This window comes from Lactuca virosa, chromosome 5 (assembly GCF_052849685.1).
Source record: "Lactuca virosa cultivar CGN04683 chromosome 5, Lactuca_virosa_CGN04683_v6, whole genome shotgun sequence".
In the NCBI taxonomy this organism is placed as follows: Eukaryota; Viridiplantae; Streptophyta; class Magnoliopsida; order Asterales; family Asteraceae; genus Lactuca; species Lactuca virosa.
Genome location: NC_136430.1, coordinates 432,940,899 through 433,012,987, shown reverse-complemented (window position 1 = coordinate 433,012,987; position 72,089 = coordinate 432,940,899). Strand labels below are relative to the sequence as shown.

General features: G+C 37.0%; 2 protein-coding genes across 3 annotated transcripts; one reads left to right on the top strand and one right to left on the bottom strand.

Moving 5' to 3' along the window:
- Positions 1–49,969: 49,969 nt before the first annotated feature.
- Positions 49,970–54,118, top strand: LOC145113374 (inactive receptor-like serine/threonine-protein kinase At2g40270). Of its 2 annotated transcripts, none has more exons than XM_079049477.1 (10): positions 49,970–50,109; positions 50,267–50,385; positions 50,471–50,615; positions 50,781–50,852; positions 50,936–51,079; positions 51,162–51,305; positions 51,417–51,859; positions 51,942–52,132; positions 52,214–52,346; positions 53,501–54,118. In XM_079049477.1, exons 2-10 carry the CDS (start codon positions 50,274–50,276, stop codon positions 54,067–54,069), a joined length of 1,953 nt encoding a protein of 650 aa, XP_078905603.1. In that variant the 5' UTR covers positions 49,970–50,109; positions 50,267–50,273; the 3' UTR covers positions 54,070–54,118. The 2 variants fall into 2 exon arrangements, with proteins under 2 accessions (XP_078905603.1, XP_078905602.1); XM_079049476.1 differs by having other exon boundaries at positions 49,970–50,113.
- A 143-nt stretch (positions 54,119–54,261) lies between these two features.
- Positions 54,262–57,825, bottom strand: LOC145113373 (ethylene-overproduction protein 1-like). The gene is made up of 4 exons (XM_079049475.1): positions 55,631–57,825; positions 55,263–55,554; positions 54,872–55,181; positions 54,262–54,783 (listed from the first exon to the last, which is right to left on the bottom strand). Exons 1-4 carry the CDS (start codon positions 57,661–57,663, stop codon positions 54,557–54,559), a joined length of 2,862 nt encoding a protein of 953 aa, XP_078905601.1. The 5' UTR covers positions 57,664–57,825; the 3' UTR covers positions 54,262–54,556.
- Between the last annotated feature and the right edge of the window lie 14,264 nt (positions 57,826–72,089).

Below are 72,089 nucleotides of genomic sequence, written 5' to 3'. Positions count from 1 at the left end.
CATGAATCTATCAAGAAGATAAGTTTAAAAGACTTTGATAAAAGCTTGGTAATTTAAAAGAGACTTTGGTACTTTAAAAGAGATTTGAAAACCTTTAGCTGGATAAAACAGTTTAACATGCAGAAATCTTTTTGTTATACAGTTATTAATCACATGTGGTTGATATAATAACTTTATAGTTCAACTTGTATCCCCCCCATAAAATCATTTAAAACCATTTAAAAAGGTTGATTAAGGGGCATGAACTCGCCTGAAGTGGGTGATTCGGATGAACGGGTGGTATAGGATGCTAAGTGTCAAGTGAGGACTTGAACACACACGCGGATCCTATTGAGCATGCAATGATACATTTATGTATCTAATTAGTCATTTAATAACTAATTAAGCAAGTAAAGACACTCAAATACATGAAAACACTTTGTTTCAAGTGCTAGGAGTGCTAAGGGTTGCATCTTAAGAGAGTATGGCCTCACATTGGAGTTTACTCCCCATATGGTAGCACCATATGGGTTTACGGTTCTGGGACCATTTCCCCCATGAGTTTACGGCCGTAAACTCATGGCAATGGTGTCATTGGGTGTTTTAAGGTCCTAAACCACACAAGGAAGTAAGCTAGACTCGAATCCAAGGCTTAGGAAGTGACTAGGGCTCGAAATGGCCCTTTGTTGGAGTTTACGGTCCTTGGACCACTCCTTGGGAGTTTACGGTTGTAAACACATGTGTTTACGGTCGTAAACCCATGAGTTTACGGCCGTAAACTCATGGTTACCCAACCATTTCGTGTTTTGGTGTTTCTAGCTCATGCATGCAAGGTTCTAGTCCTTTATACAAGCCATAGAAGGTGTTAGGGGAACCTAAACCCCACTTGAAGGTGTTTACGGTCTAAGGAGATCTCCTTGAACCGTAAACACATATTTTCTTGGGGATTTTGATGTTCTTCAAGGGTTTAACATGTATTCTAAGCAAACAACTAGTTAGGAGGAGTGTACTTACCTATAGGAAGCTTGTAGGAGTGTTTAAGGGCCAAGAACACTAGTGTGTGTTCTTGGTGTTTTGAAGAACACTTGAAGATCTAAGAAAAGAGGAGATTTCCATGGATGAAATCGAGTATAAACACTAGATAAAGTGTTATATGAACGATTCAAGGAAAGAAATACTTACATTTTTGGAGGATTGGAAGAAATGTGATATGATACTTGAGAGAGAATCTTGGGTGTTCTTGAGTTAGGAAGTGAAAAGTGAGCCAAAAATGACTAAGTGTCATATTTATACTCTTTAGAGTTTACGGCCGTAAACTCCATGTTTGGGGCCGTAAACTCCAAACTCTTGGAGTTTTGAGACTTACGTGATGCACGACAACCTCTAAAGTATACTTCCTTTTATTTGTTCGCTTGACGAGTATAAAATAAAAAAAACACCCAACGGACTGAAAACCTGCCAAAAACGTACTAAAATGAATTTGGATTTAATTTGATGTGCTTGACTGCGGAGTTTATACAAATGAAAATTTTGGGTTGTCACAACGTTAAACAACACTCTTATATAACTCATAATAATAGCCTAAATAATTATTTTAAGGTCCCAATAATGTTACTATAATTAATTAGAAGCTATATTAAAAATAGTGTAGGTGTAGCTCACTTACAGCGGGTTTTATAGAAAATCGGGCTTCGCTTGGAGCAGCGTTTCCGAGTCAAAAGGCTCTTCTTCTTAGAGCCGTCAGGCGCTCCTGGGCTTCCGCCTCGTGCTAGGGGGTTCCCTAGGCTTTTTGGGGGGTTTGGGGGGTTAGAGAGAGAGTTTAGAGAGAGAAAGAAGTGGGGAAAGGTGTGAGGAATGAGGCAGCCCCGAGCCTCTATTTATAGTGCTTCTGGAGCGACACCACATCGTGGTGACTTTCTCCACGTCGTGGTGTTGCGTAGGCTCCAAGGTTTCCCCTGGTGCTGACACGTGGCATCGCATACAAGGTGGAAATCAGCCGATTTTCAAAAATTCATAACTTTCGCATACGAGCTCCGTTTTCGGTGTTCTTTTTTTCCACGCGTAGGTAAAAAAAGATCTACAACTTTCATTTAGACTCCGTCGGCTACTTCTCGACCGATCTTAAATTTAACAGTAGGAGGAGATTAGACTGTTAAATAGCCGCGAAAAATTTGTAACTCCTTCATATGGACTCCGTTTTCGTCTGTCTTTTTACCGTTGAGTTCCTATTAATGAGATCTTCAACTCTCATTTAGGTCACGTAAGCCAAAAACCGCTCGAACTAAAATTCGAGTTCGGGTCGTGCACTACTAAGCCAAATCTTAGAAAATTCATAACTTCCTCATACGAAGTCAGATTTTGGCGTTCTTTTTATGTACGCTCTTGGTTTAACATATTCCACGACTTTTGTTTAGATTACTAAGGCCAAAAAGTCTTCTATCGTAAATTCACTATTTACGCTTCCCGGTGTCGTGTCGGTTCCGTCGCGAAACTTCGACTGGTCATAACTTCTTCGTTATAACTCGGATTTTGGTGTTCTTTATATCCCCAAAACCCTTGTTTCGACCACTACAACTTTATGTAGAGATATCGGGTTTATCTCATACTTTAATTTTTGACGCTTATTTTTATCTTTTATTTATTATACATTTATAAATAAATAATAAGCATATAAATTCACATAATTCACATAATACTCAAATATTTAATCTTTATTACTTCAAAAAGAGTTACAATAGTTGACCTAGACTATTACATCGTCTCAAAAATGCTTAGCCCCGAAACCCGGGCGTTACAATTCTCTCCCCCTTAGGATGATTCCGTCCCGGAATCATGCATCCGCAAACAGATGTGGGTAGCGACTCATCATGTCACTCTCTGTTTCCCAAGTGAGATTCAGCCCATTCGAATGTTTCCACCGGACTAGGACTAAGTCGACCATCTTGCGTCGTAACTTCTTAGTCTTACGGTCAACGATTGCCTCGGGCTCTTCGATTAGCCTCTTATTCTCATCCATTCTTAACTCTGAGATTGGAATTATGTCGGGAACTTCTCCCGTGAACTTCCTCAAATAACACACATGGAAGGTGTTATGAATTCCATCCAGTTCTTCGGGTAATTCGAGCTTGTAAGCTTGGTTCCCAACCTTCTGAAGAACTTTGAACGGTCCAATAAACCTTGGACTCAACTTTCCTCGTTTCCCGAATCTTATAAGTCCCTTCTACGGTGAGACTTTAAGCAAAACGGAATCCCCAACTTCGAAGATCATTGGTCATCTTTTCTTGTCAGCATAGCTCTTCTGACGATCCTGAGCTGCTAACATTCTTTCCCTAATCACCTTCAGCTTCTCAGCAGTCTCATGGACTATCTCGGGGTCCATAAACTGCTTTTCTCCAGCCTCAAGCCAACAAGATGGCGTAAGATACTTCTGTCCGTACAAAGCTTGATAAGGTGTCATCTTGATGCTCGAGTGGAAATTGTTGTTGTAGGAAAATTCTACTAGAGGTAAGTGCTCGTTCCAGTTCCCTTGGAACTCGAGGGTACATGCTCTCAGCATATCTTCCAGTGTCTGAATCGTTCTTTCGCTCTGACCATCAGTCTACGGATGGTAAGTTGTACTCAAACACAACTTCTGTTGGATTAATGTCTAAGTCCATAACTATATTTGATATGTACTTGACCCGACCCGGCATGGTCCATTTGGGTTGCACTTCACCGGCACAATTTATATGGATAGTCTTTTGAGAATAGTATATTTATGATTTATATTAATATATTATAAGTTCTAATATATTAATATGGAATCATATTATTTAATTAGTATTGATCAAGAATTAATTTAGAATTAATTAAGTGATCAAAAAGAACTAATTAAATATAGACTCTTATATATATGGAATGGGCCAAGTTCATTTAGGTTGGGCTAAGCTTTCATGGATGGTCCATGGAGCTTTTAACCCATGGATCCTATGTAAATGAAAGGTCATGGGTATTAGGGTTTACATGGATGTAACCCTAATCCTCCATAATATATAAAGGGGTCCTTGGCTCACAAAATTGGACGAGTGTGTGAAAAAAAGTGTGGGCTGATTTTAGTGTGCATACATATTCTCTCAAGTTCTTCCAAAGTGTTTTGGTGATTTGTGATTCCATTTGAGGCTTCCACACTATTGGGGTTAAGCTCTTAAAGCTTGAAGACATCAAGCTACATCAAAAGGTATGTCATCTAACTAGAACTTTGTAGTATAGGTGCTTCATAATATGCTAGTTAGGATGAAACCTTGGAATAGTTAATATTTGCATGTATAATAGAGAAAACATAGATACAAGGTTTATAGGGTTGCATGTACACCATAGGAGTGTTAGAATGCTCAAAACCCAACAGTGGTATCAGAGCCTGGTTGTTTTCTGTTATATTGATGCAAATGTTTTATTTTCAAAGTTGGAAAAAAAAAACATGACGTTTGTCAAATTTTAAGATAATTACTCGTTTTTGTGAAAAACTAATTATTTGTAAAATTTGAATCATTTGCTATATGAGTTGAATTAGGTCAAATTTAGTAAAAGATAAAATGATATGATTATTTTATTAGTTTTAAAAGTTTGATCTAAAGAGTTTTTTGAAACCTCCATTAGTTATGGATATGAAAAGGTTTTTAAAAAAAATTGATTCAAAGTTTTTTTATGGAGTTACAAAACTTGGTCTTAATGTTTTAAAGAATTCCATAACTTGTTCTTAAGTTATGGAACATGAAAAGTTTCATCATAAAACAAGTATTTAACTCCATAAGTTATGGAATCCAAAAGTTTTCAAGAGTTACAAAACTTGTCATCAAGTTTTGGAATTTGGAAAAAGTTTTTTTTATGATAAAAAAAAGGAATTGAATTCTAAAACTCTTGGGTTCATAACTTAAACAATTAATTAAATGGTTTTAATTTTGAATTTAATAGTTGGAATTATGATGTTTTTATTGAATAATTCAATTAACTCTTATGGACTTTATTAATAGATAATTAAAGTGTTTAATTAAAAGAGAATTAATAATTCCATAATGACATGGTTTAAATTTAATTAAATTAAGATTATAGTTTAATTAATAGATTAAACCACCAAGTATTTTAAATGTCTAAAATACACCCTTATACTATTATAATATTAAAAGTTTAATATATTATATGTATAAGAGCAAGTCGTCTTACCATTAGTAGGCCTCATTCACGAAGCCGGTCTATAAGGGGGGTATAAGGTTACTGCCTATAAAATGGCAGTTTAATGGGTGTCCACTCTCACCCACCGCTTCCTTGACCGGTGGAGGGTCGTTAGCCGAACAGGTAGGACAAGGACTATAATTCTCCCTTCATTAAAGGTATAATGATAAATACTAAGTAACTAAACACTAATATATTCCCAATCTTAATTACTTAGGAAAATGTGAATAAGGTGCTAATCCATGAAATTACACTTTGCACTTTGTTTAAGCTGTTAGTGGAGCGTGTGTGGTTAACCGGCACACTAACCTGGACTTAACAAGGTAGGCAAATGGTAACTTAATGTTTATCATAGTATCGTTGGAGCGTGTGTGGTTAACCGGCACATCGATTGAGGGGTAAATATTAAGGGTACCAAGTATATTTGCATGGTTACTTCACACCTTGTTTTGTGATCCTCGGCATCCCAGTCACAAAACCTGAAGGGCACACTCGAGATTGAAACATGTCATTGAAAAGTTCAATGAATCTCAAATGAATCTAGGAGTTTCAAAACCAGTTAAAACCTAATAATACATTTCGTTTATCTTGGTGGAAATTGGTGAATCGTCATTCACCTACCTTCAAATATTTTATAGCTTGGATTACGGCATCCCTCTTCCAAGTTATAAAATAGTTTGTTGGGTCCTAGCCTTAATATATCATATTAGGTGTTATATTAAGGACTTAAATCAACTTTACGTGAATTTCTCCCATTGTTGATGTCTGGTTTAGACAACAATGATCTTCCCAAACCAAGCTTTCCTAATGAATATGACTTCCCGAGTTTGGCTCATGGAAGTCATACTTCTCTTCCTCCACCTCCTCCAATTATTCTCCCTAACCCACAAGTTCAAGGTCACTCAAGCCCTAATGGCAAGCAAGGTCTATGTGTGATCACATCTTAGAGATGAAGTCACATATTGACAAGCCGGGAGAGTTGGGTGTCAAAGTCTTGAGAAAGTTGGATGTTCAATCACTTTCTAAGTCACATAGTGAGTTCCTTTGGGACTACTATGAAACAGACTATGACATGAACCTTAATGATCATATATATTTGCTTGGTTCTGCTGAATCAGCAATGATTTGGAACGATAGTAAAGCAAATTTGATTAGAAGATCAACTTCCCAAAAACTTTATGGACAGTGACAATGGTGACACTGGAAATCCAGAAAAAAGCATTCTCTTCCCAATGGAAAGGGATTGGCCATAGTCAACCAGGTTGACCAAATGGTAAAGAGAAAGGCTAAGTCTGAGATAGTCCCATTACCAAAGGGTCCATATGTTTATTTTGCCAAAGGAAGGGGCGTTGATTGCAAAGCTGCCAAATTTACCTAAGGATGTTAAAGTCAATAAGTTTGACTCTACATCAGGTAGAGCCCATTATCTAACTCTGTTAAGTTCTATTCTGAGATCCTTATTACATGATGTGACTGGGTCACATGTTGATGTTTTAAGAATCAAAGAATAGAGAGAAATCTTAAAGGAAGTATATGCTGATTCTAATCGCGAAGGTGGATTTCGATCGCATCAGAATTTTGAGCAGTTGCTTAAGAAGTTATGAATATTGTTAAGGAATAGATAACAACAATTTTCCATGTGGATTGTAAGTATAAGTTTTTCCGCAACGTTTTAAAATAAAAGAAAATTGTTTAATTTTATTTATTTGAAGTATCCTTACAATGGCATTTGTGGAAAATTGTTGCTTATATGATTCCACTGACAGCAATATTGGAAAATGGATTTGATTCTTTCATTTATGGTAGTGTCTAAATTTACCAAATCAGGAAAGTTCCTCATCGCCCAACTTTCAATTGGACCGAAACTTGGAATCATGCAAGTTGAATAGTATGATGAATGAGAACTTTCAAGCATTAGAAAATCAAGACTAGTTACTTGTTCACATGGATGTGTGAGTCAAGTGAAGGACTAAAGGGATCGAGTACACATTCTTGTGCACTGGTCATGTCCACCACAAAGCTCGTTAAGACTATTTGATTTACTAAAGTTTAGTAAATATGGTTATACTTACAAGTTTAAGTATAATTCTGAAACATTGGAAAAGTCTCAATGTATGGCAGAACGAATGGGAAGAATCAAATTAGGCAGAAAGATAAAAGTTTCTCAAATCTGAAAAGATGGGAGAGTACTTTAGTATCATGTTTGTGATCATCTTAATGATTTAGAAATCATATCACAATTAGTCCTCTAAAGGTCATCTTAGTGCATTCTTATGACTAAGAAGATGAGTCATGAATTGTTGAAATGGTTAGATCAGGAAGATGAGTCATACTTCGTTCCAAAACAATTCTTAGAGTCATACTCCAAGATTGTAACTTGAGTGACATATCTTAAAGAAAGGTTTAAAACACTTGTCAAATGTAAGAGTAAAAGTGTCCTACTCTTGTACATTTGAAATTGGTAAGTTGTGATGTTTTGGATAAAACAAAGACCAACTAAGGCCAATTGTGTGAAGTGTTTGTCTTGATAAAGAATCCGCACTATCTCTTGAATATTTGGCAAGATAGTCTTATATGTCAAGAGGATAGTGGGAGTCTTAAAGATCCTAAAAAGAATTTCAAGAACTAATCAAGAATAAAACCTGAGGTTCTTCACTAGCACACGACTTGAGGTTTATAACCTATCGTGTTGACATATTATGTGCCCATTCCAGTTAAAGTTGGCTTTGCATAGGAGTTCTGAAAGTTCTCAATTGGTTGCATAACAACTTGGAAGCAATGGCAGGCCCTGTACTGCCAGGTGGCAAGAAGTTAAGATTGCATAAGTTCAGTCGATATGAGTTTGGATTTGTCATTATCCTTGTCTTGTGACTATGGTTTTGACGATTCACATGGATAAGAACACATACACCATAAAATCTAAGGGTCATAAGGTTTCTCTCCGATTCATGAAAATGATGGTGAGGAAACACTTCCACCAAGTAGATTTGAAGCAGATGGCAAAAGGTCTAAACAATTGAGACTATGATTACGGCATCCCTTTTCATAGTTCTGAAATTGTTTAGACACACATGCATGCTATCTAAGGAAAGGTGTATGATTTTGATAAAGTTTTATCAAAGCATCTCGTATCAGAAATCTGAACTTTGGCAAGAAAGTCAATAAAGTATTGATTTCTAGAAGTCCAGCTGATTTCTGAGTACATGTCAAAGCTAGTGGGAGCATAAGTGTTATGCTAATAATCATCATGTTAGTGGGAGCATGATAATTATTGTTAGTGTTGCAAGTTAGCAATGTTAATTATAGAAAACAAAAGTTTCAATTCGTGAGGCTGCAGGGATTGAAAAAGTTGTTTTGCTATAATTAAGGGAGAGGATATACTTCATTTCAGTTCTAAAGGCTTAGATTGAGACCTTAATCATCTTTAGTCAAGAATATATATATGAATTTCATGTTGGATTGGTTCAACTTAAGGAAATTCTATATATTGCGTTCTCAAAATTCGATTATGATTACGGCATCCCTCTTCATAGTCAAATTTTGAAAACATGGCAAATAAAAATATTGTAGCAAAAGACTGGTCTAGAATCATGTCTTTATGTGAGACATCATGAATCGTGTACCATTTGCTTTGGGTACAGGATCGATTGCATGTGCTATAATATTTGTCATTTCTAAATTTTTCCAAATGCCCAGAGGCATTAAGAAGGGAAAAGGTCTAGAATTGGATATGACTAAAATGATTAAGCAATTGTCGAGGACAATCTGAGGTTTACCAAAGATTGGTTGCGCAGGGACAGTTGGAAGTATAGTGCTAATTTTGAAAGGACCATATTGACATATTCTGAAAAGAGGCATCTCTTATTCAGAAGTGATAGTCAAAATGAGAATATGGAGTTGTCTCCATAGGTGGAAGTTATCTGTGTAAGATTAGAAAACTTAATGCAAGAAGCATGTCCAAAGCAATGTACTTTGAATATGAGACTTAGTTTCCATGGAGTTGATCTCCATTGGAATACCTTATAATGACTGTTGACAAGTCTTTGTGACTTTGTACATATTCATTACAGGAGGGTCAGTGCATATAAGTTTAAAATCTAAACAGATTTCGATAAATGATAGGAATTTGAAATTCTCACATTTTTCGATAAGGATTTGGGAGTGTGAAATTAGAATCATTGAAATTATGTTCAATTGGTTTATTTCACAAAGTAAGGATCATAGACAAACATAGAGTGCATACTTGGTGTATGGCAAAGCTATTGTTTAAGAAAAACATAGTGTACATGCTTGGAGCATGGGACAACTAGTGTTTTTAATTCAAGTATAAAGTTGATAAAACCGAAACAATGAATAATGAGTAATCAGTATGGTGAAAAATAAAAGTGTTTATTTATATTCATAGGGTTTGATACCATATTTGATTCATTTATTCTTGTGTTTCACTTTGCATGTTTTGACTTCCAGAATAACTAAGTCGCTCTTCCTGAATGATTAAGTTATTCAAACCATCCACAGTCGGTCATATGTTGGAAGTAGATATGAATCAAGATTGTCATGGGTTGGTTTGTAGAGGTCCAAGTTGGTGGACAAAGTGGTGCTACAACACTCATGAGTCCTCATAAGTTCTGAGTATTGGATTCAACCCACGCTCATTTGAATCACTTCATGGATTTTATCACTAGTGATCATGAGACGATAATATCTTATATTCTTAAAACCTAGAGATATGAGTTGTTACTATGAGTTAGTTATACATTGATTGCACGAAAACGCATTGGTAACTCGATGTTATAAAACGTGCCTTTGTGTATGATTCAACAACTGTAGAACAAGCCATATGAGTCGAAGTTTATCCATTCCTTTTACCTTCGAGATAAAAGCGATATCTGTGGGCCCCTCGATGATTTAGCAATGACACATGTGAGTGCTTGGCCAAGCCAGGACTGATTTGATTTGTTCAATCAGTCAGTTATCATAAATCGGAAATCGGGAAACAACAAATGGACAGAGAGAATGATTATAATCCATGTCTCAGTCCATATGATATCTAGAATGGAGGAATATATGATCCCTTATCTAATGGACAAGTCATTGACAAGGTCAGAGTTCGACAACGGCTTTAAGAGCTACGATTGCCAGTCAGGTTTTGAAGTCATACTCAATAATAGTTTTAGACTTATCCAAGTGGGAGACTGTTGGATTAATGTCTAAGTCCATAACTATATTTGGTATGTACTTGACCCGACCCGGCATGGTCCATTTGGGTTGTACTTCACCGGCACAATTTATATGGATAGTCTTTTGAGAATAATATATTTATGATTTATATTAATATATTATAAGTTCTAATATATTAATATGGAATCATATTATTTAATTAGTATTGATCAAGAATTAATTTAGAATTAATTAAGTGATAAAAAAGAACTAATTAAATATGGACTCTTATATATATGGAATGGGCCAAGTTCATTTAGGTTGGGCTAAGCTTTCATGGATGGTCCATGGAGCTTTTAACCCATGGATCCTATGTAAATGAAAGGTCATGGGTATTAGGTTTACATGGATGTAACCCTAATCCTCCATAATATATAAAGGGGTCCTTGGCTCACAAAATTGGGACAAGTGTGTGAAAATAAGAGTGGGCCGATTTTAGTGTGCATACATATTCTCTCAAGTTCTTCCAAGGTGTTTTGGTGATTTGTGATTCCATTTGAGGCTTCCATATTATTGGGGCTAAGCTCTTAAAGCTTGAAGACATCAAGCTACATCAAAAGGTATGTCATCTAACTAGAACTTTGTAGTATAGGTGCTTCATAATATGCTAGTTAGGATGAAACCTTGGAATAGTTAATATTTGCATGTATAATAGAGAAAACATAGATCCAACGTTTATAGGGTTGCATGTACACCATAGGAGTGTTAGAATGCTCAAAACCCAACAACTTCGTACCCAATTCTTCTTGTAGACTTCTCTAGAACCTTGATGTGAAACGACTATCACGATCTGATACAATCGTAAGAGGAACACCGTGAAGTCTTACTATCTCCTTCACGTAAGCATTTACGAGCTTATCTATAGACCACCTCTTGTTGGCTGCTATGAAGTGTGCACTCTTAGTGAAACGATCCACGACCACCCAAATCATGTCGTGTCCGTTCTTCGTCCTGGGCAGTTTAGTCACAAAATCCATGGTGATGTCTTCCCATTTACCCATGGGTACAGGTAAAGGTTCTAAACTCCCATACGGTTTCTGATGTTGTGCCTTAACTCTTGCACACGTCACACACTCGGCCACATACTTTGCAGCATCGATCTTCATCGTCGGCCACCAGTAGTAGGGTTTTAGGTCCCTATACATTTTAGTGCTACCGGGATGAATTGATTACATGGTCTTGTGCGCTTCTTCCATCAGAAGTTCTCTTACTCCTCCTGTCTTAGGTACCCAAATCCGATCTTGGAATACCTTCAGTCCTTGACAGTTTGTACCGAATACCAACGTCTTTCCCAAACGTTCTTCCTTTCGGTCATTCTTTTCTGAAGCTTCTTCTTGAGCTTTCTTGATACTTTCCACGATTTTCGAGACAACTTCAATTCTCAACGCTCTTGGCCTTTTCCTTTCAAGATTGACTTTCCGAATGAGAGCATCAGCAACAACATTTGCTTTACCGGGGTGGTAAAGTATCTCACAGTCGTAGTCCTTGAGTAATTCTAGCCAGCGTCGTTGCCTCATGTTCAATTCTTTCTGATTAAAGAGATACTGGAGACTCTTATGATCAGTGAAAAGCTTGCACTTCGTGCCATAGAGGTAATGCCTCCATATCTTTAAGGCGAATACTACCGCTGCCAACTCCAGATCATGAGTGGGGTAGTTCTTTTCGTGTTCTTTCAATTGTCGAGAGGCATATGCTATCACCTTTTCTCTTTGGGTCAGAACACAACTCAACCCGACTCCAGATGCGTCACTATAGACTGCGAAGTCTTCGACTCCATCGGGTAGAGAAAGAATTGGTGCTTCACATAACATCTTCTTTAGCTTCTCAAATGCCTCATCTTGTTTCTCACTCCATGAATATGTAGCTCCTTTATGGGTCAAAGCTGTCAATGGAGCAGCTATCGAAGAAAACCCTTGGATAAATCTTCGGTAATATCCGGCTAATCCTAGAAAGCTTCGAATCTCCGTGGGACTTTTTGGACGTTCCCACTTCATTACAGCTTCGATTTTTGTTGGGTCAACCATTATTCACTCCTGGTTAACCACATCAACCCAAGAATTGGACTTCTCGGATCCAAAAATCACACTTGGAGAACTTTGCATACAGCTTCTCCTTCTTCAAGACTTCCAACACTTCTCGTAGATGCTGGCCATGCTCCTCCTGGCTTTTCGAGTAGATGAGAATGTCATCTATGAAAACTATCATGGATTTATCGAGGAATCGTTTACAAACCCGGTTCATCAAATCCATGAATGCTGCTGGAGCATTGGTTAGTCCAAACGACATAACCAAGAACTCGTAGTGTCCATATCTCGTTCTGAATGCAGTCTTCTCGATATCCTGATCTCTCACCTTCAGTTGATGATATCCTGACCTAAGATTGATCTTTGAGAAATAGCTCGAACCTTGCAGCTAATCGAATATGTCATCAATCCTTGGCAATGGATACTTGTTCTTCACTGTTGCCTTGTTCAGCTCTCGGTAGTCTATACACATTCTCATGCTTCCGTCTTTCTTCTTCACGAATAGCATCAAAGCTCCCCAAGGTGATGAACTAGGTCGAATGAAACCGTTGTCCAACAACTCCTGAAGTTGCGTCATAAGCTCCTTCATCTTCGTCGGTGCTAATCGGTACGGTGCCTTCGCTATCGGTGTTGTTCCTGGTAACACGTCTATTCTGAACTCTACTTGTCTATCAGGTGGTAATCCGGGAAGATCTTCGGGAAAGACTTCCGGATAATCACACACCACTGGTATACTCTGCACCTCCTTTTTCTCCTTCTTTGCATCGATCACGAATGCCAAGTACGATGCACATCCCTTGGACAAACATTTCCTGGCTTTCATCAGGGAGATGATTCCAGAATTTACTCTGCGTTTGTCCCCATACACCATGAATGACTCTTTTCCGGGTGGGTTCACCCTTACTATTTCTTCCTGCAAAGAATCTCAGCATCGTTGGCGCTAAGCCAATCCATTCCCAGAACGATGTCAAAACTGTTCAACTCTATGGGTAACAACTCTTCGTGGAATTCGTTTCCGTTTAGGTTGATGACGATGTTCCTAATACGACTACTAACAAGTACGAATTTTCCACTGGCAACTTCTACAATCAGGGCATTATCAAGTTTTTCTACGGGCAATGCTAGTTTCCCACCAAACTTATGTGACACAAAGGAGTAGTTTGCTCCGGAATCAAACAGTATATTGGCAGGCAAACCATTTACAAGGAAGGTACCTGAAGCGACATCTGCTGCCTCCTTTGCAGCTTTGAGCGTCATCTGGAAGGCTCTGGCCTTCGGCTTCGGTGGAACGTTGGGTCTTCCTGCCTCCTTCTTCTTCAGGCAGTCCCTTGAAATGTGCCCTTCCTCGTTGCACTCATAACAGGCCTTCTTAGTGAACGTGCACTCGTTGGCATAGTGCCCGGGCTTTCCACACTTGAAACAGGTGACCCCTCCGTCACATTTTCCTTGGTGCTTCTTCTTGCATTTGTCGCACCATTTCGCTTCGGCTCCTCCTCCTCTCGAACCAGGCTTTGATAATTTACTCTTCTTGCTGGACCTCGAGGATCCATCAAATTTCCTTTTCTCACCAACCTCAGCCCTCTCCAGACCCCTTTCCTTCTGCTGGGTCTCCACATTCTTAGCTGCTCGAATAGCTAATTTCAGAGTGGTTGCCATCTTGATTGTCGGGCCAAAGTCGGCTGGCAGTCCATTCGCGAACTTCTCAATTTTGGAGAGTTCGGTTGGCACTAGGTATGGAAACAACTTCATCTTTTCCGTGAATGCAGTAGCGTAGTCGTCGACGCTCATTCTCCCCTTCTTCAAGTTTTGGAATTCATTGTTCAGATCAATTAGATCTATCTCTGAACAGTACTGCATCTTCAGTTGTTCCAGGAACTCATCCCATGACATCTTCAGGGCTTCTCCTCGCGGCATTGTATCCGCCAATAGCTTCCACCAGCTCAAGACTCCAGTTTTCAGTTGTCTTACTGCGAAGACAGTCTTCTGTTTCTAGCTACAGCTGCAGCTCTCGAACACCATCTCCATTTCGGAGATCCAATCCATAATCTCAACAGGCTTTGGGCTTCCTGAGAGACTTGGTGGCTTTACACCCAAGAAATTCTTATACATTCGCCCATCCTTGTCGTTTCCCCTCTCCGGGTCATTCCTTCGTTCTCCTTGAGTCCCAACTTGACTCACATGGTGGCTATAGTTCCCTTCCTCCGATTGATCGGGAATCAGCTAGGGTTGCTCAATGGGCATGGTAGGTTCATCCCTATTTGCGTGAAACATCTGCCTCATTTCCTCCCTTTGTTCTGCTAACATAGCACGAATCATGGCTTGTACTCCAGCCATGGTGATTGGCTCGGGTGCAACTTCTACTACAACAGGTATTTGCTGAATCACTAGGGGTTGATTCCTATTCCCATTTGCATTCCCAGTTCCACTGCGGGTTCTTGCCATTTTGATCTATACACCGAATAAGGTGAATTTAGATCTTTATTTAGGATAGACGTTTAAATCATCATTATCGATCCGAAACGTTTACATGCTAGTTCTAATATCGTAGTCGTATGTTTAGAATCCTAAACACATAAGGTTTCCAGATCCGGTCGGCAACAGACCATAGATTCGAACAAATAACAACATATTAGGCACAAAGCATTTAGCACATAAAAGCATTTTAGGCATAATTCCTAAAATAAGCTAGTGCTCACATCTCACAATCATCACTTAGCATTCTAAGTTTAAGTCTAGAAATCCTACAAATTCCTAGTTCGCTTAAACTAATGCTCTGATACCAACTGTGACATCCCCATTTTCACGGCCAGAAAAGACCGATTTTGTTTATGCTTGTTTGAAAATCAGAGTAAATTTTTTACATAAAAGTGTTGCGGAATTTGTTCCCAAAATAAAAATATGATAAAGATTTATCAAAGCATTTTCGTAGAAATGTATTTCATTAAAAAGACTCGGGATGTCATGTTCGATATAGATCAAAAGCATAAACAGTACAATATAAGTCTTACTACATTATTTCATATCTACAGGCCTATATCCGTAATCCCTCATCCAAAACATCACATCTATGATCGAACGCCACTACCTGTAATACATGAAACTGAGTGGGTCAGGCTTGGGAGCCTGGTGAGCACATAGGGTTTTCAACCCATAATAAATAAGTTATTTAATTTCATCAACCAATAATAACCCGATTACCCGTTCCCGTTATCCTCACTTTACGTCCCTAAACACCTATCATAATGGACCTAGCCTAAGGATCATCATCGGGATGGACACTACTGCTAAGGGGATTCCTCGGCAATAAATGTCCTAAAGGCAACCATGAGGGGGATGGAGTACACCGGTGAACACATCGTTCACAAACACCTACAGGTTGCGAGCCTGCTAGCGTTCCACTGGACTGTCTAGAAGAGTCCGTGGTCGTCATCCATACTCCGCTAGATGACAGAATCAACAACAACAACATCGAGGCCTCTCATCATTTTATCACACATCGTCTATTACATCTACCCATGTTTTACCCCAACATTTTTGTAGATCTAAAATACATATACAGTTTAAATCATTTGAAACATGTATAAAAATCTTTCACCAGCATAGACATCAAGTATTCAGACAGTATGCACACATAGCACGTAGTTTATATTAAATACTTCATATCTATGTGTAAGATGAAAGTGACTATGCACTCACTTGATAAGGTGGTGACTCGGTACTCGGACAGCGCTTCGTTTACTTAAAACAGCTTCGTTCGACAAAACCTAGTATCATTACCACTAGGGTTTAGTCTAATATTCACCGAGACTAATTAATAGTCTAGCTATTATTACTATTATATAAGCGTTAAACAACACTCTTATATAACTCATAATAATAGCCTAAATAATTATTTTAAGGTCCTAATAATGTTACTATAATTAATTAGAAGCTATATTAAAAATAGCGTAGGCGTAGCTCACTTACAGCGGGATTTATAGAAAACCGGGCTTCACTTGGAGCAGCGTTTCCGAGCCGAAAGGCTCTTCTTCTCGGAGCCGTCAGGCGCTCCTGGGCTTCCGCCTCGTACTAGGGGGTTCCCTAGGCTTTTGGGGGGGGGGGGGTTAGAGAGAGAGTTTAGAGAGAGAAAGAAGTGGGGAAAGGTGTGAGGAATGAGGCAGCCCCGAGTCTCTATTTATAGTGCTCCTGGAGCGACACCATGTCGTGGTGACTTTCTCCACGTCGTGGTGTTGCGTAGGCTCCAAGGTTTCCCCTGGTGCTGACACGTGGCATCGCATACAGGGTGGAAATCAGCCGATTTTCAAAAATTCATAACTTTCTCATACGAGCTCCGTTTTCGGTGTTCTTTTTTTTCTACATGTAGGTAAAAACAAGATCTACAACTTTCATTTAGACTCCGTCGGCTAATTCTCGACCGGTCTTAAATTTAACAGTAGGAGGAGATTAGATTGTTAAATAGTCGCGAAAAATTCGTAACTCCTTCATATGGACTCCGTTTTCGTCTGTCTTTTTACCGTTGAGTTCCTATTAATGAGATCTTCAACTCTCATTTAGGTCGCGTAAGCCAAAAACCGCTCGAACTAAAATTCGAGTTTCGGGTCGTGCACTACTAAGCCAAATCTTAGAAAATTCATAACTTCCTCATACGAAGTCAGATTTTGGCGTTCTTTTTATGGACGCTCTTGGTTTAACATATTCCACGACTTTTGTTTAGATTACTAAGCCCAAAAAGTCTTCTATCGTAAATTCACTATTTACGTTTCCCGGTGTCGTGCCGGTTCCGTCGCGAAACTTCGATGGGTCATAACGTCTTCGTTATAACTCGGATTTTTGCGTTCGTTATATCCCCGAAACCCTTGTTTCGACCACTACAACTTTATGTAGAGATATCGGGTTTATCTCACACTTTAATTTTTGACGCTTATTTTTATCCTTTATTTATTATACATTTATAAATAAATAATAAGCATATAAATTCACATAATTCACATAATACTCAAATATTTCATCTTTATTACTTCAAAAAGAGTTACAATAGTTGACCTAGACTATTACATCGTTTCAAAAATGCTTAGCCCCGAAACCCGGGCGTTACAAGTATGCTTTAACGGACTTAAGACTATTGTTAAATACCTTGACTCCTGTTCTTTGTGTGGTTGTGGGCGTAGGGTAAGATCACTAGTCTGACTGTCGGATAAATCATAGTTATACTTTCTAAATATATACAATGAATATTAATCTCCATTTTCAATGTACATACTTAACTCAGTTGTAGACATTAGGCAATTGAGTCTTTTCTCCAAATCAGTTACAGATCAAACAAACATACTAGTAAACTATAATAGGTATAGTTTAGAGGATCAATACATACTATGTTCTAGAACAGAGGAACAATACATAATTCAAGTACATATACTGTCACACCCCCAAACCAAGGATGGCGGAAATGTCCGGGGGTGGAGGACTTCATGTATAGTATCATAACAACAATTGTAATAGTAATTCAAGCAAACACAACCAACATATATATAATTGAAAAAGTTACATCATTGTATGAATTACATGTTTACGAATCAATTACAATATGTTGACAAAATATGAAATAGTAGACGCCTTAGCGTCCCATCCTCAAAAGCACTTGGTTACCTGTTTAATGATTTCCTGAGAATACAAGTTGTTTGAAAAAGTGTCAACACAAAGGTTGGTGAGTTCATAAGCTTTTGTTTGGTATTATTAAAAGCCTTTCGTTTGTAAAAGTAGTATTTGTTTTAGAAAAATCCAATATTTTCCTTAAAATGTATATGTAGTCTTAAATCCACAGACCGAAATATATAAGTAACTTTTCTTACTTATAATAAATAATGTAAGTTTAAATCGACGTAAACTCATTTAATTTTAATGAAGTTCCCGTAAATTCCAATATTCATTAATACTTTATGTGAGTTTATTAAAGCCTTTTCTTGTAAAAGTAGTGTTCGTTCCAGAAAATCCAATATTTTCCTTAATGTGTAAATGTAGTCTTAAAACCCAAAGACCGAAATGTACAAGTAGTGTTCGTTCCTTATAGTAAAACAATGCAAGTTTAAATCGACATAAACTCGTTTGATTTTAGTGAAATCCCCGTAAATTCTATGTTTGTTTATATTTAATGTGAGTTTATGAAAGCCTTTTGTTCGTAAAAGTAGTGTTCGTTCCAGAAAATCCAATATTTTCCTTAATGTGTAAATGTAGTCTTAAAACCCAAAGACCGAAATGTACAAGTAGTGTTCGTTCCTTATAGTAAAACAATGCAAGTTTAAATCGACATAAACTCGTTTGATTTTAGTGAAATCCCCGTAAATTCTATGTTTGTTAATACCACATGTGAGTTATTATAAATTGAATCGAATGTCTCACAGAAGTCATTAACGAATTTACGTGTAGTGTAATGAAAACTTGGTACCGTATGGCCGTACCTTGCTTAATGAAAATATCATTTGTATAAATATACCCTTTTTAGTTATATGTGTTATGTAATGTTTCATAAAGTCATTAACGGAATTTCGTGTTATGAAAACTTGGTACCGTATGGCCGTACCTTGCTTAATGAAAATATCATTTGTATAAATGTACCCTTTTTAAATGTATGTATTATGTAATGTATCATAAACTATACCTATTATAGTTTATCAACCAAGGGTAGTACGTAGTAATGTATGCAAACTATATTCAAAATAGTTTATTAAATGTTTGAATGTATCGGTTGTACTTTGATTATAATCACTTGTTATTCTTTATATTTTATATGTCCAAATCCATTTGTAAACTGATGTGTGTCTAAATATTAAGATAAAATGTCATATATTGCAATAACATATAATCACATAAAGATATACACCTTGCTCAACATGTTACAAGGTGAAATGAAATTGACAGCAACTTTTTGTTGTATACAGTTTCTGTTACTGTTCTTAGAAAATTTATAGAAAAATCATCAAAGCTCTAAATCCAAATCCGCAAATTCTGAGAGTTTGGAATATGAGTCTAGTTTGTTCGTAAATTTTATCATGATTTTTAGTGATCTCTAACAGAGGTGAAAATGTTCATAATCACAGACTGGTCCGGGTTTGCCTCTGAAATGATAGGCAGTTTTGTAAAAATCACCATAAATTGTAGAAAAATCATATGGAGATGTGCAAGTAGCCATTTTAAAGCTAAGAGTTTGAACTACTTGCACCTGGAACAGTTTTGAAAACTAAAATATTTAAGTTGACCAAAACAGTCTGTGATCGAAGTTCATCTTTTCTGATGTAATCTGATAGAAAAAGTTTAATTGTGTTCTTGATGATTTTACTTGTATTCCCCCCTTAAAACTTAAGAAAAACATGTAAATGTAGGGGTATGAACTCACCCTATGTGGTTTCAGTAGATGAAAGTAAGAGAGAGGAAGTGTTCAACCCAAGAACACTAAGAAGATGTCTTGATGATTCGAGAATCTAACACCGAATAAGATGGAATTTGTGTAAGATATCAATGATTTGAGTAGAATGGAGTGTAATAATTATATGAATGATGAAGATACTTACTAATTGAAGAAAGAAATCCCTGGAGAAAGCCTTGAAGTTCTTGAAGTTGAGAGAAAAGATGAGAGAATTTTGGAGAGTGTTCTTTGGTTGCTAAGTGTAGAATGAAAGAAGTTAATGAGAATGAGGAGAGATGACCAATTCTCCAGCTCTTAGAACGTGGGAAGAGCTGGAGATTGGGTGTAAAGGTCCACTAAGATGACAAGGGGTAGTGGGAAAGAGTGGCTAATCATAGAGTGAGGTGGTGGTGGTTTGCTTTTGCCATAAATTAAGGAAAAACAAATATTCCCTCAATAATTAGTTCAACCACTAATTCTTTTAATATATTTTTATAAAAACCCTGGAGATTTATATATTTTGGGGCCTTAGTTTATAAAATAAAGTTTTGGGTGAAAATCCAACGTTAAAATAATGAAAAACGGAGTTAAAACGAAGTCGTAGTCGAAAAACCGGTAAAAAGGGGCCGTCTGCGAGACCTCTCGCATGGAGGCCGAATTCGGACCCTCGCATGCGAGGCTGCTGTCTGATGGCTTCGGATTCGGTCTCCTGAGAGGCTTCAGCTTCGGTCCTGATGAGAGGCTTCGGATCCGAGGCCTCGGATGAGAGGCTTCGGTCCTGAAGCTTCAGTTCCAGGTCCTTAAGGCTATTTTACCCGTTTTTACCCCGTTTCAAGCGATTTTTGACCCGGTTAAGGGTCGATATGACCCAAATGATTACAAAAAGTTAAAGTAACTTTTGAGAGAGATTTGGGAGAGATTTGGGAGAGATTTCAAATAGAAAGAGATAGAGTGAAAACGATTTAGAGAGGTTTCGTTTGTGATTAATTTGAGTGTCCGGCTTCACAACGCAAGGTTCGTAAACCCCGTTAAACCGTGTTTTAGTGTCGTACACAATCCCGATGATTGTGCAATAGTGTTTTATCGCTTTGGTTCGTTGTTTAGCACTGTTAAGGCTAAGGAAAATCAAACACATGAACTTTCCAAATGATGATTTCTCATTAAAATAGCGAATTGTATAGTGATTACATAACGTAAACCCTAACATACAAGGGTTATTGGAGTTGACCGGTTTGACTTGTTGACTTTGTTTGACTTTGACTTGACCGAAATTTGACGGTTGTCACATCATCCCCCCGTTAGAAGGAATTTCGTCCCGAAATTTTCATTTTGACTGGGATTTCAAGAGTTTGGGAAGAGATGTGGATACTTTTGTTTCATCTGATCCTCGCGTTCCCAGGTGAATTCGGGTCCTCGTTTAGCGTTCCAACGGACCTTCACGATGGGAATACGACTTTGTTTCGTTCGTTTGATTTCCCGATCCATGATTTCGACTGGTTCCTCCACGAAGTGGAGATTTTCTTTAACTTCGATTTCGTCGAGTGTCTCATCAGACAAACACTTCTTTAGGTTCGACACGTGAAATGTGGGATGTACTTTGTCGAGTTCCTGAGGTAATCGAAGTTTGTATGCTACTGGCCCAATCCTAGCAAGGATTTCGAATGGCCCGATGTACCTTGGATTTAGTTTCCCGCGTTTGCCGAATCGTATCATTCCTTTCCAAGGGGAAACTTTTAGTAGTACACGATCACCCACCTGGAATTCCAAGGGTTTGCGTCATTTGTCTGCGTAACTCTTTTGCCGATCGCGAGACGCTTTCAGTCTTTCTCGAATTTGAACGATCTTTTCTGTGGTTTCCCTTATGATTTCAGGGCCAGTGAGGGTGCTATTAGAGACTTGCCCTCTAGCTAGCTGTGTATCCCCCACCTCAGCCCAACACAGGGGTGATCTGCATTTGCGACCGTAAAGAGCTTCGAATGGAGCGACTTTGATGCTAGTATGATAGCTGTTATTGTAGGAGAATTCGATAAGCGGTAGATGGGTATCCCATGCTTTACCGAAGTCTATCACACAAGCTCTTAACATGTCTTCCAACGTTTGAATGGTTCGTTCGCTCTGTCCGTCGGTTTGTGGGTGGTAGGCCGTACTCATGTCAAGCCTAGTTCCCAATGATTTTTGTAGAGACTGCCAAAACCGTGAGGTAAATCTACTATCTCTATCGGAGATAATGGATATCGGCACACCATGGAGTCGTACAATCTCTCTGATGTACGTTCTAGTCAGCTTTTCCATCTTGTCGGTTTCTTTTATCGGTAGGAAGTGTGCTGATTTGGTCAATCTGTCTACGATTACCCATATGGTGTCAAGCCCGCCCGATGTCTTAGGCAGCTTGGTTATGAAGTCCATGGTTATTCGTTCCCACTTCCACTCAGGTATATCCGGCTGTTGCAATAGCCCGGATGGTTTCTGGTATTCGATTTTGACCTTGGCGCAAGTCAGACACTTGCTCACATAGGTAGCAATCTCAGCTTTCATGTTCGGCCACCAGTATAATTTCTTGAGGTCCAGATACATCTTATCTGACCCGGGATGGATGGAATATCGAGTCTTGTGTGCTTCATTCATGATGACGTCTCGGAGTCCACCGAACTTCGGTGTCCAGATTCGATTCATGAGATAACGTACTCCATCATCCTTGACTTCTAAGTTTTTATCCATTCCCCTTAATGTCTCTCCTGCCACCTTTTCTGGTTTCAAAGCTTCTAGTTGAGCTTCCTTGATTTGTATGGTCGTGTGGGAATGGATCGTCATTGTTAAGGATTTTACTCGGCGGCCCGAGTACTCCTTCCTGCTTAGAGCATCAGCCACTACATTGGCCTTGCCCGGATGATAACGAATTTCGCACTCGTAGTCATTCAGCAACTCTACCCATCTCCTCTGTCGCATGTTGAGCTCTTTCTGATTGAGGATATGCTGAAGACTTTTGTGATCAGTGAAGATAGTGCATTTCGTGCCGTAGAGGTAGTGTCTCCAGATCTTCAAAGCGAATACCACTGCTCCTAATTCCAGGTCGTGCGTAGTATAATTAACCTCGTGCGTCTTAAGCTGTCTTGATGCATACGCGATAACCTTCCCTCTCTGCATGAGCACACATCCGAGGCCTTGATTCGAAGCATCACAGTACACTACGAAGTCCTCGGTTCCCTCTGGGAGAGACAAGATCGGTGCGCTGCATAGGGCTTGTTTTAACGTTTGGAAAGCAGTTTCTTGTTTATTTTCCCACTTGAATATCACACCTTTCTGCGTCAAGGTGGTGAGTGGTTTCGCAATCTTGGAGAAGTTTTGTATAAGTCTTCGGTAGTAGCCAGCAAGCCCAAGGAATTGTCGAATTTCGGTTGGCGTCTTGGGTGTTGACCAATTCTCGATTGCCTTGATCTTGGAGGGATCCACATGTATGCCTTTCTCACTTACCACATGGCCAAGGAAATCCACTTCTCTAATCCAGAATTCACACTTAGAGAACTTAGCATAAAGCTTCTCCGCTCTTAGTGTCTCTAGCACTTGGCGTAGATGTAGGCGATGCTCTTCTTCGCTTCGCGAGTAGATCAAGATATCGTCGATGAATACGATTACAAACTTGTCTAGGTAGGGTCGACACACTCTATTCATTAGGTCCATGAATACCGCAGGTGCGTTTGTTAAACCGAAGGACATCACCACAAACTCGTAGTGCCCATAGCGAGTTCTGAATGCAGTTTTGGGAATATCTTCTTCTTGAACTCGTAGCTGATGGTAACCTGACCTTAGGTCGATCTTTGAGAAGAAATTTGCTCCTTGGAGTTGGTCGAAAAGGTCGTCGATTCGGAGTAGAGGATATCGGTTCTTGATGGTGAGTTTGTTTAGTTCCCGATAGTCGATGCACATGCGAAAGGATCCGTCCTTCTTCTTTACAAAAAGGACCGGTGCTCCCCAAGGTGAGAAGCTTGGTCTGATGAACCCTTTGCTCAAAAGCTCGTTCAACTGACTGGACAACTCTTGCATTTCTGTTGGTGCGAGGCGGTATGGAGCTCTGGCTACGGGGGTAGCTTCGGGTATTAAGTCAATTCTGAAATCGACTTGTTGTGCGAGTGGTACACCAGGAAGATCTTCTGGGAACACATCCGGGAAGTTACACACTTCGGGGATGTCTTTGATGTCTTTCACGTCTTGTTTCTTGTCTACTACGTGGGCCAAGAAGGCGTGGTACTCCTTCCGGAGATACTTTTGGGCTTTGATGCATGAGATGATTTGTAAATTCGCACTAGGTTTGTCACCATAGATGAGAAGGGTTTCGTCATTTGGTAGATTGAGGCGAACGGCCCTTTCGTAACATAGAATGTCGGCACGGTGAGGAACTAACCAATCCATCCCGATGATTACGTCGAAGCTTTTTATGGTGACCGGCATCAGGTCAATTTTAAATGTATGGTTGTCTAGAGTGAGAGTACACTCTGAGTATATATCGCTAGTGCGTTCTACTTTCCCATTTGCCATTTCTACTACATAAGTATCCTTTAGTGATTGGGGATTTTGTTCAAGTAATTGTTTATATTCGTGGCTCACGAAACTCCTCTCCGCTCCACTATCGAATAGTACGCATGCATAAGAGTTATTGAGGAGAAACGTACCGGTAACCACCGCGGGATCCTCAACTGCTTCCCCATGTCCTATTGCCAGGATTCTTCCTACTCCACCAGCATTAGGGGCTTGTGCTTTGGGGCCGTTTCTTTTGAAGTGACCTGCGTCTCCACAGTTGTAGCAGGTTCGGGTTGCCCCCGTACTGGCGACTTGGTTGATTGGTCGAGCCGGCGCTTTACAGAAACGAGCAGTGTGCCCCTTCCTGTCGCAGTTGATACAGTGCATCTCCCTACAAGCACCATTGTGGTGAAAGTTGCACTTGTTGCACTTGGGTAGGGTTCCAGCATATGGCTTCGGTGGTGCAGTAGTGGCAGCATTAGTGGCAGCATGGACAGCAACAGTTTGTTGCTTCTTAGCGGGGTCCTGTACTGGTTGGCTCTTCTTTTGGTTCCAGAACTTCCTTTTGTTGTTTCCCCCTTTTGATTGATCAGTGGTGGTGGTTGTAGTATTATGACCGGCTCGGTGGTCAACAAGTTGTTGTGCCAGCTCTCTGGCACTGTCAAAAGTAGTTGGCCTTGAAGCCAGGACACTACTTTGCACTTGGGGAGACAGTCCCCAAAGGTATCGCTCCACCTTTTTCTCCTCCGGAGTAACCATTGTTGGGCAGAGGAGAGCCAATTCATTGAATCTGGTGGTGTAGGTTTCAAGGTCGGAGCCCGTCATCCTGAGGTTCCAAAGTTCTTGTTCCAGCTTTTGAATCTCACCTCTCGGGCAGTACTCCTTCATCATCAACGTTTTTAGTTCTGCCCAGGTTATGGAGCTAGCCACTTCGAGAGTAAGTGAATTAATCCGGCAGTTCCACCAAGTAAGGGCCCGGCCGGTGAAAGTGAAGGCTGCGAACTTAACTTTGCTCGCTTCGGGGCAAGAGCACACCTGAAAGACTACTTCGGTCTTTTCAAACCATTGCATTAAAGTGATGACTCCCCCGCTCCCATTGAAGTTGTCGGGTTTGCCATTGGTGAAGTCTTTGTAGGTGCACTCTCTTGTGCGCACCCATCTGTCACCCTGGTTAGAGGGTGTAACACCTGGTCCAGATCCACCATTTCCATTAGAGACAATTTGGGACACAGCTGCCGCTACTGCTGCTGCTATTGCAGCTTGGAGTATTGCTGGATCAAATTGTGGAAGTGGCGGCAGAGGTGTTGGTGATGGTGGTGGAGGTGTCGGTGATGGTGATGGTGGTGGAGGTGTCGGTGATGGTGATGGTGGTGGAGGTGTTGGTAGTGGTGGTGGAAGTGTCGGTGATGGTGGTGGAGGTGTTGGTAGTGGTGGTGGAAGTGTCGGTGATGGTGGTGGAGGTGTTAGTAGTGGTGGTGGAGGTGGTGCTGCACTGCTAGATGGTCTAGTCTCCTTCCTTGGCGGCATGGTTCTGTCATAAGTTGTAAACCAATGTACTTTTAGTACAAGTATATTTATAGGAAGAGAAATCTTTTATACATAAAGTATATTATTACGTTGTTTTCCGATATGTTTACGATACATACGATTTTATACTTTTAATTGACCCAATACATTGGGCTATGAGGTAAAATGAAAGTCTAAAATATATTATTTGAGTTTCCTTGTTTCCAAGTATATGACCATTTGTAAGAGTTTCCCATATGCTAATTTAGTCGGGACATAATTAATATATTTATTATAGTAACACAAAATACTCCTATAGTATTTGTAAATATTTAGTTTTGAGTTCTTAAAGTATCCTTTGTAGTGTGATATTAGGTTGTTAGATTTGTTGCCCATCCTGACCATCCCCCGGTATATGCAAGTCAATTCTCGGACTGATATAGTTGATCAGGCTATATCCTTCCCAGAATTAATCCACATATACTAAGGCATACTCAAAATGTTCAACTCTTCTTCTTTTGCTTTATGTTTTCTCTAGTCATGATATCATGCGAGCATGTAATGTATGTATGTATACTTTAATCAAGAAAATCATTTATTTTCTAAAAGTATATTTATTTGAAAAATGCACAATTCAGAGACTATAAGTCCCAATTGTGTTTATAGTTTGTATATCTTATGTGGTTTGATATACTTAATTCACTATAAACTGTGCTCTGATACCAATCTGTCACACCCCCAAACCAAGGATGGCGGAAATGTCCGGGGGTGGAGGACTTCATGTATAGTATCATAACAACAATTGTAATAGTAATTCAAGCAAACACAACCAACATATATATAATTGAAAAAGTTACATCATTGTATGAATTACATGTTTACGAATCAATTACAATATGTTGACAAAATATGAAATAGTAGACGCCTTAGCGTCCCATCCTCAAAAGCACTTGGTTACCTGTTTAATGATTTCCTGAGAATACAAGTTGTTTGAAAAAGTGTCAACACAAAGGTTGGTGAGTTCATAAGCTTTTGTTTGGTATTATTAAAAGCCTTTCGTTTGTAAAAGTAGTATTTGTTTTAGAAAAATCCAATATTTTCCTTAAAATGTATATGTAGTCTTAAATCCACAGACCGAAATATATAAGTAACTTTTCTTACTTATAATAAATAATGTAAGTTTAAATCGACGTAAACTCATTTAATTTTAATGAAGTTCCCGTAAATTCCAATATTCATTAATACTTTATGTGAGTTTATTAAAGCCTTTTCTTGTAAAAGTAGTGTTCGTTCCAGAAAATCCAATATTTTCCTTAATGTGTAAATGTAGTCTTAAAACCCAAAGACCGAAATGTACAAGTAGTGTTCGTTCCTTATAGTAAAACAATGCAAGTTTAAATCGACATAAACTCGTTTGATTTTAGTGAAATCCCCGTAAATTCTATGTTTGTTTATATTTAATGTGAGTTTATGAAAGCCTTTTGTTCGTAAAAGTAGTGTTCGTTCCAGAAAATCCAATATTTTCCTTAATGTGTAAATGTAGTCTTAAAACCCAAAGACCGAAATGTACAAGTAGTGTTCGTTCCTTATAGTAAAACAATGCAAGTTTAAATCGACATAAACTCGTTTGATTTTAGTGAAATCCCCGTAAATTCTATGTTTGTTAATACCACATGTGAGTTATTATAAATTGAATCGAATGTCTCACAGAAGTCATTAACGAATTTACGTGTAGTGTAATGAAAACTTGGTACCGTATGGCCGTACCTTGCTTAATGAAAATATCATTTGTATAAATATACCCTTTTTAGTTATATGTGTTATGTAATGTTTCATAAAGTCATTAACGGAATTTCGTGTTATGAAAACTTGGTACCGTATGGCCGTACCTTGCTTAATGAAAATATCATTTGTATAAATGTACCCTTTTTAAATGTATGTATTATGTAATGTATCATAAACTATACCTATTATAGTTTATCAACCAATGGTAGTACGTAGTAATGTATGCAAACTATATTCAAAATAGTTTATTAAATGTTTGAATGTATCGGTTGTACTTTGATTATAATCACTTGTTATTCTTTATATTTTATATGTCCAAATCCATTTGTAAACTGATGTGTGTCTAAATATTAAGATAAAATGTCATATATTGCAATAACATATAATCACATAAAGATATACACCTTGCTCAACATGTTACAAGGTGAAATGAAATTGACAGCAACTTTTTGTTGTATACAGTTTCTGTTACTGTTCTTAGAAAATTTATAGAAAAATCATCAAAGCTCTAAATCCAAATCCGCAAATTCTGAGAGTTTGGAATATGAGTCTAGTTTGTTCGTAAATTTTATCATGATTTTTAGTGATCTCTAACAGAGGTGAAAATGTTCATAATCACAGACTGGTCCGGGTTTGCCTCTGAAATGATAGGCAGTTTTGTAAAAATCACCATAAATTGTAGAAAAATCATATGGAGATGTGCAAGTAGCCATTTTAAAGCTAAGAGTTTGAACTACTTGCACCTGGAACAGTTTTGAAAACTAAAATATTTAAGTTGACCAAAACAGTCCGTGATCGAAGTTCATCTTTTCTGATGTAATCTGATAGAAAAAGTTTAATTGTGTTCTTGATGATTTTACTTGTATTCCCCCCTTAAAACTTAAGAAAAACATGTAAATGTAGGGGTATGAACTCACCCTATGTGGTTTCAGTAGATGAAAGTAAGAGAGAGGAAGTGTTCAACCCAAGAACACTAAGAAGATGTCTTGATGATTCGAGAATCTAACACCGAATAAGATGGAATTTGTGTAAGATATCAATGATTTGAGTAGAATGGAGTGTAATAATTATATGAATGATGAAGATACTTACTAATTGAAGAAAGAAATCCCTGGAGAAAGCCTTGAAGTTCTTGAAGTTGAGAGAAAAGATGAGAGAATTTTGGAGAGTGTTCTTTGGTTGCTAAGTGTAGAATGAAAGAAGTTAATGAGAATGAGGAGAGATGACCAATTCTCCAGCTCTTAGAACGTGGGAAGAGCTGGAGATTGGGTGTAAAGGTCCACTAAGGTGACAAGGGGTAGTGGGAAAGAGTGGCTAATCATAGAGTGAGGTGGTGGTGGTTTGCTTTTGCCATAAATTAAGGAAAAACAAATATTCCCTCAATAATTAGTTCAACCACTAATTCTTTTAATATATTTTTATAAAAACCCTGGAGATTTATATATTTTGGGGCCTTAGTTTATAAAATAAAGTTTTGGGTGAAAATCCAACGTTAAAATAATGAAAAACGGAGTTAAAACGAAGTCGTAGTCGAAAAACCGGTAAAAAGGGGCCGTCTGCGAGACCTCTCGCATGGAGGCCGAATTCGGACCCTCGCATGCGAGGCTGCTGTCTGATGGCTTCGGATTCGGTCTCCTGAGAGGCTTCAGCTTCGGTCCTGATGAGAGGCTTCGGATCCGAGGCCTCGGATGAGAGGCTTCGGTCCTGAAGCTTCAGTTCCAGGTCCTTAAGGCTATTTTACCCGTTTTTACCCCGTTTCAAGCGATTTTTGACCCGGTTAAGGGTCGATATGACCCAAATGATTACAAAAAGTTAAAGTAACTTTTGAGAGAGATTTGGGAGAGATTTGGGAGAGATTTCAAATAGAAAGAGATAGAGTGAAAACGATTTAGAGAGGTTTCGTTTGTGATTAATTTGAGTGTCCGGCTTCACAACGCAAGGTTCGTAAACCCCGTTAAACCGTGTTTTAGTGTCGTACACAATCCCGATGATTGTGCAATAGTGTTTTATCGCTTTGGTTCGTTGTTTAGCACTGTTAAGGCTAAGGAAAATCAAACACATGAACTTTCCAAATGATGATTTCTCATTAAAATAGCGAATTGTATAGTGATTACATAACGTAAACCCTAACATACAAGGGTTATTGGAGTTGACCGGTTTGACTTGTTGACTTTGTTTGACTTTGACTTGACCGAAATTTGACGGTTGTCACATATACTTTACATTCCAAGTATACTAGGAAAGGAACGTACTATCAATTCATTTATTTACAACATGATATGAAAAATACTTTTAGTATATGGTTATATATATATGGGGTACAAATACAAAGTATCGGGTTATATATGTGGTACATCTACAAAGTATCGGGTTATATATATGGGGTACATCTACAAAGTATCGGGTTATATATGCGGTACATCTACAAAGTACCGGGTGATATATGGGGTACATCTGCAAAGTACCGGGTTTTACTATAAAGTGGTACATCTACAAAGTACCGGTTTTATAACGAATAAAACATAACAAACTATTTTTGTAGTAAAGATAGTCTACTTTATGGAAAACATACATTATACAATTACAGAGAACAAACATACATTTTGCACTATTTTCAAGAGAACAGAACATACAAAACAGTTGAGTCTTGGTAGAAGACTACTTTTCATTTAAGCAGAAAATATAGGACTTTCTGGGAAGTCTTCAAACATTTTTACTATACATATACTTATGAACTCACCAACTTAAATGTTGATACTCTCTTTCAAAGTAAATTTGTATTCTCAGGGAACCAGTAAACATGTACACTGGAAAAGTTTTGAGAAGACGGAGCATGTTCAAGACTCGTCTTTTATTTTGTTATATTTTTGGTGTCTTACAACTATACACAGAACATACATGTATTAACTATTCTATTAATGCAATGGATGTTGTTGCTTGTTTTACTATTGTGCATTGTTATGATACTGTAGATGACGTCCTCCGCCCCCGAATGTTTCCGCCATCTCGGTTTGGGGGTGTGACATAGGGTCATTGTAAGAAGGAACATGGTTGGTTGTCATAGGTGATAAATTACAAATTTGGTTACTTCCAACACCGGAAGAACCATTTCCAAAACGATTTTCCCCAGGAAATCGATTAGTACCACTTTCCATAACATTATTAACAACAAAAAATTGTACTGTGTTGGGAGGCATAGTAGTAACAAAAACTAAGAAAATATCTAACATCACTATCGTCAAGAATCTGCATAACTATATTTGATCCAGAACATTGAAAATATAGACGAATTTGATTAGTGTGTAACCTGGACTTGGAAGCAACCAACGTCACTAAGCCACCGAAGTTGATATCATTCTTATATCTACACCATAACATGGGTAATCCGGAGCAGGATACTACATACATCCGTTGATACGTTGTCATTTCCCTCCACTGATAAACTGGAACTCGAAAAAAAACCGTATACGTATTCATTCGGAAACATTCATGGAAAGTACCGAACATACAAATATATTAAACACACAAATTTATTGCATATTTGGAAGAAAAACATATCATTCCGTGTTAGATGAATCCATATGAGATAATTTTTTTGACCATATATGTATTTTCATACTTATAATATATTGGACAACGATGGGTGACGAGTGATGAAAAATAAACAGGGTTGGCTATGAATTCACTGGCGATGTTGCGATGTAGTCATCTGACAAGGTACAGATGATGATGATAGCAGACTATTCTAGACAGTCCAGTGGAACACCGGTAGGTTTGCAATCTATAGGTGATGAACTACATGTTCATGTGATGTACTTTATTTCCACCCCCATGGTTGCCTTATTACTACGAAATCCTCGAAGCAATATTGTCTACCCATGGCTTGCGATGATCTTTAAGATAGGTCCCTTGAGATGAATATTGAAGATAATGAAGATGGGTAATCGGATTAATTATTGGATGCGAAATATATAACTAAAACAAAATAATTATCAGAGGATAGGTTCCTATGTACTCACCAGTCTTCCCAACCTGACCCACTCTGTTTCTCTGTATCACAGGTAGGGATACGAAGGTACATGGATGGTGATGTTTTGAGAAATTCAAGGAGATGTAGGTTATTAGCATACTAAGATGTTGTAAGGCGTGTTAAGACAAGTTTATGCTTATGTTTTATATTAGGTATGACATCCAAAGTTTTAAATATTAATGAAAACCATTTCTTCATAAATGTTTTGATATTAATATCACATTACAAATGTTTTGAGAACAAATTTCGTAATAAAAGAATGCTCTGAATTTAATAAGCATAAAAGAACAGTTTTAATTGGTCATGAAAATGGGATGTCACATAAAAAAGGTTGTAGCCTAATTGGCTAAGAGGTTGGTTTAGATGAGGGAGTGTCCGAGTTCGAATCCCACCCTTTCCAAAAAAACCCTATTTTTTGTATAAATGATATGTGTTGACGTGGTAAGCCACATCAACGAGTTACCTGCTGAAAAGGAAAAAATGGCTAAAATGCAATATTTTGCCGGTTTTCATAAGTTTTTTATTAAAAAAATTAATTTGAGACTAGATCGTAAAGTGAGCCAAAATTTTGGTACTAGATCGTAAAATGATCCAAAATTTTGGGATTTTACTAAAGATTTCCCCTTTTTTTTTTCTTTTTTCTATTAAAAAAAATAAAGTTAAGTATTTTTCATATAAAAAAAACAAAGCTTCAAGACTTTACTAATGATTTCCGTTTTAAGAATACGACTACTACAACTACATAAAGTTTCACTTTAAGTGATAAAAATAAATATATTAAACTTGAATGAAGCTGGCCTATCAAAATTTTGCTTGCAAGAAACTTAGATGATGATGATGATATAAGATGGTCACTCCACATCTCCAAGTTGGGGGATCTTAGCTCACACGACATGCTTCTTTTTTTAAAAATCTCCGGTTCTAACTTCTTACCATATATTCCCTACTCGTTTTTTTAAAGCAAATTCCATAAAAGCTAACATATTTCAGTCGTATATTTTTAATTTAGGTAACATATTAATTTCAGGTCAGATAAAAGATAATGTTTCTTCAAATTTATTAATAAAACAATTTTTTTTTACCAAAATAACAAGTTTTCAATAATTTTATTGTTGATGTGTCAAAAGTGTTGATTTGGAATTGATGTAGATAATTGAAAACATAATAGATAATCAAATTTTATTTTATTTCTTTACTAGGTGTAAGACCCGTGTATTACACGGGTTTATAAAAAAGAAAAGTTTAATATAAAATTATAAGTATTATATATTCTTTAAAGTAATAGTTTTAAATAAATACAAATGATATAATAAATAAAGTAAGTAATTTAATATATAATGTAGAAGATTTGAAAGGTTGTAGAGCATTTATTATGAAATTTAATAGAATAATCTACCTTACATATATAAATCTCACCAAAATCTAGATTTTAGATTTAAGAAAATAAAAAATACAAGAAAATAATAAGCGGAAAAAAATTAATACAAAAACTCTTAAAAAATGACATGTGTCAAATTCAATATGAACATGACATATGGCAAAAATTGATTTTCATTTATTATTGTGGATTAATCACTTTATCATGTTAAATCTACATCAAATCAATATTTTGGAAGTTTGATCCCTTTACCTAGCATAAAGTTATTTTATCTATAAAATAGAAGAGCAACTAAACTACAATTTGCCTTATTTTTCGATGAGTTAGCAAAGCATTATGTACCCAATTCAAGCATTGTCTTCTTTTAACTTGCTAGAACTTATTTGAAACGATTTAAAGATTTTTAGTTTAATTATTTTACATTTAAGTCGTAATTAAAAACTCGTAAAAACAAGTGGCTTTTGGATCTTAAAAATAAATAAATAAAAATAAAAAATAAAAAACCCACGTTTTATTTAGGGACATGGTTGGGATGTGCAAGTACAAACATGATGGGGCTACCACAATCGGGACACCCAAACTCCATTAAAAACAAGCCCCCCCTTGTAAGTGTAGCAACTAGCAAGAAGATCAAACTATCCATCACAAAACAATCACAAGTGCTTTTGGTAGCAAATGCCAATCATGAACCATGTGACGATTCACTCTTTCTTTCTTTTAGTACCATAGCCAATATTACAATAACTTGTATATTATTTATTAAGATACCATTTTTTCTTTTAGAAATTTATGTTCTTGAAAATAAACCCTTGGTATTGAAATATCCGTTTAACCTTCTAGCATAAGACCCATAAAATAAGAGACAAAAAAATAAGGTGCACATACCAATTGGTCGTGTTTATGAAATTAAAAAGAAAATGAAAAGTAGAATACCGCTTCCTAGCATAAACACTAGATAAAACCATGAGGAAGAAGGAAGAGAAAGATCTTAATTTGACACCTGAAGAGATTTAGGGTGTGTATACCTAGTTATTTTACCATTGCCCAATGATTAACACCCCGACCCCTCCCCTAACAACAATTATTTTATATTTTATTTAAACGTATCAAAAACATCTTTTATAAATATCAAACCAATCTTCTTCTTCTTATTTTTTTTTTCACATCATTCAACCAATTCTCTCTCAACCTTCATATTTATTTACATTCTTGCATTCGTTTACCGAATTCCAAAAGGGTTCGAGCGTGGCAAGAGGGAAAAGTTTAATTCAATCCTTGCTGATCAAGTGGGCTGACTTGTTGGGTGTGGATGTGATTAAAAAAAATGTTTTGTCATGGTCATTATTTCTATAGTGTGGGTTCTTTAGAAATTTAGAAATAACACGATATTTGGAACGATCAAGCCAAAGAAAGGGGATATCTTTGATGATATAGTTTCTTTTACGTTTTTTTGTATTAGCAATAGAAGGAAGAAATGAAATGGGGTGGGAGTTTGGATGTCGTTTCCTGTTTTAGCTATAACTTATATGTAATCCATGGTTCTTTAGTTTCTTGCTAGCTAGAGTGTTTTTCTTTATATATTATTTTTAGCTAACAAAAGTAAACTGCGAGTTCACAAGATATATTGAAGTCGGCGCACCTTAAATAAATATAGAAACGTTATAATTTGAAATTACTTCCTCGCGAGTGGCATGGTTAATATGTTAATAAAAAGAGATACAAACGAGAGAGATGACAGTTTTCATAGTAGCATATGCTTCAAGGTAAAATAAAAAGAGACCAAAAAAAAAAGAAAAAAAAAACTATGTGACGCTTGTCGGTTGACAAAGAAAAAAAAGATGGATAGGAATGTAAAGGAAATGAAAGATGGTACTCGATTTTAAAGTATTTTCTTAATATACAGATTATACGTTAATAAATAGTTATCGTGACAATTCTATATTATGTCATAAGCTTATTGCAACGACACCATAGATTTTGATTACTTGTAACTTAAGTTGCAACTTGATTATATAAAATGTGGTTTTTACAACACATTAGATTAGTTGTATAAAATTTGCAAAGATTGTTTGTGTACGTGTTTTTTTTTTCTTTCTAAAATATGTTGTACATCCTACCATAATATACACCAAACTCTGTATTCTTCTCTTATCCAAATTCTCATTTTGTCGGTCTCTAAAACATACCTTTGAATGGACATGTGATAAATCAGTTGTTGGTAAGAATTATTTTTGTTTGAAAAATATAAGAATCCAAAATGTGCTTCAATCCAAATGCTATCAAACAAACATTCTCTAATGATATATTAAAATCATCAACGTCTAAATATCCAACTTTACTTTCTTGAACGCACACTTACTAATAAAATTTTGATATTTTTGAAAGGAAATAAAGAGAGTGGTGTATCATTTTCTACCGAAATTGCCATAATAACCAAAACCAGTATTAGAGCTAACCTTATGAGTGGTGTATCATTTTCTACCGAAATTGCCATAATAACCAAAACCAGTATTAGAGCTAACCTTATCTTTATTGTGCAATAATTATCTACCTAATTTAAGTACTAAATCACCATCTACCTTTCCAAAAAGTAATTTCAAAGCCATCTTCTTTCAAATTTCAAATTGATGGTGAAATGTAAATATGTAATGAATTTTGAAGATAATACAACTCGTGTTTATCCAAGTCGTATAATTGCGCTTCTCATAAGACAAATCGTTATTGATCCTTACTCTTATACCTAATATTCAAGGGAGTTGTTTGAGAGTGCGCGAGGTGGACGACCGCATATCGCTCATGTCATAGAGGGGTCCAATTTTATGTATGATTGATTCTTTGTCCAACAATCAACAACCCGATAATCCAACACACAAACACTCATATTTTGTTCCAAATCCAAGAGCTCTCATTCTACAATTAAAAATTGCAATAACTCATGCTTTAGAGAATTGGACTTAAAATTTAAAATTACATTTTGGCTAATAACGACCTAGTGTAAATTTGCGGCAAGCAAGAGCTCATGTTTTGTTCCAATTTCGAAATTCCAAATTTCGTCAATTCCAAAGCTCAAGCGACATTTATTTTTTCTTCTTTTTCGATTCCACATCTGATTGCATTATCGCTATCGTTTTTGACCATCGACTGAAATTTAACAAGTATTATATTATTCCTTATTTGTGAATATGATAGACTCTCGTTTTTATATTCTAATTGTTGTCGCTGATTAATGAACGTAACACAATAACTCGCGTATTTTGAATGACTGAATTTATGACTTCATATTAGTCCATTATGAAATATGATTTCTGTTTTGTTTGATTCTTCTAATTGCTTGTCCCCTCTAGTTTCAGTAAATTTATTCCTATTTTATTACATTTATTTGGTTGATTAGAACATTGTTTATGACTTCACATTACTGTTAATATTATACCATATATAATTATACCATATATATAACTTTAAGAAACTATGCCTCCTAAACATCTTACATCTCTTGGGTTGTGAATATATATATATATATATATATATATATATATATATATATATATATATATATATATATATATAAAGACGAAGAATTAAGAAAGCCTCAAAGTAGGGCTCTTGAAAGAAAAACCCTAAGTTTCTTTTTAGAATCAAAGTAATGGTGATATTAATACTGATAATACGGATGTTGATATGCTGATACATATCAAAACTGAAGTTGTTAAATTCCTACTTACGGTCCGCAAAAAAAAAAAAAAAAACAAACAAACAAACTTAATGGATTGTCGATCATAGTTATTGAGAACAATATATTGTAGAGGTCAATGCTGACTGCTGACTCGGTCAGCAGTCGGATGTTTGATAAATACATAATATAGCTGATTCGGTCAGCCCAATCAATTTACCCTGTAAGAAAAAAAAACTCCTGACTGGAAAATAAAGCTACGCGTTTTTGCCCTTTGCCCTCGCTCGCCTCCTTCGCCACTCGCCAGTACCCTAGACAAAAGGTGCTCCCCTCCATCGCCAACACCTGCTGATCGCCTCCTCCATCGCGATTTCATCTCCTGCCCCGTCTTCTCCGGCGACGACGCACACAGGCCGGCGATTCCTCTGCACTGGCGACGAGCAGGTAAGATTTCTGAGTTATTATTTTTTTTTTGCTTTTCTTTTTCTGAAATCACAAAACCCTTCATGTCTCTTGTCAAATTAGTGATTTCATTCTGAAATCAAACTTTGAAATTACTGCTTTCATTGTTCTTGGATTCATTATTTTTTTTTTTGCTTTTCTTTTTCTGAAATCACAAAACCCTTCATGTCTCTTGTCAAATTAGTGATTTCATTCTGAAATCAAACTTTGAAATTACTGCTTTCATTGTTCTTGGATTCAATTAGTTTAAGGGGTTAGATCACCCCTCCTTTGCTCAAATCAATTTTTACAGCCAGTCGACCAATCATTCCTCCTCTGCTCAAATCGATTTTATGGCCATTTAATTTGTTTGTTGAATTTGTATGTTTTTAGCATGTTTGTGGTTCTGCGGTAATCTGACCAAATTGTCCATATAAATAGCAGCACATGACCAAATTGCCCCTGTAAATAGCAGCACATATAAAAATTTTGTTTATTGAAAGAACTTATGTTGAAATGAACTTATGTTGAATATGTTGGATTCAATTAGTTTAAGGGGTTGCTGAAATGAACTTGATTTATTTGTAAATGTGTGTTATGTGGATGATTAGCTATTTTTTTTTTCCTTTTTACAATAGACATGACAGATAAAAGAATTAGGGTTAGTTGGAAGTCGGAATTGGTGGACAAAACTTTTTTGGAAGCATGTCTACAAGAATTAACAAGCAATGGCCGGGAGGGTAGTGGCCTAAAAGCAAACTCATGGGCTGTGGTCGCGGAGAAATTGAAAACAGATCATAATTTTGTTGTCGAGAAAAAACAAATGAAAAACCGATACGACTATTTAAAAGCAAAGTATGCAGTGTGGTTAAAACTTAAAAACAAATGGTTGACGTTAAATGATGTACTTTTTTTATTATGTATGACAATTTGTATTTGGATTTTGTATTACACTTTGTATTTGGATTTTAATTGATGCATGTTTAATTTGGATTTTATATGATAATTTGTGTTTTTATAATTTTTTTTATCCAGCACAAGAAACAACACAAGGGTAATATGGTCATTTTTTTCATTCAGCACAACCATTCAGATAAATAATCAAACAGCATAAACTCAGTCAGATATAGACTCAGTTAGCATTTCTAACCCAGTCAGCTTCTAACCCAGTCAGCTCTAACCCAGTCAGCAACTATCAAACGACCCCCAAGTTTGTTTCCAACAATTCTAGGAGATCCTTGAGATTCATGCAATATATAATATTATGTATCCTATTATTATTCTTTTGTTTTGATTGTTTTTATAACATTTGTCGAGTTGTCTGTATTATGAAGACAAAATTGCAAAAATGGTCCGCGTGGTTGTCAAAATTATATGGTTTTGATCAAAAAAATGTTGTGGTGCAAAAGTGGTCCAATTTTGGATACCATATGTATTTTTTGTCCAAAAATGTTAACTTTAACAGTTTGACTGTTAATTTTTGTAAAATAACAATTGTACCCTTAGAGACCATTTCTGCAACCAGACTACAATGATCATTTCTACATCTCTTCTTTTTAATTTTATTCAGTTATTATACATTAAATCTTTTAATTATTTTTTTAATTTCTTTTTATTAGATAAATTTTTTATTGTATTGTTATATATTAATAAATATTATTTTAAATATATAATATTTATATATTAAAAATGTTACTTTATTGGATTGTTAATTTCTTTTAATTTCTTTTTTATTAGATTAATTTTTTATTGGATTATAATTTACCAATAGTTATTATTATTATTATTATTATTATTATATATATATATATATATTAATTTATTGGATTACTATTTTTTAATTGTTTTTAATTTATTTTAATTGGTTTCTTTATTGTTGTAAATCAAAAAACCTAAAAAAAATCTCACTCCTAATTTATTATAAATATTTAGAAGATAACATATTTTTGACAACATCATCATGATCACCTAGTCCAATAATGGTGGGATGAGTGAGATTTTTTTAAAATAAACTAGATTGGTGGTCGTGTTGTACAAAAAAGAATTAATCCAAACAATATGGTGAGGGTCGTATGATGAATAATTTTGGAGTGTGCGTGTTGGGGGAGATGTATAATGTCGAACAAGAGTCGAAATACTACGACATATTGTACGAAATCTTAAAGATTGGTATTATGACAGCGGGCCCTCAACTCTTGTATTGTCTAATTGCATTTGGTCTGATAACAAGGACGGTGTAATAGTCAACAAAAACAAGTTGATTGATGTCAAACCTAACTCTCGACTTCAAACTGACGACCCTTTTTGTTTGGTATCACAAGCAGAACAAGTGCTTATACACCATACCCTTCAATGACAAAGAGACGAAAGATAAGTGGACGATTATCAAGACAAAACCAAGAAGGGTAATTGAAGTCACCGAAGAGGGGTATTTGTAGTCACCGAATCTAAAATAGAAGCAGATGAAATCTTTCAGGTTGAAGTGCTTATATATCATACCCTTTAATGTCAAACCTAACTCTCGACTTCAAATCGACGATCCTTTTTGTTTGGCATCACAAGCAGAACAAATGTTTATACACCATACCCTTCAATGACAAAGGATACGAAAGATAAGTGGGCGATTATCAAGACAAAACCAAGAGGGGTATTTGAAGTCACCGAAGCTCAAATATAAGCAGATGAAATCTTTCAGGTTGAAGAGCGGTTTGAGTCACCCCTTGTTGTAACTCGCACAGAACGATTGTTCATAGTTTCAACTACAAATATGTATGACCAAATATCTAATGATGAAAATGAGGGATATGGGGAGGAAGACGAAGAAGAGGAAGATTTTGAAGACAAAGATGTTGATTATGAGTTGTTTTATTTATACTATTAATTTTTTTTAGTTATGTTTTTTAATTTCATTTTTGTTGGATTAATTCTTTTTTGAATAATATCACCACCATCCTAATTTATTTATATAAAAAAAATCTCACCCATCCCACCACCGCCGAACTGGGTGATGGTGGTTGTGTTGTCCAAAATATGTTATCTTTCAAATATTTAAAATAAATTAAGAGATGTGGGGTGGGTAGGATTTTTTTGGGGGGTTTTATTTAAAATAATAAAGAAAACAATTAAAATAAATTAACACAATTAAGAAAATAGTAATCCAATACTATAATATTTATTAATATATAAACATTATATATTAAAAACAATAATGATTAATAAACTATAATCCAAAAAAAAAATAAATGAAATTAATAATCCAATAAAATAATATTTTTAACATATGAATATTATATATTTAAAATAATATTTATTAACATATTATAATCAAATAAAAAATAATCTATTAAAAAGGAAATTCAATAATAATTAAATAAATGTAATTAATAATCCAATAAAATAATAGTTATTAATATATAAATATTATATATTAAAAATAATATTTATTAATATATAATAATACAATAAAAAAAGTAATCTAATAAAAAAATTAAAAGATAATTAACTAAAAGAATAAATGTGTAATAATTGAATAAAATTAAAAAGAAGAGATGCAAAAATAGTCATTATAGTATGGTTGTAGAAATGATATCTTAGGATAAAATTTTCATTTTATAGATGTTAATAGCCAAACTTTTAAAATTAATATTTTTGGATAAAAAACGGTCGATGTATTAAAAACTGGACCACTTTTGGATCGGAAAACATTTTTTCCACCAAAACCCCACATAATTTTAACAACCAGAGTGACCATTTTTACAATTTTGTCTGTTATAAACGAATTTTGCTTATATACATATAAAAAAATATATATATATTTAAAAGCTTATTTTTATTTTTCGTACAAAGTCTTCAACATCAGTCATCAGCGAACAATACACATATTAATATTTTTAAATGAAAACCAATTATCTAATTTTTGTAAGAAAAATACCAAATAAACCATTTTTTTTTGTTAAAACTTATAATGAGCAGTCGGCCGATTAGCACCAGCCATGACTTCTTCAAGTACACATTAAACCAATTTTGAGTTGGTCTTTGTCAGTCATTTCATCTAACGCTTGTGCGTGTGTTTGTTACCTTCCCTTTTGTGTTTTCCTTTTATCTTCCAATTCACGGTCAACCATAGCGGTTTATACATGTGATGTATGTGTTTTAGTCATTAGTTATTTATTATTTTCTAATTTAGTTTTACTTGTTTAATTAGTTAATATTATAAAATATTTTATATTTTGTGCTTTTGTTTTCAATTTAATTTAAATTAATTTTTTCTCAAAAAGATCTTGCATCATTTATTTTTATTCAAATTGTTATTTTAACAAATTGACCGGAAATTATCTAATTTTAGATTAACTCTTTTTGAAAATCCTTCAACTTTTTTAGGGTTGTGCTATAAGTACCCAATTTTTTCAGATTTACCCCCCTAATGTCAATCTATTCAAATTATTGACATTTTATTTGACATCATGTTTTTTGTCTTTTTTGACACAAATATATATATATATATATATATATATATATATATATATATATATATATATATATATATATATATATATTATACTAGTGGTGTACCGCGCGATGCAGCGGCGGCGATTTGTTTTATTCCGGCAATAAGTTTGTGGTCGGAAATTTGTTTCATTTCGGGGTCATCAAATTTTTTTTATTTCGGTGTAGGTTATTATTTGGATTGAAAATAAAAATATGTTATTTTGTTTTAAAAAGTTTGTGATTTTTACTTGAAAAGTTGTTTTTTACACTAAACTATGCAATCATGACCTTATAACAAACTTAAAGTATATTTGCAATCAAAATTTGAATTTTATTTTTTTAATACGACTATTAGCAACAGTTAAAAAATGAGTATTGTCAGTCATTTTAACGATTCGTTTTTATTTTGACATCGATTGAAAAAAAATATTATATGTCATCTAAAAATTGTTAAGTTATTTAACACTACAACACTGATAAATACAATCACACACGATGTTGTATATATTTTTGTAGGTCTTAAATATCAATGACTCTATACAAATATTTTATTGAAATTCAAATTTCATATGTTTGTGCTCAGTTGACATATATTGTGGAATATTTTATCGGCTTTTCCATGACGTTATCGACCTATACCTCATAACTTGAACCTAAATTGAAACTTGAACATTGAGTTTATTAGTTACATGGTCCTTTTTAAATTGTTTATTTTTATGTCAATTAAATGTATTTATAGTTTTTTCTTAAATGCCATCAAAATTGACAGTAAAATTTAATCCACTGATAAAATATATTTGGTTTGATCATAGTTTCTTATTAATAAAAATTAAAAGTCGTTATTTGCAATTATAAAGAGTTATAAATGTTAATAATATTCGATATATGTATTATTTCATAAATATTGACAGTATATTTTCAACATCGTTTATTATAGTAAAGAGTACTAAAATCAAAAAATCAAATTAAGAGAAAACTCATTATGACTATAGATGTGATAATATTTTTACTCATATCCACTAATATGTCAGACCTCTATGGACTATTCTAAAGTTCACATGACTTTTTAACTTTTATGTTATATATTTTATTGTTTAATTTATTTATCTGAATATATATATCAAAATTTAAATACTTGATAAACATAGATCTGATTTAATATATACTTTTTAATTTTTAAATTAATAGCATATCAACAAATTTATGTAAATTAATCTTTCTCAAATAAACTTATTTAACAAATTTTTGGTAAATATCATAACAATGAGGTAAAATAAAATTACAAAAAAGTTCTGATAAAATTTTCTTTATTTTTCCTGATATTTCACATTTTCATATTATTATATATATATTAAATTTATGAAAGATTTTAATAGTAAAGTGACACTTTTTTGTCAATTTTGGTCCTCCAACTTACAACATTGACCCTTCATCTTTATGCTTTTGTTCACAAACAACCCTTTCACTTTGGTTTGAATTTTTCATAACCCTCACCTTTTATTACATATTATTAGTATTTAGTCTTTTGGCAGAAATGGTCCCTCATCATTATTATTATTATTGCTAGACAAAATTACACGATTGGTCCCTGTGGTTTACCAGATTTAACATTCTCTTTTTGATTTAAATTAATGTTTTATTTATTAGAAAATACTCACCCAATACCATAAACCCACCCACCATCTGCCATCACCACCACCACCACCACCGCCAAAATTACATAAATGGTCCATATGGTTTACCCATGGTGACAAATTCAGTCCCTACTACCTGAAAAGACCAAATTACCCTCACATTAACGGACAAAAAACAACCAACATGCTACTTTACTTTACAAAGCAATATCTTCCGACCCCGGCAACGCCGGGGAATCTTTTCTAGTTAACATTATAACTTTATATTTATATCTATAGATACTTTTTAGTTTTCTTATTATCATTTAATTTTGTCGACATTATATTTAAAGTAGGTAGTTTTATTTTATATTTATTTCAAGTGAAAATAAATAAAAAATATCATGTTAAATTCTTATATTTATTAAACAAATCTTGATAATAAAAGAAAATTGGATTTGAAAATAAAAATCTATAGATAAACATAAAAACAAAAGTTTATTATTTTATACACTTGAAAAGATGATAGTCCATTAATTGCTCTATTATATACTTTTCTCCATAGTCATAATTATTTTTACTATTCACTTTTCAGACATTAGGTAATGATTAGTTTTATTTTTAATTTTACTTTATGAGACATTAGGTAATCAACCTTACCTAATTAATTACTCTACCATATTATAAATTTTTACAGTTATATTTACTTATCATTATTAGATAATATGAACCATATTTCTTTCATATGAAAAATATATAAACAATACTCTTTAATGCTTAAAAAAACAAACAACTATTAATGATAAAACATTAAAATGTGTCGATTTTTACAAGTTTCATTAGTATAGATAATTAAGTTGGTGATTTTATTATATTATTTAAGTAGTTGTTTGTATATAATAAGATAAGAATGAAATTCTTTTATAATAACATATAAGCATATCTTACAATAAACCAGGACTAAAAAAAACAAAACATAATTACTATAATATTTGTTGTTTTTTATGAGCCAATAAACTCATCTGAATCTCAAATCCACACATATCAAAGTATAGTTTTCGAAAACAACAGCAAATGAATATCTCCTTTTTTTATGAACGACAAATGAATATCTCCCAAACAACTGTATGTCATATTTGAATATACAACGATACAAATATTCAACTATTTGAACAATAAAAAAACAAAATAATAGTTCATTAAAAAGAAATCTAAATGTAGTTGAAAATTTACTTACAAATCATCTTAAACAAAAACATAAACATAGTTCTTTTCAAAATTATCACAAACACGTCTACAGAAATTTTGGTTTCCTAAACTAAAATCTAACAAAGACAATGCATAAATACATATGTAGCTAAATAGAAACACTTATCCTTTTCAAGATAAGAACTTCGTGATAGGATGAATGTTTACTAAAAAAAATAAACATGAGTCTTTAGGATCTGAAAAGCAACAAAAAAGAAAAAGCTAACTAACCATGACTGGTTAACCTCAAATAAGATGGATTGATGGATAAGTGCTTTACTTAAACTCATATACAAAAACTAAAATCAATATACACCCAATCTAACGAAATACCAACCCCACAACATACACACAAATATGTAGGATCGAGAAAATAAAGTAAAATGAAAAATAATTGTGATGCGTATCTATTTCTTTCGTCTCAAGCCAAAGAGAGATAGAGACCTCCTTGGTTTCTACGACTCTTTACAAAATAGACGTGGCGATGTATATAACTTTTGAAAAAATAGTACTGGTGGAGGTGTTCACGTTTTGGTGATGGCGCTTAGGGCCCTTGGCCAATGCACCAAGCCTGGCATGAACCCATCTCATATCAAACCATGTCTTTTAAGGGTTTTTACAGGAAGGTTTTCAGTAGAAAGATTTTCAAATCTAGGGTTTTCAGTAGTAGTTGTAAGGGAGAAGAAGATGGGGTGGCGCGGAATGGCGGCAACGGCAGATGGTGGTGGCGTTGTAGAGCGTACATGGCATATGGTCATGGTGTTGAATGGTTGTGATGGTTACAACAGGAGCTAATTTTAGGGTTTTGGGATTGCTAAAAAAGAATATGAAAAAATCCTTTTAATCCGAGAAATAGATAGCCTTCAGTGGGGTGCATCTGTTTTTATAGGGTATTGTATATGAGTCTTTATTGTACACTGAGTTTTGATTGGTTTGTTTTAAATCACACAGATCATCCCCAATATAATCTACACCATCCATCATAAATTCAATGGTCAATATCTTATCTCCTTGTTTTTTAAGACAATTGTCTTAAAAATAAGATGGCCCACAAATATATTATAAAGTAGTAAGATATATATATATATATATATATATATATATATATATATATATATATATATATATATATATATATTAGCAATCGAGTTTCTCGTTTACTTCTAAAAGTGTTTGTTATATTGGAACCATTTCAATATAATAAACAATACATAGTATATATATATATATATATATATATATATATATATATATAATATAATTATAATAATAATAAGCTAACCACTTGGAACGATTTTAAAAAAGTTTTGTTTTTTTTTTTCATTTATCCTTTACTTCTAATACCTTTTTTCTTTTTTGACACACTTGGAACTTACATTGGATTCCTTTTCCTTTTCTTTATCCATTATATTTACCACAAATTTTTTGTTTGTCATCTTTCAAATTCAAAAGATTCCCATATTGAGAAATAAACTGTAATTATTGTACACCTAATAATAGAAATATTATTATTCGTTTATTATTATTATTATTGATTTGATATATCTTTATCTTTATCTTTATCTTTAATAATAAAGAAGCTGATTTGACATAACTTTAACTTTATACATTATATAAACGAAAGATTCGTTCGATTCACAAAATTATCGATCGTTCCTTCCGTCCCTATGGCAAGTTTTCACACAAACATGGTATGTATTTTTGATAGATAATTTTAGTTTAATCGTAAGTTGTTATATGTCATTTTTTTAGTGGAATTCTTTTAAACTGACCAAATATATATTTATATTTGTTAGGTGTTTAGCAGTCGTGAAAACTTAACAGAGTGGGTGCAAGAAACAGCACGGTCTCTTGGATACGTGGTTGTTATTAAAAGAACAAAGACAAAAGGACATGGATATGGATATATTTCAAAAATTATATTTATGTGTGATCGGGGTGGTGTATCAAGAGGTCCGGAGACGTCCACCAAAAATACAGGGTCTAGAACATTACAAATGTCGAAGGAACATTACAAATGTCGAAGGAACATTACAAATGTCGAAGGAACATTTCAAAAATCATACTTTAACCAAGATCAACCATCTTATACTTCAATCCCACTTATGAATGAAATTCCACATCAATTTCATCCATACGTCAGGAACATTACAAATGTCGAAGGAGATGGAAATTGTGGATTTCGGTCTATAGCAGTTGCTCTTGGTCGTGGTGAACATGATTGGCTTCAAATTAGGTACGATCTATACAACGAGTTATTATCACACTATCAAGAGTATGCCATGATTTATGATGATGTTCATTTTTTAAACCGCATAAGTCACTCGTTGAATTACTCTGGATCGGGTTTTGCGGTATCGGAGTATTGGTTGATTATGCCAGACATTGCTATACTCATTGCTAACAGATACGGTGTTATCGTTATTTATCTAAGCAAACAAGGTTCTTCAACGTGGTTCCCACATCGATATGGCCCGCAAGACATACCAAACCTTGCATATGTCGTTATCTGTAACATCCGGATTCCCAGGTATCTTATTTTAAGTATTTATATTGAATTTTAGAGAGGGACTCGGCGAGTAGGCGCTCAGACTCGCCGAGTGGGATCGCGCATTTCTGGTCAGATTTAATGAAGGACTCGACGAGTCGATGCGTGGACTCGGCGAGTCCGCGCTGTTAAGTGAAACCCTAATTCTCGGGGCCTGTGCCCTATTTAAATGCCTTTATAGCCTCCATTGCGGCCACTTCACCCCTGAGAAACCCTAGAGAGAGAAAGAGAACGTTTGTGGTGCAAGAGGAAGGCTAATTCACCATTTCTTGTGTGTTTTAGCAAAAGAGAAGTAGTTTCCAACAATAGGAGGTCAAGGGAGCTGTGGATCCAGGGTTTTCAAGTTCAGATCTACACTATTGAGGTATCAAATCGAACTTCCCTTCTGTTTTGGGTTAAGATCTATGATTTAGGGTTTTCTATAAACCTTTTTAGGCTTGAAAGTTTGAGGTTATGGTCCCTTGCTGGGTTAGACCTCAGATCTGGACCCATAGAGGTCCAGAGAACCTTTCCCATTATGCTTTATGCTTGTTCATGGAGGATTGGAGACTAGGTTGCCATTTTTGGAGTTATTTCTCCATTTATGACTTGATGTGGGTTGCATGCACGTAAAGGTTGCACCTTTACGTGACCTTTGAGCACTTGAAGGCCAGATCTATAGTTTAGAGAAGCAGATCTGACCTCAGAAGGTCATTTGAGAGTTGTTATGGAGGCAACTCGCCGAGTCCATAAGTGGACTAGACGAGTCGAGTCGGGGTTGCCCCGCGATTCGTGACAGGTGTAACCCGTCGAGTGGAAGGATGACTCGACGAGCCAAGAGAGGCTGAAAGGATTCAGAGGACCTGCATGGACTCGCCGAGTCGCCCGTGTGCACTCGACGAGTCGGGTCAAAGTTGACCGTTGACTTTAGGGTTCTGGTCAAGACTGATTCAGGAGAGTTCAGGGAAGGGTAGAATGGCCTTCTACCCAATCTGTAGAGATGAGATCATGAGTGAATATTAATCGGGGATGTTATCTGAATAATAGGAGGAGGCTAAGTCGGGACGTTGAGCACGAGAGTTTATCCGACTTCATTGAGGTGAGTCTTCTCACTATACATTACCTAGAGTGGTATTTATGTGTAGACCAGAGGGTCTTGTATGCTATGTGTATATATATATGAGTTATGTGCATTGTGTTATATGTATGCTATGTGTTGAATAGACCGGGCCGGAGGGCCCAACGATATAGACCGGACCGAAGGGTCCAACGACACAGACCGGACCAGAGGGTCCGACGAGCTATGACCGGACCAGAGGGTCCAACGAGATACGGGACTGGAGGGTCCCGCTGAGACACATCGACCGGAGGGTCGTATTGTAGCCTCGAGTGGCGTATGTGTTGCATGTGGTATTTGGGGGAACTCACTAAGCATTTATGCTTACAGTTGTTGTGATATGTGTTTCAGGTACTAGCGAGGATCGCGGGAAGGCGCCGGCATGATCCGTACACACTGAGAGGATTTATGTATTGAGGATCTTGGGATTTGTTATTGAGATAACATGTGTTACATTGGATTACTATGATATTTTATGAATGAGATTACGTTTTTAAAAATGAAAAATTGTTTTGAAAATTTACGTCGTTACATTATCGCCCACATTCACCCTAACCATTATGTAATGGTTTATTTACAAGGAGCGTATCCAATGTCTGATGTTTTGTCAAGGCTTCTTCGTACATACAGATCAGAACATTCGGCTGCATGGGAAACATTGTATAGTGCTCGACTAAATGTTTTCAATCCGTATAATGCACCACGCAATACACAATTGTAATACCGTGCCAATTAGTATTCGTAATTAATAGGGACAAACTTTGTTTTTATTCCGATTTTATATAGTCGTTTGAATTTATAATGTCCGATTTGTAAAATGTTGTTTGAAGTTTATAATAATAATAACAGTAATAATATAAATATTAAAATATAAAAAAATATTTAAAAAACTGATTTTATATAGCCGTTTGAATTTATAATGTCGTCCGAATTTTAAAATTTTATGCGAAATTTATAACAATTATAATAATAATAATAATAATAATAATAATAATATAAATTAAAAAAGAATTAAAAAAAAAATGTCGTCCGAATTTTAAAATTTTATACGAAATTTATAACAATAATAATAATAATAATAAATTAAAAACAACTAAAAACAAAATAGAAAAAAAATAAAAAAAAAACAACAAATAGACAAAAGATCAAATAGGGTGAGATTGGAAAATGAAAAGGTCCTTATAGAAAAAACCCCCTTTTTTTTTTTCTCGAATTAACGTCGCATACTCATCTCTTCTCGGACCAAAACAAAATTTATTGCCTAGAATACAATTTTGACAAAAGTAATATTTGTCTATACATTTTTCTTATTTTTGACATATAAGTATTTTCAATAATATAATTAATTATTAATGACTGCTTAGAAGTTTACGATGATCAAATACATTCGTTCAAATGATTAAACCGCGATGCATGGCCAAGTTGTTTAGCTCAACCAATAGAGTGGCAACAAATATTCCAAGTTCCAACCCTTATTAATTTATTATTATTCATGTCACTTTACAGAAACACAAAATTGATGTTTTCAATTCTATTTTAACTTTGGATAATAAATCTAATCAAATACCATGATTAGTTCATTTTGAATTTTGATACTACCTTTTAAACTTCAAACTTATTTAAATAAAATCTTAAATTCAATTTTATTTTTTATTTTTATTTTTAAAAAAAAGGAAAAACGTCTTCTGATTCATTGCCCATTGCCACCAAACATGGGCCTAGTAGAACATGGAAGTAAAAGATGTGGAAGAATCGGCACGTGACAGATCACATGTGAAGTGTAGAACCAGAACGGCGCCATTATAAAAACCCCAAGAACAAAAGACATGGTCAATCGAACAAGACAAAACTTTCAGAAGAAACATCTGCGAAATTCATAATTCTTTGCTCCATTCCGTTCTCCACTCCGATACGCAAGACACCAAGATTTCGTTCTGTAACTGAAACCCACATTCCCTGCAGTCGGTGACTATTTATTTATATATATTTTCGTTACGAATTACCGCGTTTCTAGCCTGATCTTGCATGATCTAGCTTGCATTTGATCAGCGTCCTCTCTCTATATCTAGTTTTCGTATTTACTAAACAGCTTCAATTCTTTATTTTTTGTTTCTTTAGTTTGAAGATGGAAAGGTTTTGGAAATTCAATCGGTTTAAGCTGCGGTTAGCAATCCTTTTTGTTGTTGCATTAGTAATCGATCACAATTCTAGCCTCTGTTGGTCTCTCAACACCGAAGGTGTGGCGTTTTCCGAAGCAACTCTTTGATTGTTGACTGAAATTTGAACACGTTGATTAACGTTTTGGGAGTTGTGGTTTTGCAGGGTTGGCGTTGTTGAAGTTTCGAGATGGAATTGAGAGGGACCCTTTAGGGGTTTTGTCTGGTTGGAATAACGACGGTGAAGCGGCGGATTTGGGTCCTTGTTCTTGGTTCGGCGTTGAGTGTTCCGATGGAAACGTGGTCATATTGTAAGCTTTTATCGTCTCATCACTCATCAATTAATGTTCATATGATATGTGCAGTGAATCTGATAGTTTAGTTTGTGAATCCCATTCCGTGAGTGATTTGACTTGAAGGTGTTCGATCTAATGCCTAGCTGAGGGAATTAAGCTTGATTTCTTGTTAATTTACAGGAATTTAAGAGATCTATGCCTTGAAGGAACGCTAGCACCAGAGCTCGGAAAGCTAACAAATGTAAAGTCCATGTAAGCATCCAAGATTCATATCAAAACCTCCATTAGTGACTAATCATGTTCTGATGATTGTTTCATATATATTGTGTTTACAGTATTTTACGCAATAATTCTTTCTATGGAACAATTCCTCAAGAAATTGGAGATTTGAAGGAACTGGAAGTGCTGGATTTGGGATACAATAACTTCACTGGGCCATTCACATCTGATCTTGTCAATAACCTTTCCCTATCAATTCTGTAAGTTTTGATTTCAGTCGTTACATAATTTAAAATGTTCATAATCTTTTTGCTAACTAACTTCATATAATTATGAATGCAGTTTATTAGACAACAACAATTTTCTTGATAATCTTTCACCAGAAGTAAACAATCTCAAAACACTTTCTGAGTTTCAAGTAGATGAAAACCAGCTCACAAGCTCTCATAATAATGACTTCATCTGTAACAAAAGATCCAGTTCTTGGTAAGTTTGACTTTACAGTTTACAGTCAAGATAACTAATTTCCAACTCCAAATCCAATAATTAACAAAACCCATATCAAATCTTGAATCAAAATCTCTATACTTCTTACAGGAATGCAATTGAATCCAGATATGTTACAGAAAGAAAGCTATTACAGTTTTCACCATCAGGTGCTCCAGTTTCATCTATATCATTGCCTCCATCTGCCACATCACCTTCCACGTCACCAGTTTCAGCCCCATCACCTTCCACGTCACCAGTGTCATCCCCATCACCATCCCCAATACTTCAACCATCACCTCTTTTCCCAATTCCAGCAGAAACACCATCTTTATTACCAGAAAACAAACCTGCTTTAGCTCCTTCACCTCGAAGTTTTATATCTTATAAATCAAAACATCACACAGTTCTTATATGGTCTGGGGTATTAGGAGGATTTATGTTTATATTTCTTTCTGTTTTTGGATTTGTATTTTTTAAAAGAAGTAGAGTGGTTACTGTTAACCCATGGGCTACAGGGTTAAGTGGACAGCTGCAAAAAGCATTCACAACAGGTCTGTTTTTATATTTTTGGTTTTCTTTTTCATATATTACACAAAAGGCAATATTATTATTATTTTTCATGGGTGATTTCAGGTGTTCCTAGTTTACAACGCCCTGAACTTGTAACAGCTTGTGAAGATTTTAGTAATATAATTGGGAGTATGTTAGACGGAACTGTTTATAAAGGGACTCTTTCAAGTGGGGTTGAAATAGCTGTGACATCAACTGTCATAACGTCTGTTAAAGATTGGACTAAGAGTTCAGAAACACAGTTTAGAAACAAGGTTAGAAACCTAGTTATATATAAAATAGAAAATCTTGCTTCTTATTTTAAATATTTTTAATTTTTTGGGGTTTATTTGTAGATAGAGATGTTGTCAAAGGTGAATCACAAGAACTTTGTGAATTTGATTGGGTATTGTGAAGAACGAAAGCCTTTCACAAGAATGATGGTTTTTGAGTATGCTCCAAATGGGACTCTCTTTGAGCACTTGCATAGTAAGTTCTTTTTACATTCTCTATTATTTTTTAATTTTTGTTCTTTCGAAGGTTAAATATGGAAAATCACGTTACATTTTCAACCAATTATTGAAAAAGCCATTATGTTATCCTTTTTAGCAAAAATAAACATCCTTCCATTATTTTTTAGTATATGAAATTATTGAAAAAACTATTAATATAATTATTAAGGAAAAAACCATTGCATTTACACCTATACTTTAAATTCCTGGATATGAATGTAAGTTACGTATATATTTTTAGAACATGATTGTGGCATCCTTGGTTTTTAGATTCATTTTTTTCTTATGGGTTATATATATATATGCGTACTTCTTTTTGCCACCTAAATACTCTTTTTTCTGTCTTATTTTTCTCATGGATATTTTATCATATAGTCTCAAGGAACATGCATGCCTTCTGTTCATCGGTCAATTTGACTTCAATAACGTTTGTGGATAGTATCTGAAAATATAATTTCTTTATTAGAAAAGAAAAGGTCGATAATTGTGGGTAAATGCAATGGACTTCTTCTCTTTTGTTAAAAAAACAATAATAAAATGGCTTTTTCAAAAGGTAAATGCAAGGACTTTCTCTTCGCCTAAAATAGTAACACCATAGTTTTTTCAATTATTTCATGCAATAATGCAATGGGCTCTTTCTTATGCAGCCAATAAAACCAACAAAAATGTTATTTTTAACTGTAAAAAAATTATGGAAACGTTTTTCCCATTAAGAAGAAAATGGCTTTCTTGTATAATTAGGGAAAAAATGTATTATCAAGCATTTTTTAATACCTAGATGAAATTCTTAATTAAATCAATCATTCATTCCAAAATTCATTATACTTGTCAGAATAAATTTCTAATAATCATTTGACTTTTTCATCATCTTCATTAGATTCTTTGATCAATCATTCATGCCTGCATACCAGTCAATAATTCGTATCTTCAACATCAAGAATAATGTCGTGCAATAGCAACTAGCATTATTTATTGATTATTCATCCAAAACTACATTTTTTTTATCTCTCATAACAACTGGCATACATCCAAAGCACATGTTCTTGAAACATGAAAGAATTAGGTAGAGTACAGTAGTACTTGATATAATTATTGACTAACCATTTCCTAATAAATATTTATATTCAACAGTTAAAGAAGCAGAACACCTTGACTGGTCAATGCGGTTGCGTATAGCTATGGGCATGGCATACTGCCTTGAATACCTCCACCAACTCAACCCACCTATCACCCACAACAACCTCCAATCTTCTTCCATATATCTAACCGAAGACTACGCTGCCAAAATCTCAGATTTCAGCTTTTGGGATTCCCAAAAAACGGGTCCCACAAAACCCCACACCCCACCTTCATCTTCATATTCATCTTCATCCCCTCAAACAAATGTCTACAGCTTTGGTTTAATCCTATATGAACTAATCACTGGTAAGGTACCTAACCCTAATAGTAACACCCCATCATGGGTATCGGATTTTTCAGTGGATCCAACTTTGACTTGGGTCAAACAAGATTCGGTTGATGAACTATTTCAAGTGGTAAAAAGCTGTGTTCTTTTAGAACCGAATGAAAGACCGATTATGAAAGAGGTGACATCTAGGTTAAAGGAGATCACAGACATGACACCTGAAAGCACAATACCAAGATCATCTCCACTTTGGTGGGCTGAACTTGAAATCTTATCATCAACAGAATCTATTTAGAAACATTTTGTATCCTATTTTTCAAGTGAAACTGAGTTTTATCTGTATATATATATATATATATATATATATATATATATATATATATATATATATATATATATATATTCTATGTAGTTAATAAGTTCCCATTTCTTTATCTTTAATGTAAACCAAATTGCAACTACTTCCAATTTGTAATGTTCAAGAACAAGAGAGAATCTCAAAACCAAAAATTATAATGTTCAAGAATTTATAAAGAAACAATGATTTTACAACTTACAATTAGACTCGTTGTATATGCATGGAATTACATCTTTCTCCCTCTTTTTTGAGCCTAAATTCACGTAATGTAAAAATACACAGCTCGATTCGTAGCCCCTGAGCTTCTTGATTCTCAACTTTCAAAATCTCTTCTTCTTCCATTTTGTCATGCATGCATTTTGGCCGTGAATCTGCAATCGATCTTCATTTCATTTCTCTCCAAGATGATTGGAAAAGTAGAAAGTCATGTATATTCAGCAGCTTTTTGTGTTCGATGATAAAGCTCAAGAGTGTCCTTATGAGTAGGATCCAAACATAATCCCGCTTCACAATCTCTTAATGCCAGCTCATACTCACTCATTGACTCATAAAATGCTGCTCTAAGATGAAGCATTTGAAGCTCAGGTTTAAAAGCTATCGCCTTTGTAAGCTCTTCAACAGCTTCACTTTCCTTTTGTTCATCCATCAACACTAATACATTCAAGTTTAACACATTAACAAGATTCCCTTTTCTTTATTTTTTTCAATAAAAAATTTGATGTAAAAAAAAAAAGAGTACCTGCAGCTCGATATCTATATGGGTAAGTTCTTAATGGATCCAGCTGTGTAGCCATTGATAGATCACTTGTAGCATTATCACGATCACAATACTCTGACCTTTTTTCATAAGCAGAAGCACTATTTCCCGCCTTTTCTATCAACTTTGTCATCTCATCATATGCAGCTTTTCTTTCATCTTTTAAAGAATAAACACGTGCAAGCCCTTGATGAGCTCGTGTATGCTTAATATCAAGAGCATTTATATAACAATCTGCAGCAAGATCATGCTTCCCACAATCCACGTATATACTCCCAAGATTATTCAACGCCTACAAGATTCGATTTTTTCATTACCCTTTTAGTTCTTTAAGGTTTAGGGTTTAGGGTTTGTGAAAATTGAAATTACTTACTTGTCCTTTTCGAAGACCATCTGAAGGGCATTTGAGAGCATCGATAAGAAGTTGTATAACAAAAGAAGAAGAATCAGAATCCAGAGATGCATCTGCTAATGTATACGCTTTAAGAAAATACGCTTCGAATGATCTTTGAATCAAAATCGACTCTTCTGCTTTTGAAAGAGCTTCTTCTCGATAACCCGTGTCATATAAAATCCACCCTTCATAAACAAGACGTTCATGCTTTGTAATTGCAAGATTTCTAGCCAATCGCAAGCTCCGCATGGCTGCCTTTTGGCAATTTAATCTAGAAAAAAAGTTCTTTTTCAAGATCCTTAAAACAAAATATAATAAAATAAGAATAGACTTATAGCGATGGTTACCTTAAAAGAAGTAAAGATTGTCTGAATCTTAAAAGACTCTTCCCTGGATCATGAACAAGCATTTGATGTATAATTGCAAGTGAACCAATGTCATCTATACAAGACCATCGATCATAAAGCTCTACCCAACAATCAGCTGGTGTCCATTGTTGTACTTTTTGATTAAGAACTTCTACCAAATAATCACCTCTCATTTTACCATGAAACATCATGTAAGTCGGGTCTAAACTTAACAATGCACATATATCTCTCACAGCAGCTTGGTAATCTTCAAGGCAAAGATGAAACCAAGTCCTTAATTCAAGACAATCAGGGGAAATTTTGAAACGGATGATTTTGTTTATCTCTTCAACAGCTTCATTGATTTGATTCTCACCCACCATTGATACGGATCTGTATTTATATGGGTATGAAAGTGTTGGATCTAATTTGGTTGCTTCTTCTAAATCTAGAATCTTTTTGCTTCCAAGAGTGTATAAAGATCGTTCTTGATACATCCATCCGTTTGGTTTGTTTTCTGATAAAATCTTGTTGATTAATTCACGTGCTAAATATGTTTTCCCTTGTTTATACATTGTTCTAGCAATCCCTGTTGCTGAATAAACATGACCCATTTCAAAAGCTGCTTCGAAACATGTTTGGGAGTGTTTGTATTCTTCTCTTTCAAATAACAAAACACCCAATTGATGAAACGCGAGGGTTTTCTGCCACGTGTCGGTTGCTGATTCGATGAGTCTTTCGAAGAGCGTGACTGTGTTGACTGATGTCATCTTTTCTTCCATGGCGACTTGGGTGAGGAAATAGTATAACAGAAAGGAGGAATGATTAACCGAAGCAAGTTTCTCCATGGATTCAGAAGAGGAAAACAAGGTTAGAACTTTGGGGTTGTTTAAAGAACTTGGAAGCTCTCTGAGTAGAACTTGTAAGCATGAAGCTACAAGGAGACTTGCCATGTTTTCAAATCCGTATTCGATGAAGATCAATGCGTCTTCAATGGTGGAAATTAATGGGGACAGGTAAACCTCACAGGCTGATTTCATTTCCTCGCAGCAGAACTTCTGTGAAAATGATAGAATCTCCAAAACTATACTTGGAGAGAAAAAGTTTTCCATTTGTTTTGTTCTGCTAAATACTTCCACACCTCTCATGGCTTCTTTTGAGATCCCAATTCGTGAAAAATCGATGGTTTCTTTTGCAGATTCGATGAAATTGCCGTATAATAAGGTGTTTAGTGGGCTAGACAATGAAGCTATTTTAGGTCTGAGACAAGTGATTACCTCGTTTCCGATGCAAAACCAGACGATTTCGTCATCGTTGCCATGAACTAAGAATTCGTTGTTGAGGGAAGTGCGGGAACCAGTGACATTGAGATTCTCAGAGGCGTTTTCGGAAACACATTGGCAGCGATCGAAAACGGAATGGGAAGGATCATACCCGATATCGATTAAAGCGGATTTCGGGCATTCGAGAACTTTACCGATACAATCCATGGCGGAAATGCCCACAAGCTCGTCTTCTCTCCTCTCATACCGCAGCCACGCAGAGAGTACAACCTTCGAATGTATGTCGACAGCGTGTTCCCGAGCCGACTGCAGACTTCTTCGAAGCAGCTTCGGATCACCAACTGCGCAAAATAGCGCGTACTGTTCTAAATATAGACCACAACTTTCCGATTCACAGGAAGAATGGATGATTCTCTTGTAGAGGTCCGAGATTGAGTTAATAAAATCAAGGGGATTAAGGTGAGGATCTAAGGGGGGTTCAATAAGGTGTGTATCAGGGAGCCCATAAGGAAGAAGCGATTTAGCATTGACGAATGGGAGTGTTGTCGATTCATCGCTGTTCGATGAAGACGAGGACAAAATGGAGTTGATGGTAAGAGCATGTACTTGGGTGGGTTTTTTACACCGGTCTTTGAACTTAAGACCGCCGGATTTCATGGTGTTTGTAAATTGACGGATCAGATTCGCGATTTTCGCTGATCTTGGTGATGATGATGAACACCCATCATGAGTAGCAGTTGAGATCGACATGAATCAACTGGGTGTTGATGAAATCGTGGGTTAATTTAAACCTAGCCAGCGTTCACCACCATTGATGCAGAGCAGAACCTTGACTGCTGCTGCGTGCATCCGTGATTGTATGAGAGAGAAAGAGAGAGAAAAAGAAAGAACATGTTTAAGGGGTTTTAATTATTAGTTTATTTTCTATCAACATTATTAAATAAATCTAGAAAAAGATTTGTGGGTGTAAAATCTTTTGGAGTGTTATTCAATAGATAATTAATGTTATAAAAAACGAGAGTGAATTTCAAGAAACTTTATTCTGCCATGAAACACATAAAGAAACTTGCATTGCATCCATGTGTGTGTCTTTAAAAGTAATTTTTCTCATATTGAAAATTTATTAAAAACAAAAGAATAAATTACAGTTTTGGTCCATGTAGTTTGCTCTAATATGCACTTTTGGTCTAATGTTTGATTTTTTTGACATTATTGGTCCATGTGGTTTTCAAATCTTGCACCGAAGGTCCTAAGGCAGTTACCGTCTATAATGCTCCGTTAAGTGCATGTGAATTGATAAAATTGCCTTTTTTTTTTTTTATCATTTTTTATATTTTTTTTTTATTTCTTCTTATTATTAGTTTGACTATAAATATAATCATCTCACCTATCTTGAATCCACCACTAACAAAAGAAAAGAAAAAAAAGTCAGAAGAAAAAAAAAAAAAAAAAAAAAATTTCTTTTGTGTTTCCAAATTGGAGAAAAGTGGAAGGAAATTAATCATTTTTTTTTCTTTCCAAATCCTCCCAAATTAGAAGGAAAGTTAGGAGGGAAAATAATCATTTCATTTCCCTCCACTTCTTCCTTTAATGAAACTTGGGAACACCAATTTATATTATTTCATTCTCATTTTCACCCATTTCTTTATATTTTCTCTCATTAAATTGAACTCAGGAACGGGGTATACTACCCCCACCACCGATAACTATCACCATCGCCATCACTCACTATCACCATCTTCATCAATCGCTATCATTTCATCACCAATAATCATCATCACCACCGACTCCAATCACCACCAATCACAATTACCATCACCATCGTCATCAATCACCACCAGCCCCACCACCGTCACCATCAATAACTATCAACATCGTCATCACTCAATATCATCATCATCTTACCACCATCACCGACTCCAATCACTACCATCACCAACACCAATCACCATTATCATCGTCATAGATCACCAATAACGTAACCACCATCCCCACTACCAATCATCGTTATCACTACCATCACCGAAATGGCGACACTAATCACCATCATTGTCATCAATTACCACCATCCTCACTACCAATCACCCCAACCGTGAGCATCATTACTCACCACCACTAATCACCATCACCACCACCCATTATCACTACTAATCACCACTACCAATTACCACCTCCTCACTTATTATCACCATTAAACAACCTTCGGTCACATACCCCCGGTAAATCGAGAAACTCAAGCAAAAAAAATACCAAAAAATTAGAAAACTTAGAGAATCAAAGAACTTGCGAAAGCGAACCTAAAAAGGGACAAAATAAGGAGGGTAACTATGGTGGCTAGAGTTGCAAGAGAGAGAGAGAAAAAAAAAATGTATATATATATATATATAGAGAGAGAGAGAGAGAGAGAGAGATGGGTGGGTTTCAATGATGAACTATGGCGGTTGGAGGTATTGGAGTCGAAGTTGCAAGAAGTGGGACAAACAGAGAGCTGATGGTGTCTATATATCGGTGATGGAGTGCCGACAGTTATAGAGTTCCATGATGAGAAAAAGGTGATGGCGTGTGTGTTCTTGACATGGAATTTTTATCATTTCACTGCCATTTAATGGAGACCCATTCATTATAACATCTTCATCGACCATATTTGAAAACTTTTGGAAATCATAGGGACCAACCATGTTAAAAAAACATAAAGTTAGACTAAAAGGGAATATTGGGAAAAAACACAAGGACCAAAAGTGTACTTTACTTGAAACAAAATTAAAAAGAACAAAATTTCACAAATGGTCCTTTAGATTTTTCGTTTGTCCCTAAAATGATCCCTATGAAACTTTTTTCTCGTGGATGGACCGTACGACGCAAATCTTGCACACAAATGGTCCTTATGACTAACCCCATTAGTTTTATGTTAAGTATAATATGAAAAATACTAAATTGTCCCTCTTTTATTTAACTGTTAACCGATGTCCCCTTTCTTTCTCTCTCAAATCCACCAGATTAGCCTTCATATTCCCTATTTCAAACCTCAAATCCATATAAAAACCGAGACCCAAAAAACCGAGATACACACATACGCACACTCCAGAAAATCGACGGCCCTCTCCCCACTTACAATAAAACAAAAATGAAATGGAGACTTGGAGAGGATAACAAATTGAGATTATGCTTTCTTTGTTGTGTCTATAGACGATGAGTGTGACGGTGTTGATCTATGTGATGGTGTTCATCAGTGTGATGGTTTCAGGATAAGATGGTGATGGTTTGGGTGGTGTGATGGTCATGATTAGGTCAGAACGAGGGCTAATAAACAAAAGATGGTGTTCGGTTGTGGTTATGATGGTTGGAGAGAAGATGATGAACGTGACTGCATGAGGTCTTTGATTAAAGGGAAATGGAATCATCTCGATCGCTTCTTCGATTTGTGTTATTTAATGGGTTTTTTGGATTTGGAACCTTTGGATATTTGTTTTGGGTATGAAATTGTGGGTTTTTTTATCCATTTGACATGGAGAGACGAGGGTAGGAAAAAGAGAGCTTCGACCACTCGCTGGTCTCCTATACTATCAAATGAAGGTGGGTGACAGGTGGTGTGGTGGTGTTTAATGGTGATGGTTGTGGGTAATAATTGATCCTTAACTTCATCGCCATTATCCTTTGAGTATGTTCCCTTAGGATTGGTGTTCTTGTTCGTGTTTGGACTGTTAGAACCGGGTCTCCTTTATTTATTTCTTGCTTTTGTGTGCATGTCTACCCCCTTTGTGCATTTATAATTCTGAGAGCCAATAAACAAAAGCACACATTTTCCCATCCTATTCATGTAACATCCCGACTTCTAGGTATGAAATTTTTAAGGATTTTGTGCATCACATAAGACCTACTCGACGAGTTGGAGGCCCCAACTCGTCGTGTAGAAACTAATAAAGTCGCACGGGTTATGGAACCTACTCGACGAGTTGGAGGACCCCCAACTCGACGAGTTGAGGATGTGCATGAAAACCCTAATTTATAGGGTTTGCACCCTATTTAAAAGACCTTAAGTCCCCTCACCAGCCTCCCTTACCACCTTATCGTCTAGAAAGAAACCCTAGCAGTGCTTTATTACTTTCTTGAGTGTTTGTGACCTTAAAAGTGTTATTTGGTGCATTTCTTGAAGAAGCTTGAAGAGACTAGTGCATATCCGAAGGAGGAGGATGTAGATCTGACATCTACACTGTAGTAACAACCATTTGGAGGTAAAAAGTCTTTATCTTGACCTCTTGTTTCTTAGATCTTCTCCCATGGAAGTTTAGTGCATTTTTAGCCCATTTTGGAACCATTTACGGAGTTGAGCATGAATTGAAGTTATGACTTCAGATTTGGACACCTTTAGGCCTCCTTGGGCCTAAAGATTCAAGATTTATCAAGCCTCGGCCATCCTCCATGCCCTAAACCCCTTATTAAGTTTCACATGAGTGTTTTAACCCCTTGGATGCCATGCATGGACGTAAAGTTAGCAACTTTACGTGGTACCTCAACCTTAGGGGACCAGATCTGTAGTTTGGGGCTTTGGATTCGACTTGTAAGGACTGAATATGAAAAGAATGAAGGAACTCGACGAGTTGCATAGCTAACTCGACGAGTTGAGTCGGGTTTTCCCGCTTACTGGATTCTGAATAAACTCGGCGAGTTGATGAGATAACTCAACAAGTTAGTTAGGGTTTTTCCTAGTTTCTTGAGTTCTGAAGGAACTCGACGAGTTACTAGCTGCACACGACGAGTTGGGTCAACATGGACTGTTGATGTAACGACGTAATTTTTTAAAACAATTTATCATTTTTCAAACACAATAAAACTCATATATAATCCTCAAATCCCATGTGTATCAAATGTCATCACAATAAAACATATCCCAGAATCTCAAAAACATAATCTTCTGCCAGTGTGTACAAATCATGTCGGCGCCTTCCCGCGATCCTCGCTGGTACCTGAAACACATATCACATAACACGGTAAGCATAAATGCTTAGTGAGTTCCCCAAAATACCACATTCACTTAATAGCCTCTTGAGGCTATAGCATCGCATGGCCTTCCGGCCAATGTGTCTCAGTAGGACCTTCCGGTCCCACAACTCTGGTAGACCTTCCGGCTCTACCATGCCTTGCCTTCCGGCCCCAACTCTGTTTGCCTTCCGGCCCTAACTCTGTTGACCTTCCGGTCCTACTCTGTTGACCTTCCGGTCCTAACTCTGTTGACCTTCCGGTCCTATACAACATATACATATCACATAAAATCACATAGCTTGTAATAACACATAAGACCTTCCGGTCACATATCACATAAAGTCTCATAACTCATAAACATAAGACCTTCCGGTCACTCATAGTTACCATTCCAAGTAAAGTATAGTGAGAAGACTCACCTCGTATGACGTCTAGTAAACTCTCGTGCTCGATATCCCCGATCTAGCCTCCGTCTATCAAAATGATAATGTTTCTAATCAACAATGATTCTCATAGGCTAGACTAATCCCTTCCTATAATCTCTCAGAAGGGGAAAAGATAATTTTACCCCTCTAATGGTCCAAATGTCCAAATGTTGACCAAACCCTAAAAGTCAACCCCAATCAACGGTCCAACTTTGACCAGACTCGTCGAGTGCACTCGGGTGACTCGACGAGTCCATGCGTGTCCTCTGAATCCTCCTAAGGCCTCACTCGACTCGTCGAGTTAACCTTTCTCTCGACGGGTTACCACTGATCACGAATCGTGGTGCAACACGATCTGACTCGTCGAGTCCTCTCATGGACTCGGCGAGTTTCTTCCATGAGAATGCTCAAACGACCTTCTGAGGTCAGATCTGTTTCTCTAACTTATAGATCTGACCTTCTAACACCCAAAAGTCACGTAAAGGTCTGAACTTTACGTTCATGCATCGCACATATGGCTCTATTTGGTGAAATAACCCTTATAATGGAGTCCTAGGCTCATTGTTCTCATGTAACAGCATAAAGCTTGGTTGTTGGGACACTCTGGACCTCTCAAGGTCCAGATCTAAAGTCTATTCCCCAATGGGACTTCACATGCTCCATATTCCAACTAAAGAAAGGGTAAAGAAACCCTAGATTCCATAAATCTACTATATACACGAAAATAGGCATGGATTTATACCTCAAACAGAAGCCCTTGATGAAATAGAAGAAGTTCTGAGCCCCCTCTAAGCAGCCTAGCTTGAAACTTCCTTCCTTCCTTGCAAGAATGCACTATGATGGTGAAATTAGCCCTCTCTCTCTCTCTCTCTCTCTCTCTTTCTAAGCTCTCTGGCTCGTTAGGGTTTCTCAAGGGTATGGGTGGCCGCAATGAGGGCCATAAGAACCCTTAAATAGGGCATAGGCCCAAAGATTTAGGGTTTCTATCCACAGCGCGGACTCGTCGAGTCTACTTGCCGACTCGTCGAGTACCTTCATTAATCCTAGTCAGCAGTCGCGATCCTACTCGACGAGTTTAGGCGTCAAATCGTCGAGTCCCTCTCCTTGACTCAAAAATAAATACTCAATTTATGATACCTGGAAATCCGGATGTTACAATTCTCCCCCACTAGAATCAGACTTCGCCCTCGAAGTTTCACTCTGCAAACAACTCTGGATGTTGCTCCCGCATCTCCGACTCCGGTTCCTAAGTCAGCTCGGACCCCCTCTGATGTTGCCACTGGACCTGAACCAGGGGCACCTCTTTGTTCCTCAGAACCTTGATCTTCCGATCCAAGATCGCGATCGGCCTCTCAATGTAATTCAGACTCGCGTCCATCTAAATATCCTCTAGCGGCACAACCGCCGTCTCATCGGCTATACACTTCCTAAACTGGGATACGTGGAAGGTATCATGGATCTGAATCAACTCCTCGGGTCGCTCCAGACGGTATGCTACCTTTCCCACCCTCGCGGTCATCCTGAACGGACCAATGTATCGGGGCCCTAGCTTGTCCCTCTTCCTGAATCGGATCACTCCTTTCCAAGGATATACCTTCAGGATTACGAAATCTCCAACCTGGAACTCGAGCTCGGATCGCCGCCTATCCGCATAACTCTTCTGACGACTCTGGGCTGTCAGTAACCTCTGTCTGACCTGCTGTATCTGCTCAGTCGTCTTAAGCACTATCTCAGTGCTACCCATCACTCGCTGCCCTACCTCTCCCCAACAAATGGGGGTCCGACACCTTCTCCCATATAAAAGCTCAAAGGGAGGCATACCAATACTCGAATGGTGGCTGTTGTTGTAAGAAAACTTAGCCAAAGGTAGGTATGTGTCCCAACTTCCACCGAAATCCATGACACATGCCCGAAGCATGTCCTCGAGCGTCTGAATCGTCCGCTCACTCTGTCCATCCGTCTGTGGGTGGTACGCAGTACTAAAGTGCAATCTCGTACCCAACTCCTCATGGAACTTCTTCCAGAACCTGGAAGTGAAACGTACATCTCGGTCTGACACAATCGAGATCGGAACTCCATGCCACGATACCACCTCTCTCACATATGTCTCTGCCAGTCTCTCCGCAGAAGAGCTCTCACTGATAGCAAGGAAGTGAGCGCTTTTCGTCAGCCGGTCCACAATCACCCAAATTGCATCAACACCCCTCGCGGTCCTTGGCAATTTGGTGATAAAATCCATCGAAATATGTTCCCACTTCCACTGGGGAACCTCTAATGGCCGCAACTTGCCATGCGGACGCTGATGCTCGGCCTTAACCCGACGACAGGTCAAACACCTCTCTACTACCCATGCAACATCCCTCTTCATATAGGGCCACCAGTAGTCTCTCTTCAGGTCCAAATACATCTTAGTGGCCCCGGGATGGATCGAAAATCTCGATCTATGCGCCTCCTCCAACAGAGTGCTACGTGCCCTCGCCCGTATACGGCACCCAAATCCGATCACGAAAGGTCATGAGTCCTCGGCTATCCATCACAAACTCGGACACCTGTCCAATCACCCGCTCCCTTTTGTGGTTCCCCGGTCTCACAGCCTCTTCCTGGGCCTCTCGAATAGAATCCAACACCGGAGTCATCACCGTTATCCTCATACATATGTCTCGAATCGGGGCACTCTCCGCCCTGCGGCTCAGAGCATCGGCTACCACGTTAGCTTTGCCTGGGTGGTACAGGATCTCACAGTCATAATCCTTTACCACATGCAACCATCTCCACTGACGCATATTCAGGTTGGGCTGATCCATCAGATACTTCAAACTCTTGTGGTCCTTGTATATGGTACACCGAACCCCATACAAATAATGGCGCCATATCTTGAGGGCGAACACCACTGCCCCCAAATCCAAATCGTGGGTGGGATACCTCGTCTCATGAGGCTTCAGCTGCCTCGACGCGTATGCTATCAAGTGCCCTCTCTGCATAAGCACCGCACCCAACCCCGATATGGACGCATCGCAATACACCACAAACTCCTCCATTCCCTCCGGAAGGGCTAACACCGGGGCTTCGCATAATCTCTGGCGAAGAGTCTCAAATGAGGTCTGCTGCTCGGGACCCCAAATAAAAGCAACACCCTTCCGGGTCAATCTGGTGAGGGGAACGGAAATCTTGGAGAAATCTCTGATAAATCTCCGATAGTAGCCGGCCAACCCCAGAAAACTCCTAATCTCGGTGGGGGATCTAGGCACCTCCCAACTCATCACAACCTCAATCTTGGCCGGATCGACCAATATCCCATTCTGATTAATGAGATGTCCCAAGAACTGGACCTCTCGTAACTAGAAATCACACTTGGAGAACTTGGCATAAAGCCTCTCCGATCTCAATACTCCAAGGATCTCCCTCAGGTGCTCCTCATGCTGCTCTCTGGACCTCGAATACACCAGAATGTCGTCGATGAACACAATCACCGAGCGATCTAACATCGGCCTGCATACTCGGTTCATGAGGTCCATGAACGCCGCTGGTGCATTGGTGAGCCCAAATGGCATCACCACGAACTCGTAATGCCCATAACGAGTCCTGAACGCCGTCTTCTGGATATCCTCATCACGCACCCTCATCTGGTGATATCCAGACCTCAAATCTATCTTGGAAAACCAAGACGCACCCTGCAACTGATCGAACAGATCATCGATCCTCGACAATGGATAACGGTTCTTGACCGTTAACTTGTTCAACTCCTGGTAATCAATGCACATCCGGTGTGAACCATCCTTTTTCTTGACAAAAAGGATCAGCGCTCCCCACGGCGAGCTACTCGGTCGGATGAATCCCTTCCCCAACAGCTCCTGAAGCTGTGAGGATAACTCCTGCATCTCCGATGGAGCAAGGAGATAGGGTGCCTTGGCCATAGGTGCTGCCCCCGGAATCAAATCGATGCGAAAATCCACCTGCCTCTCAGGAGGCACACCCGAAAACTCCTGGGGGAAAACATCCGGAAACTCTCGCACTATCGATACCTCACCGACCGAACTTGGCCTCTCCGCGACAACTCGCGTATCCATCATATAGGCCACAAACCCTCTACAGCCCTGCTGTAGACTCTGTCTTGCTCTGGCAGCCGAGGAAAATGTTGAACCAGATTGGGTATCCTCGCCATACACCGTAAGTACTCCCCCACTAGGGTCTCGTATGGTTACCAACTGACGCTCGCAGTCGATAACAACTCCAAATCGGCTTAACCAGTCCAATGCCCACGATGACACATACATCCGCCATTGCAATCGGTACCAGATTTATCGGGAACTCAACACCGAAGATCTCGAGTACACATCCTCGAATCACATCAGTAGCATACACTGCCCGCTCATCGGCTATATAAACTCGCAGAGGTCGACTCAATGCCTCTCGTCGGATACTGATGTGCTGGCTAAACGATAAGGACACGAAGGATCGACTCGCACCCGAGTCAAATAACACTAAAGCAGGTACAGAACTCACAAGAAAAGTACCTATGCATACCACAATATAAGCACAAAATCTCAACTTAGCATAAGTAAATAAAAGAATACATACCAGCCACGACATCGGGCGCTGCGTGGACCTCCTCCACTGTCAACTAAAAGGCTCTCCCGCGAGCCTTCGGAACCTCGGCCTTTGCTGGCCGACCCTCAATAGCTCGTGCAGCAACAGGGGCAGATCCCTGTGCTGATCCCTGTGTCGGCCGCCTATCCTGTGACATCCCCAATTTCACGGCCAGAAAAGACCGATTTTGTTTATGCTTGTTTGAAAATCAGAGTAACATTTTAAATAAAAGAGTTGCGGAATTTGTCCCAAAACAAAATATGATAAAGATTTATCAAAAGCATTTCCAAGGAAATGTATTTCATTAAAAGACTCAGGATGTCATGTTCGATACAGATTAAAAGCATAAACAGTACAACATAAGCCTTAATACATTATTTCGTATTTACAGGCCTATAATCCCTTATCTCTCATCCAAACATCTATGCTCATGCGCCACTACTTGTAATACAAGAAACTTAGTGGGTCAGGCTTGGGAGCCTGGTGAGCACATAGGGTTTTCAACCCACAATAAATAAGTTTATTAACTTTATCAAACCAAACAAACCCGATTACCCGTTCCCGTTATCCTCACTTTACGTCCCTAAAACATCTAACTCGAGGGACCTAGTCTAAGGACTTTCATCAGGGTGACAACACATGCTTCGGGGATTCCTCAGCAATTCATGTCAAATAAGGCAACCATGAGGGGGATGGAGTACTGCTGGTAAACACACAGTTCAAATAAACACCTACAGGTTGCGAGCCTGCTAGCGTTCCACTGGACTGTCTAGAATAGTCTGTGGTCGTCATCTATACTCCGCTAGATGACTAGATCATCAATAACATCTATATCGAGGCCTCTCATTATTTTATTTGGTCACACATCAACTATTACATCTACCCATGTTTTACCCAACACGTTTTGTAGATATAAAATACATATACAATTTAAATCATTTAAAACGTGTATAAAAATATTTCACCCAGCATAGACAACAAGTATTCAGACAATATGCACACATAGCACGTAATTTATATTAAATACTTCATATCTATGTGTAAGATGAAAGGGACCATGCACTCACTTGAAAAGGTGGTGATTCCGAACTCAGACAGCGCTTCGCTTCTTAAAAATAATTTCCTTCGACGAAACCTAGTATTATTACCACTAGAGTTTAGTATATTATTCGCCGAGACTAATTAATAGTCTAGCTATTATTACTATTATATAAGCGTTAAAAAATACTTATATAACCCATAATAATAGCCCAAGTACTTATTATAAGTTCCTAATAACGTTACTATAATTAAATAAAAGCTATATTAAAAATAGCGTAGGTGTAGCTCACTTACAGCGGGTTTTATAGAAAACCGGGCTTTGCTTGGAGCAGCGTTCCCGAGCCGAAAAGCTCTTCTTCTCGGAGCCTTCGAGCACTCCGGGGCTTCCGCCTCGTGCTAGGGAGGTTCCCTAGGCTTTTCGGGGGGTTTCGGGGCTAGAGAGAAGTTCTAGAGAGAGAGTAAAGAGAAGAAAGAATGAGAAAGATGTGAAGAAAATGAGGGTGGGAGAGGTTCTATTTATAGGGTGAAAAATGGCTGAACTTGGTGCCACATGTCACCATCTAGTGGCAAGACTTGGGGAGAAAGCAATGGCCAAGATTGTGCCACATCACCCATTTTCGCACAGCACACTTCCGACTTCTAAAATCCGTAACTTTCACATACGACCTCCGTTTTTGACGTTCTTTATATCCACGCGTAGGTAAAAATAAGATCTACAACTTTCATTTTGACTCCATTGGCTAATTCTCGACCGATCTTAAATTTAACAGTACGAGGAGATTATACTGTTAAATGTCCGCGTAAAATTCATAACTTCTACATACGAACTCTGTTTTCGTCTGTCTTTTTACCGTTGAGTTCCTATTAATGAGATCTTCAATTCTCATTTAGGTCGTGTAGGCCAAAAACCGCTCGATCTAAAATTCGAGTTTCGGGTTGTGCACCGCTAAGCCAAATCTTAGAAAATTCATAACTTCCTCATACGAAGTCAGATTTGGGCGTTCGTTTTTTGTATGTTCTCGGTTTAATGTATACTACAAATTTTGTTTAGATTTCTAAGGCTAAAAAGTCATCCATCGTAAATTCACTATTTACGTCTCCCGGTGTCGTGTCGGTTTTGCCGTAAAACTTTGACGGACCATAACTTCTTCGTTATAACTCGGATTTCAACGTTCTTTATATGTACGGAACCCTTGAGACGTATTATACAACTTGGTTAAGATTATTTATTCTAAATAATCTTTTGTCAAAAAGTCATTTTTGATCCCTATTATCTCTAAATTGACTAGCCTGGATCTACGGGCGTTACATATCCCTCCTCTGAGACTCGGCTTCCTCCCTGGCCTGAGTCTCTAGCTCAATCTCCCTCTTCCAGGCATTTGCCTGGAGCTCAGAAAATGTCTGGTACGTCGAGTTCGCCACGAACTCTCGAATGTCTCTCCTCAGTATACTCATATATTGGCTCATACGTGCCTGCTCAGTGGACACGTGCTCAGGGCAGAACAATGCCCTCTCATGAAACATCCGTGTGATCACAGTCACGGACTCCGTCCCCTGCTTGAGGGACAATAACTCCTGCGCCAACCGTTCCCTCTCCACCGGGGAACATACTCATCTCGGAACATGGTGGTGAACCTCTCCCAAGTCACCGCTGTCATCTCTGCAGGAGTGAAGTCTGCCGTCACAAACTCCCACCAATCCTTTGCTCCCAAGCGAAGCTGGTTCAGTGCGAACCGTACCCTCAGATGCTCCGGACAAGAACATGTGTAGAAGCATCCCTCGATGTCGGAGATCCACCTCATCACAGCTATCGGATCCTGAGTCCCATCAAACTCTGGTGGCTTCGTGTTGCTGAACTCTCGGTACAGCAACGAGTCACCCCCCTGTGGCCTGGCAGCGGCGACGGCTGCGGTGGCTGCAGCAACAACAGCCTCGGTAAGAGAAGCATACCGCTCGTCAAACGTCTCAATCAATGTGGTCTTGATAGACCCAAACATCTCAGGAATCTCAGCTCGGATGGTTGTGGCCACCTCCTCGTGAATCAACCTACGAATCTCCTCATCACTGGTACCACTGCCTCCTGGGTTGTGGCGCGTCCCAACCATGATGTCTCTGAAATACAACACAAAAGAAATCAGAGACTCGCTCGAGTACACTCGCACTCGATACTCAACCCTACTTGTTCCTTAGTACCCTAAGGATTCTTACTTTGACTGATCACTGATCCGGTGTGTCCAGTAGTACGGGCCCTATACTACCTTCCACACCGCATCATTATTCACCCCAAGTCCTCCTCCTAGGATCCCAGATCATAAGTACTCTATATCTTGCTAAACACAGGCTACCCTCCAGTAGACCTATCATAAGCTCCTCACTACTACCTACTCACTCTCGAAGTAACTCATAGTAGCAGTAATCTCCTAGGCTAAGGCATCACAAATCAGGCCACTCTAGTCCTAAATATGAATACTGTAACGCCCGTAGATCCGGGCTAGTTAATTCAGAGACGATAAGCATCAAAAATGACTTTTTGATGGAAGATTATTTAGAAGGAGTAATCTTAACTAAGTTGTAGTATATGTTACAAGGATTTCGTACATATAAAGAACGCCGAAATCCGAGTTATAACGAAGAAGTTATGACCTGTCGTAGTTTCGCGACAAAATCGGCACGATACAGCGCGACGTAAATAGTGAATTTACGTTAGAGCGATATTTGGCCTTAGCAATCTAAATGAAAGTCGTAGAATACGTTAAAGCGAGAGCGTGCATAAAAAGAACGTCTAAATCTGATTTCGTATGAGGAAGTTATGATTTTTCGAAGTTTCAGCATTAGCAGTATGCAGCCCGAAACTCGAGATTGAGGTCGAGTGATATTTAGCCAAAACTTTCTAAATGAGAATTGAAGATCTCATCAATAGTAGTCCAACGATAAAAAGACAGACGAAAACGGAGTTCAGATGGAGGAGTTATGAATTTCGAACGGAGTTTTCCTGTCCCGGCCTACTAAAAATACTATATTATTAATATATTAAAAATAAAGTCAAAATTAGCCTACAAAGTCTAAATGAAAGTTGTAGATCTTGTTTTTACCTACGCATCGATATAAAGAACGTCAAAAACGGAGTTCATATACGAAAGTTATGAATTTATGAAGTTCGGGGCACGAAATCCCAAAACGGTCAGAGACCACGACGTGGCAAAAGTGGCCACGACGTGGCATGGCTTCTGACGCCTTCTGGAGCCTGACAGAGCAAGTGGATGATAACGCATGCCATGACGACCAAGCCCACGACGTGGAAAATGAGAAAACAGCCCTATAAATAGATTTGAAGGGGCAGCCGTTTGTGGTTGCCAAATCTCTTCTCTCTCACCCATATTACCTCGATTTACATGCAAAGAAGTACCCCCAAAGACCCGATATCATCCCGATACCCGAAGCGAGTCCCGAAGCCCTGAAGATCCCGAGGAGAAAGGAGTTTCCGAGCCGAAGCTCTGCCTGCGAGAAGCCAGGTATTTGAAGATATTCTAGTTTCACCGAAGAGCTACTACTCTTAGAGCCGTAGTGCTGTCCGATCATCTTCTGATCAAGTGAGTGTATAGTCCCTTTCATAAACACGATCTTAGTACAAGTATTGGTTGAATGTATTATATCTATGTTATGAGTGAGTGTATAGTTACCTTCTTCTAACATATAAGTATTAAGTATTTGCTACGAAATACGTGTTATGTGTTTATATATTGTTGTTTATTTGAGATAAGCGTGGAATGGATGTTTTATATAGGTTTTAAATGAGTTAAACTGTATATGTATGTTATATCTACAAATATGTTGGGTAGAACATGGGTAGACGAATTAGTTAGTGTGTGATGACGGATGAGTTTGAGGATGAGACGAAAGACGAACCTTGGTAGCTATGGATTTAGTACCGTATAGACAAACGTTGGTAGCTATGGACTTAGTACCTACACTGGTAGCTATGGATTTAGTACTGTAAAGATAAACCTCAGTAGCTATGGATTTAGTACTGTATAGATGAACCTTGGTAGCTGTGGATTTAGTACCGTATAGACGAACGCTGGTAGCTATGGATTTAGTACTGATAGATAGACGATGATAGCTATGGATTTAGTACTGTTAGAT

Excerpts from the sequence above, each read along its gene's own strand:
- LOC145113374 (XM_079049477.1), top strand. The coding sequence starts at position 50,274 with ATGGAAAGGTTTTGGAAATTCAATCGGTTTAAGCTGCGGTTAGCAATC. Across the intron at positions 51,080-51,161 it reads AACCTTTCCCTATCAATTCT|TTTATTAGACAACAACAATT; the intron begins GTAAGTTTTGAT and ends TTATGAATGCAG. Across the intron at positions 51,860-51,941 it reads GCAAAAAGCATTCACAACAG|GTGTTCCTAGTTTACAACGC; the intron begins GTCTGTTTTTAT and ends GGGTGATTTCAG.
- LOC145113373 (XM_079049475.1), bottom strand. The coding sequence starts at position 57,663 with ATGTCGATCTCAACTGCTACTCATGATGGGTGTTCATCATCATCACCA. Across the intron at positions 55,182-55,262 it reads ATGGTCTTCGAAAAGGACAA|GCGTTGAATAATCTTGGGAG; the intron begins GTAAGTAATTTC and ends CGAATCTTGTAG. Across the intron at positions 54,784-54,871 it reads ATATAGATATCGAGCTGCAG|TGTTGATGGATGAACAAAAG; the intron begins GTACTCTTTTTT and ends TGAATGTATTAG.